This window comes from Carassius gibelio, chromosome B13, assembly GCF_023724105.1.
Source record: "Carassius gibelio isolate Cgi1373 ecotype wild population from Czech Republic chromosome B13, carGib1.2-hapl.c, whole genome shotgun sequence".
Taxonomy (NCBI): Eukaryota; Metazoa; Chordata; class Actinopteri; order Cypriniformes; family Cyprinidae; genus Carassius; species Carassius gibelio.
Window position 1 is genome coordinate 3,587,125 of NC_068408.1, and position 63,682 is coordinate 3,650,806.

Sequence of the window (63,682 nt, forward strand, 5' to 3'; positions counted from 1 at the left end):
AGCCTGTTCGCGACTCGGTTGATTCAGATCGGGACTTCGGAGCCTGTTCGCGACTCGGTTGATTCAGATCGGCACTTCGGAGCCTGTTCGCGACTCGGTTGATTCAGATCGGGACTTCGGAGCCTGTTCGCGACTCGGTTGATTCAGATCGGCACTTCGGAGCCTGTTCGCGACTCGGTTGATTCAGATCGGCACTTCGGAGCCTGTTCGCGACTCGGTTGATTCAGATCGGCACTTCGGAGCCTGTTCGCGACTCGGTTGATTCAGATGGGCACTTCGCACCATGTCCGCGACTCGGTTGATTCAGATCGGGACATCGGAGCATGTTTGAGATTTTTTTTAATTCAGATCTGGACATCGAAGCAGGAAGTGTTTGTCAAACAGTTAATTGGTGATAAATGAATATTTGGACTTGAGGCTTTTTTTTTTCCCTTTCGATTCAGCATGTACATGGACCAACACACAAAGGTGGACACACTCTAGACTTAATCATCAGTAGAGCTCTAAACTTTTCATCCATTGTTATTAAGGACGTTATTCATAACCGTACTGAAAATAAGTAAATATTGTTAGCTGATGCTAACTGTCTAGCTAACAAGCTTGCTGGTGCTAATTTGAGGTAATTTTTATAAATAATGTCCAAATATTTTTATTCAACCACCTATTATATATATATATATATATACCCCATTTGGCCAGGGGTGTTTTTTTACACCCCAGACAAGGTTTGAGAAGGAAAAAATCATTATGAAAATATAATTATATTTTTCTTAAAATCTTCAGGCCTTATTATCATGTCATATATAACTGTGATGTTCTGTAAAACAAAATTTTTTAAAATACTTTGTTCTTACTGGTGAAAATCAGATGGTCATCTCTGTTTTCTCTCAGGTACATCACAGTGTAAGCTTCACAGTGAACATTACTCTCATCAGCGTAGTCCATATCAACAACAAAAATATATCTTGACTGCATATAGTGGTTATTTTGGAAAAAATCCCAGGTATTTTGAGCAGTAGGATTATAAAAAAAAAATGTGCTAATATAAAATTCAATTAGCCTATATAAAATTGCAAACATCTATCTTTCAGTACTTTTTTACTTAAGTACATAAAAAATTTAGTACTTATGTACTTTCACTTGAATAAAATTTTAAAAGGAGTACTTTTACTGGAGTAATATTTTATTATACGTATCTGTACTTTTACTCAAGTACTTGATTTGTGTACTTCGTCCACCACTGTTAAAATGCAGTTCCCTCTCTTTGCTCTCCACTTCTCTCCATAAGCGCTCTGAATTACTGTGAAATGTGCTTTATCGTTAAACTGGCCTTGCCGTGCTACTGTACCTGGAAATGAAAGTCTAAGTGTAAGTACTGGAATATTTTCTTTGTTTCCATCTTTTTTTATTGCTTTCCCAATATGGCTATCTTATGAAAGATATGATATGATTTCACAGTGTTGATTTATTGCAAAGGACCCACCTGGAGGACGCTCTGTATTTTCCTCAGTAGTTCGTTCTGCAATGACATTTACAAAGAGACATTCGCTAGAATAAGAAAGCTCTGCTTATTACCTGATAATGATTATTATTGCTCTTTTGTGGTTATGTGCAGCCAGCGGTGCATCCATTTCTACACGGCCTCACGGTTTATGGCTGATACAAGCAAACTTATGCCAATTTTTCCTAGTGGTATAAAATAACACTTAAAATCACTGATATAGAGAACCAAAGGACCATAGTGCATTGATGCAAGGACACATTGTTTATTTGACCTTTTTACCTGGTTTATTTAACTGCTTTGATGAAGCTTTAATCCGTTTTATATGGTGGCAATGTCATGAATTGTGATTGATTTTATATCCATATCATTTTAATACATAAGCAGTAAGCAGAACCTAATTTTTAGCCTTACACCAGTTTTCTACTGATACGGCATTTTGATGGGTCTCTTTTCCTTGAATTTACCTTAGGGCACTTAACATGTTTCATAAGTTTCATATCTGATTGAATTGCGTTTCTCATTTGGAGGAGGGTCGTTCCTGTTCCTGCTTTACCTTTTTGCATAAGGGTTTAGGGTTGCTAAGATGTTTTTAAAAGAAGTCTCCGCAGCTCACCAGGGCTGCATTTGTTTGATTTAAAAATGCAGTAACATTTAAAAAAAAAGTGTTTTCTTCGTGAATATATTTTAAAATGTTATTTATTCCTGTGAATTTTCAGCATCATTACTCCAGTCTTCAGTGTCACGTTATTTTTTTGTGGAATTGTTTTTCTTTGATGAATAGAAAGGTCAAAAGATCAGCATTTATTTAAAATATATAGGTTTTGTAACAAAGTAAAGGTCTTTATTCTCACTTTCTTTTGATGAATTTAATGCATCCTTGCTGAATAAAACATAATAATAATCACACTGATCTCATAATTTTGATTGGCATCTCTTAATATGTTGAGTAAAATAATACATTTACAGTTTTTAAAGATGGAAGTCTTCAGTTAAATGAAAACAAGGGCGATTTTTTAAAAAATATCACTAGTTTGAAAGTTTTTGGCGATGATATTGCTTTAATCGATGATAAAATAAAAAAAATAAATGTTTATTTGATGTTTTCAATTAATTAAGTTGTTATCAAAATCTGATCCACCAAAGTACTGTTAATCTAAATCCTCAATTTCAAAGGCCTTGATTTAGTTTAGAGGAAACAAACTGTTCATCATCTCTGGACGAGGAATGTTATGATGCTTCTTGTCTCCTCTTTATCTGTTTTTGATGTTGAGATGGTCAGTGGTGAGTTTAATTGACTCCTCAGAGATCGTCTTTCTCTCCCACAGCTACTGCAGAAAATAAAGACCCATGAAAAGAACACAATCGATGTATTTCTGCCAAACCAATTAAATTACACATAAAATAATGAGTTGAGTTCCACATCCCATAGATGATTTCGTAGGCGTTTGCTGCTGTAAAGAAACTCTGTGAACCACAACTACAAGATATCGAACCCTGGAGGGAAGTAAATGGTTATCAACATATGTTTCAGCCAATATAATGGATTGATCATCTGATAACACACTGGGCCATTTAAGTGAAATGTTTTAATGTGAAAATGACTAATTAATCCCTTAATGAGAGACGCTGTCAAGTGACTCCCAACTGCTTAGCTCATGTTATAATTAGCTTAATATTGTGTTCATTTTATACTGTAGAAAAGCAATTACATTTTATACAGCATATGGGACATTTTGAGTCACCAAGAAATGTGAAGTAGTTTATTATTTTGAGACTTTGCATGTGAATCTTTATTAAAACACATGTTAGACCCACATGCAGTCCTTTCAACTATTGCTCCAGAGCTATGTGTAAAAATAATATCACATTGAACAATGTTGTTGATTTAGCATGCATTGCAGCAGGAATAAATTATGCAGTTGTTATAGGACATTATTTTGCTGACTTTATTTTTGCTGCTGTTGTTGTTTTTGCTGCCACTGTTAGTATTTGTTGTGTGGTGGTGATGTTCACAGATCAACTTTTTATTTCATTTTTATTTATTGTCACTGTTTCTGAGGTTTACATGTTAATTTTTTAAGTCTGTGTGCAACTATACTCTTAAAAATAAAAATGCTTCAAATGGTTTTTCACAGCAATTCCATAGAATAACTCTTTTTGGTTTAACAAAGAACCATTTCTTACTTACCTTTTTATAATCTGAAGAACCTGCTTTCTCCACAAAAAAATCTTTTGTGAAACAGAAAGGTTCTTCGGATGTTAAGGGTTCTTTATGGAACCATTTAGACAAATGGGTTCTTCTATGGCATCATTAAGCACCTTTAGTGTATTGTTCTTAAGTATTAAATTCATAATCATGGAATTAAACGTTGCATGCTCTTGCCATCCATGCAACCAGTACAAATAACTAAACATCCTTAAATCACATTGCATTTATTTGATATGTATTCGGAAGATAAAGTTTTGTTTTCTGAGAGATTGAACAAAATGAAATGTTTATACTTTTAAAGCATGAACAAATATTTGTCAATGTGGTATGAAAACGTGTTTATCCTTCTGAGTTGGATATTCACTGTAAAAACAAAACAAACAAACCAAAAAACAGAAAAGGCCCTGGTAAAATTATAAGTTTAAAGACATTTATGTAATCCTAAAATACAACACAACACAATGCAATGCATTATTCAAAATACAGATAAACACTGGACATCAGTATGAAAAATTCTCTAAAAACAGCACTTAATATCTAGTGTCACTTTGCTTCTTAATGTATCTTGATTATTTAAATTGCACAAGACAAAAAAAAAAAGTATCAAATATGCTTCAGTAATCCTATCCTTGTGCACCAACTCTCATCTGCAGATGTGCAGAAGTTTTGCTCATTCAGATATGTATATGTGTGTGTGCTGATGATAGGGGAACATACTGTACCTCTAGATCAGAGCTGACTCTGCTGCTTGTTCTTTACAGAATGATACTGAATCAATAGTCTTCCCCAATGCCAACCCCTCCCCAGTTCTAACTCAGCCCTCCACTGCTGTCAGCCCACAGAGAGGCACTGTCATTTAAACGCTCAGGTAATTATAAACAGCAACTTTTAGGGAGAATCCTGACAAGTTAGTGATAGATGCAACCATATGTTCTCTGCCTGTGCTGCCTAAGCAGCGTTAGTAGAGAGAGATTTTGTCATTAGCTAGACTCCTCTTTTCTCATCAGCAATTCTCTTTCTGTTCCCAGCCAAGTAGAAGTATATATGCATGACGATATTGGAGCATGCAGCGAGCAAATTAGTACCAAATGAAATTAAAATTAGCTTTGGTGAGTGAAATGGAGCATGAATTCAACATTTTGTTTCTTAATACATGATTCTTGTCTTAATACAAATAAGTTGTACTTCACCCAAAAATGAAAATTTGCTCAAATGTACTCACTCTCAGGCCATCCAAGATAAAGATGAGTTTGTTTCTTCATCAGATATGGAGAAATGTAGTATTGCATCACTTGCTCTCCAGTGGCTCCTCTGCAGTGAATGGGTGCCGTCAGAATGAGAGTCTAAACAGCTGATAAAAACATCAAAAAAATAATCCACACCACTCCAGTCCATCATTTCATTTCTTGTGAATTGAAAAAATGTGTTTGTAAGAAACAAATATATCAACAATCAAAACAATTTTAACATCAAAATGTTGCTTCCAACTAAAATGCAATTCCTCTATCCATATTTCTCCAGTAAAAAAATCAACCATTTAAAGTTAAAGTGTCTTAATAGTTTTGTTTCTTACAAACATACAACGTTTCTCTTTACAAGATGTTAACTGATGGACTGGAGTGGTGTGGATTACTTGTGGATTATTATGATGTTTTTATAAGCTGTTAAATCTCTCATTCTGACGGCACCCATTCAGTGCAGAGGATGGTAAATACTCACTGAGGGTCTGTAAATTTTCAGCAATTTTTTTTTTTTGGGTGAACCATTCCTTTAAATTGTAAGTTTAACCTTAAATTATTGTCAAACTGAATTCTGTTAACTGGAAAGTAAATCAGATTATTCAAGTACAGTGGGTTGTGAATGCTGTTTTGTGTTTGTTTTTAAGAACTGCAATGTAATACATTTAAGTTGCATAGGTGGACGACACATTTCGCTGTTGAAACACCTAAAGGAAAAACATAATGATGTGTTTTTGTGACAAAAGCCACTTCAGCAGTTAAACAGCTAATAATTCATTTAAATGTGCATTTATGCATTTAGCATTTATCAGCATTTATCTGGAAGAACAAAACAGTGCATATTTATATATATTTATTTAAACATATTTATATACTTAATGCTATGCATTATAGATAATACATGTTTGATTTATATCACATAGATACAGAGGCCTTGTTTATCCCCTATTGTTACTATCATCAACGTCATCATCATGGTCTTGATCTACATTATAAGCAGAGGTGTGTGTGTGAAAAAAGTGGATTGATTGATTTTGCCATTGTCAGGGTTAATAACATAGGGAATTGAGCTCTTGTTGAATAATGACATTCTCAAAACAAGTAAATATTGCATTTTGGACACTTTTTTTTAAGTCAATTGGCTTGAGAACTCATTAATATTTGAAACTGGGAACAACTGCATGGTGGCATTGAGGTTGAAAGTAAATCGTTTTTGTGAGCATGTTAAGTTCCACAAATGTTCTTATATGCAGATAGATTGACAGATAGATTGATTCTTAAAACATATTCTTTTATGTTACACTAAAGAAAGAAAGTCATATAAATTTGGAATGACCTGAGAGTGGGTAAATAATTCTGCAAGGACTATCCCTTTAAGTTTAGGCATTTAATTGCATAATGACGCATATGAATTGCATAATGAATTCATCATCCTACATAGTATTTAACAGCTGTGTGTAGACCAGCGAGACTACAATATTGCATTCATGTTACCTGTTTTGAATAACATTATTTAATGTTTATTTAACTCGAATTTCACGTGTTCGAAAGGGCCTTATGTCAGAAGTGAAGTTTTGAATTGGACTCCAGAGAAAAAGGGAAATCAGTCTGGGTAAGCTGATGAATCAAGTATCATGTCTCCCCTAGAGCAAAATTAGATTAAGTGATTTTTTTTTTCAAGGGCACAGTGGTGATAGAACAGATCTGTAATCTCCACTACTCTCTTGTTTCAGGGCAAGTTCTTCTTGCAAGTGGATTTTAACCTGTTTTTAATGTTTTGGAGTGATTTTACAATGCAATACAATGATTTTATTATTCATTAATTGAGCAGATTTTTTTAGCCAAAGCAACATATTATCCATTCAGTCCACAAGTAGCTCTCAAATTTCATTCTTGATAATTGCTGCCTCAATATGGGACAAGCCAATTTTGACTGGAAATGTCATTGGGTCTTGCATGTCTTTAAATATGCACAAACATCCCTGATATGTGGCAGAAGGGCGTATTTGCAGTGCATAACAATTGTAAATTCATACATTTGTGAGCGCTCAAGTCATAAGAACTACTTTTATAGTTTTTTTTTTTTTTTTTTTTGACAGACATTGGTAATTTAGATTATGTATATTTATTGTACATTTGGTCACTAAACTTGGGGCTCACAAACTGTTGTATACTGATTTTGCTCATTTTGGGAGATGTAAAGTTTATGCATGTGGCCTGGACAACTATGCACTTTAATATTACATCTTATATGACTGTCATCGCACCTTGATCACATTGCTTTCCATCAAAACTGTGTTTACCATTTTTCTCCCCAAGATCAGACAGCTATCCAATCAATAAAAGTTAGTGAAAACACCCCTAATGTAGAAAAAAATCAGCTTCGGCATTCTGCTAAACACCAAATGTTTTTTCATTATGCATTTGCAATAAACATAATTATGAGTAAATGATATAGCGATTCTTTAATGAGTGCGCTATTCCTTTAAGTAGATGTTGTTAACTTGGATTAATCAGTAGGCCTACTTGGTTATCTATCGATGCTGGTAGCATGAAAACTGTAATGTAGTGTATAACCTGACAGTTCAGGATTTTTTTTTCTAATTTATGTAACCCAGCACTTACTGCTTTAAAGGCTGTAGATTTTAAACGCGCCATTCATTGCATTGCAGCCAGACTCATCCATTACTGCGTCAGTACTTGCAATTGGCATTGGTAATGCTGGCCGCAGGTAATTATGCAATCGATTAATTGTCAGAAAAAAAAACAGACCCATCTATTACTGTAATCGCGGTGCCCTCGAGTGCGCGCGCCAGTTGTAGTAGCGCGTGCTGCATCGTTACTCGTGCTTTGTGAGGAGTTTGTGGCAACGCGTGCGCAAGCGGCGCGAAATGGACTTACTGAGGAATGGAAACAACATTTGCCACATTTATCACGTTATTGTCGACAAATTTCTCCTCAAGGCTGATGTTTTTGGCGGTCCTATTCGATTGCGAGAGCTGTTTGTGGAAAAAGAGCGGGAAAAAGTGCTCCGCGTGCTCTTCGATTCAGCATCTTTGCAGTTCCCTGCGAAAAGACCAACAAATGTACGCCGCAAAACAAGGGTGAAATGACACACATGGCTTGAATTATAGGATCAGGGTGGAAAAGAGGGTTTAAATACTAAAGAAAACACGAAGTAGAAAAAAACCTAACCTAAGTGTCAAAAAACGTGTAAAATATTCAATATTTTCTAGATATAGCAAGGAGAAAATGGGACGTAAACCTGACAGTCAAAAAAAGAAAGTATTTTATTTTTATTAATTTATTTTTCTAAAGAAATTTAACTTTGATAAACGATCAGTGAGGTAAAGATATACCCTAAAGCATTGAAGATCTTCGCCGTATTTCTGTAATGTAAATCAGAGTATTTACTCTAGTGCGAACAGATTTGATCTGAAAAAGATCAGCCTCATTAGGACTGCGGGCATCAAACATCCCACAGCGGATAGACTGGAGATCTGCCTCACAAAAAAAGTGCAAAATCTCCCTCATATGTTCGCTAAATGTCTTTATTTGCATTTAGCCCGCTGTGTCTATCACTGAAGCATATATTAATGTGAGATTTGGCGCAGCGACCCAAAGGATGCTTCACCCGCAACATGGAAAAGCAGGAGGACACACTACTGCATCCCTGCAATAAAACACAACCAGGAGTCTTGGAAATTCAAAAGGATTTTGGCTTGCAACTGTACACTTTAGACGTGGATTTGTATGGATGAACAATCAATGGGATGGAGACGGAAATGGACGGATAACTACTTTATTGAGCACCAAGGGTTAGTCCAGTATTTAACTAACTAAATCTACTAATGCGGATCCACAAGTGGCATTTTAAAGGACATTTGCTTTAAAGAATTCATCATTTGGGCAGGTTGATATTAACAAGTAAAATGCATTGTTGATATTAACACCTGCAATTTTCGTATGCAGAAAAAAGTAAAAAGTAGAAATTTATTGAAGTCCTAAATTAGTTCCATTTCTTATTCCAAAACGTATCTTGCCTGTTTGATACAAAAGCTCTCGTATCGTTAACGTGCAATAGGATCCAAGAAGATCGGAGTGTCCTGAAGCAGCAGCTCTAAAGGATCCGTGCCTTTGGTAATGAGAAATGGATAAAATAAGCTGGTAAGTGTCTTAAATTAAGTCTGTCTCCTATTAAAAACTTCTCTGCCGTGCTTGATGCATATTATCCCATTGTTAACATGATCTCAGGAGGTCTTGGATTGTCCTGAAGGCGCAGCTCTAGAGGGTCCATGTCATTGCATTGGTCGCTGTCCACTGCGCCCGTGGTGCTGAAATCTGGATGATGCCGGCGCAGCGACTGCAGGGCTGCCGCTCCCTTCACATTAACGAAGACAATGGGCGCTTTCTGCTGCTCGCTGTGCTCATCATCGTGTACCTGCTGTGTGGCGCTGCGGTGTTTTCCGCCATCGAGAGGCCGTCTGAGATGCGAGCACACCGGCGCTGGAACCGGACCCTCCTGAACTTTAGCGATACGTTCAATATCAGCTTGCAGGATCTGGGCGCCTTGCTGAAAGAGTACGAGGCTGCGATTGCTGCTGGAGTTCGGGTCGATGCTCTTCGACCCAGATGGGATTTTACAGGAGCCTTTTATTTTGTTGGGACAGTGGTGTCTACTATAGGTAAGTTACCAAATGCTTGATTTTCTCATATAGGCACGATTACTTTTGATAATTAATATTCTTGGGCTTCTGGAATAGGATTACAGTGCTTTTCTTGAAAGAGAGTTCACTGAAAATTAAAATTTTTGCTCATGTTTGATTACAGTCATTAATGTCTTATTAACTTAATATGCTCTCAAAACTTTCTGTTCTGGTAACATTAGTAGAAAGTTGGTCTTTAATTATGTTCTCAAAACACAGCAATATATATATATATATATATATATATACATATATATTTCTGTTCTCGTAACATTAGTAGAAAGTTGGTCTTTAATTATGTTCTCAAAACACAGCAATACATACACATATATATATATATATATATATATATATATATATATATATAACTTTTTTGTTGCTACTTGTTTAGAATATTAAAAACTAATATTCTCAGTGTTTGCAAAATGGTTAAATGGAATCTTTCATTAACAATTTTTTTTTTCATTTAAAATACTAGAGGTTTTGAAGGTTCAGAGAGCATTCAGAAATAACGTTTTCTTAACCTAATTGGAACGTTAGCCAAATGTAGGAATATATTTTTAGCTGGTGATGGCTGTGTTTGTTCAACCTATTGCAAACGTACAATGGAGACAAGGGATATTGAGACTGTTAGTTGCTGAAAATCTCTATTATAGATCTCAAATCTCATTTGTGCTTGCACATGTTCAAACTTCTTGTGGCACAACCAGCTATTATATGTCAACCTGACAGTCTTAATGGACAAAATTGGAATATGCAATGATGCATATATAAATTCTATGTGAGAACTGTGGCAGATGGTAATATTTACAATATGATTTTCAGTCTTTAACTCATTCAAAGCTATTGTGACTTTAGAAGACTTGGAATGTAGGACACAAATTATATGAACTACTTTTATGGTCCTTTTGTTTTTCCTTCAAACCTGGCATTATAAATCACTGTCCACTTTCATTGTATGGAAAAGACATGTGAGAACAATTGGTTTTGTGTTATTTTTGGGGTTAACTATTTCTTTGAGAGCTGCAGTTTTGAGTGCAATCCACTCAAATTTAACTGATTTACTATGTTTAATAGCCTGCATATAAAAGGTTTTCCCAAAGATCGATTTAAAATGCAGACTGTATCTATTTCTGTGTGTGATATTATAGGTTTGTCTTGTCCTGTTTGCCTTTGTAACACTGTATACCCAAAATAGAACTACAGGGCTCATAAATGCAAAGTAGTACAGCAGCAATTCAAGTGTCAGCAACAGCCTGTGGCACCTTGCTTGACCCCGTGACCTTTCATGGAAACTCACGACGGTACTTTTGCCTTGTCGAGACAACATTTCCTTACTCTCTGCGGAGACTTCCCTTTCCATTGGCATTTCCCCAGCATAAGTACTCTGAAGACCAATAAACACCCTCTAGTGTTGGGGTCTCATGGGTACCAGGCTGAGGCTAAGCCAAGCCAATTCTCTGCATTCAGGACCAAGCCTCAGGCTTGCAGTTTGCTGTGGGACTCATGTCCCAAAAACCAAATGTGCTGATGCCCACATGTCCTGGATAACATTTACCCTGTTATAGGTCACTAAAGTGCAAGTGTCCCTCTGAGGCCGCCCTCTGGTTATTGTGTGTATTTGCTTCCTATGGACCTTGGCTCCTGCACTTTCCATCTGCAGTGAATAATCAATAGCTGTGCACTTTGTAGTTCTGAGTAATGTATTCAGCAGTACTGTCACTGAAGCGGCTTCACACAACCTCGCATGTTCTATGGATAGCCAGTGACCACCTTCACAAATGAAAAATAGGATGTATACTGACGCGAGGCCATTCTCTGTCGAGTTTAAATGCTATTCTCCTTCACTCGCTCAAAAGCTTCAGGATTGGGTGTAGAGATGTGTGCACACAATTAATTCCTATTCAGAGAAAGTTTCTGAATGCTGGGTTGCAAAGATTGTGATGTTCTCTGCTTTATTTGCAAAAAGCACATAAAATTAAGTCTCAACTTCAGATATAATTTACTGATCATTTCATGCATATTGTACACTATATATATATATATATATATATATATATGTGTGTGTTCGTGTGTGTGTGTGTGTGTGTGTGCGTGACTGTCAATATATATTTACACACTGTATATATTTTATTTGTTAGTTTTTTATTTTAGTACTTCAATTTAAACTGAAATATATATATATATATATATATATATATATATATATATATATATATATATATATATATATATATATATATCTTTTTTTTTATATTATTTTTTATATTTTTAGTTATTTTTAATATTTCAAGTAATGAACTTTTTCATGGATTTAATTAATGATAATGTTAACTAAAATGTTAATAAAATAAGTACCTTTGTTGTGTGCCATGCAGTGATATTTTAGTATTTATATATATATTTTTTTCTATTTTAACATTTCATTAAAAAATTTAGTAACTTTTTTTTTTGTTTTTGCCATATAGTATATATATAGTTTAATTGGAAAAAAGCTTTATTATAACTACTATTTCAGATAAACTCATCTCTAAATGCCATGTGAAGCTAAACGAATGTGTTCGATTTACATGCTCGCAGTCGATACCCTGTCTCTGCAGGGACTACTAGAGAGAGTACAGTCTAGCAAGTACAATCCTGCTTTATATAGCTGCTAAGCTTAAATTAATGTGTGTTTTGTGCATTGTACTTCCTTCTCAGTCTCCATCTTCCTTTCATCTCACTGTGAAGTCTCTATATACCTCCTACCTCCGGAAGAGCTTCAAAGCCAGTGAATGTGAGGTGCTCAGGCTTTGTCATGATGGGGGTTTTCTAGAGACGACACAGGCACTTCCTCCTCATCTTAGTGAAACCCCCTGCCATTTCACACACAATCTCACTCAGACATTATTATGGGGGAAAGCTGATTCACAGTCAATCAGTTATGTCTGAAACAATAATGATAAACAGAATTTTAAATTAATGATTAATAATTCTGTTTGCTGGTAAGCTTTCTCAGGACCAAATATTGCACATACTGTATAGATGAATTTCATGCAGTGGAAAGGAGTCATACAGTATATAGAATATATATATAAAAAATGTTTACAATTATGTGTTTGTGCAAACAAACATACAGAGTGTCTTCAGATAAGTTTATTAGCCAAGGTTGAAAATATTTTCTTACAACATTTAAACGGAATCTAATAAATGCATTATGCATTATATGTAACGCCATTCAAAAGTTTTAGATCTCGTAAGATTTTATTTCACTTTTAAGAACTACATTTGTTTGCTGTAAAATACAGTAATGTTCTGAAATATTATTAAATTGTTTGAATTTGAATATATTTCAAAATTCAATTTATTATTATTACATGTCATTTAGTAATTTATTACTGCGATACAAAGCTAAATTGTCAGCATCATTAGTCCAGTGTTAAATTATCCTTCAGAAATAATTCTAATATGTTGATTTGAAACATTTCTTATCATTATCATTGTCTTGCTGCTTCATATTCTTCTGGAAACCATGATGCATTTTTTTTCAGGATTCTTTGATGAATAGAAAGTTAAAAAGTACAGCATTTAATTAAAATAGAAAACTTTTATGAAATTATAAATATCTTTACTGCCACTTTTAAACCAAATCAATGCATCCTTGCTGAATAAAAGTATACATTTCCTATAAAAACTGTTAAATGGCACATATGAAACCACTAGGCAGACTTTAAAAGTAGCTGAGGCAGTATAAATGTACTTAACATGAGACACATTGTGCCCAAATGTAGATAACATTGGTGCACCACAAAAGAAAACTAAATGCAAATGGTGCTTGCCTTATCACAAATGACAGCAGCCAAATTTAAGATGCATCATTTAAATTAGACAGAATAACCAAACTGAATAAAGCACTCTGTCTGACAATTTCTGATTGTCTGTTAGCAGAAGTATTTGAGTTTTTCTAGTCATGCTGGATCTGAACAGCAGCGCGGCTTCAGCTCAGGATGAGAGGAAACTTTCTGTAAGACAAGCGGTTAGTAACATGCTCTCAGAAAATGTCTGATGCAGAGCTCTAGAGACGTTTCTGGAGGCTACAACCATCACTCATCACCCACATCAGCAAGACAGGAGAGCTTTATTAGTGGCCAGATGCTAACGACTGAGAATCCTGAGTAACGCATGAACAGGTCTATAATAGAAACATTTGATGAATTACCAACTTTACGTGGCTGTTTATGTTAACCTTTTCATTTATTTCATTAAAGGGGTTGTATGATGATGCTAATAAGAACATTATGTTGTGTATTTGGTGTAATGAAATGAGTTTATGTGGTTTAAGGTAAAAAAAACCATTATTTTCCACATACTGTACATTGTTGTTTCTTTTCATTGACCCTTCTTTCTGAAACGCATCAATTTTTACAAAGCTCATCATTCTGAAAATTGAGGTGTGCTCTAATTGGCCAGCTATATAGTGCATTGTGATTGGCTGAATGCCTCAAGCGTTTGACGAAAATGTTATGCCCCTTACCATATTGTGATGCTGTGTGACCCGGAGCGCCGAGACAAAAACATTAAAACCCATTATAAATGAGGCATTTGTTGCATCCAGTGCATGGGGAACATAATTACAGATTATAATGACAATACCAGCGGTTCTCAATTCCAGTCCTCGCGCTCCACACCTCGGCATATTTTGCACGTCTCTCTTTGATAACACACCTGATTCAGATAACCAGCTCTGTGCATGAACTGTGTTCCCATCAGAGATGTATAGTAACGAAGTAGAACTACTTCACTACTGTACTTAAGTACTAAAAGTCGGTATCTGTACTTTACTAGAGTATTATTTTTTTCCCCTACTCCCACTTTTACTTCAGTACATATTTTCGATGAGTTTAATACTTTTACTCCGTTATTTTTGTTATGTGCTGCATCGTTACTTGTTACCCACATTACCACTGCCAGAACTGTAGATGGCAGGTTTGATGAAGCTGGGACATCATTGAGCGAATCAAGCGATTAAGAAGACTGCGCGTGCTGACTGAACTGCTGTGAAGAGAGAGATGAACACCGAGCCGAGCCAGATAATGACTCGTTCACGAGTCAAGAACCGGTTGCATCGGTTTTCGGATCACCAGTACTTCTTTCTGGCAGTTCGATTCTATAAACCGGGTTAAGAAAACAGTTCACCGGTTCTTTTGCGCTCGACGTAATGACGTCATTGGCGATGATTGCAAGCCTTCGGTTTACCTGCGCTCATAACATTGGCACAGAATCAGTTCAGAATCAATCACCAAAAGAATCAGTTCGGTTCAGACGCTCTGTGTGTCGGTTTGCTTCACGCTGAATCACACATGCGCAGTATCATCAGCTCCTCGGTTCACGAATCGGACACGAATTCGTAAACGGTTCTTGACTCGTGAGAGAGTCTGTCTTTTGTTCATTATCTTGCTCTGCTCGGTGTTCATCACAGCAGTTCAGTCAGTGTACTGTTTGAGTAAATGAATTACTCCGGGATATTGGTTTGTTTGAACTCAGAGGGAGTGTCAGCCACATTAAAAAAGTTAACATCTTAAGTCATTTGTGGATTAATGCGTATTGGCGTATTGTAAAGTCGTAGTTTTTGTTATTTTTTATATTTAACTGACCCTCTGATGTCACATGGACTACTTTGAAGATGTTTTTCTTACCTTTCTGGACATGGACAGTAGACCATACACACAGCTTCAATGGAGGGACTGAGCTCTCAGACTAAATCTAAAATATCTTAAACCGTGTTCCAAAATAAACGGAGGTATTACATGTTTGAAACAACATGAGGGTAAGTTATTAATAACATAATTTTGCAAATTGGGCAAATAACCCTTTAATCTGTTTTTTGTTTACAAAAAGTTACAGTCAAAGGAATTGTGATTGTCCTTTAGGTTAATCATTTGAAATAGTAAAAACAATATGTTCAAACTTTTGACTACTTTCTTTAATAACTACATAACACAATACTTCTTTTACTTTCAGTACTTGAATAGTAAATTTTAAAATAGACTACTTGCAATACTTAAGTACAAAAAATGTTGAATACTTTAGTACTTCTACTTAAGTGTGGTGCTTAAAGAGCACTTCAACTTCTACTCAAGTCACTTTTTTGATAGAGCACTTGTACTTTTACTCAAGTATGGGTCTCTAGTACTTTATACATCTCTGGTTCCCATTGACATGATCCCTACACAGTGCTCCCGACTCTCTGAGCAGGGGAAATCTGTTGAAGTTTACCGCACTTTGGTACATTTATTCATGGATTTGCACTGCGCACTGTCTTGTGTGTGACATCATATACCTCTGTAAATAAATACAATTTTAATTCACGTCTTGCACACTTCAGTAAACTTTGAATGGAACATAAACGTTCACCTCGAACTGGAATCATGGTGGAATATCGTGTGATGTCCACTTCGCAGGGCACTTACGTTCAAATAGAACAAACGTTTTAAAAATAAACATTTTTAAAGGGGTTCCCCTGGTAATATTATAATTTTATGGGCTAAATATCACATTATTGGGGTCGCTTAAACCAGCGGACATGCAAACAAAAGGCTGATTTATACTTCTGCGTCAAAACTACATAGTACATGGAGATCTGTTCTTTGATATTTATTTGCCGTTGTCATAGCTGATGCTTCTCTTTTTTTTCCTGTAGCCTGTGGATAACACAAACATGTCTGTGGACACTGCAGAATAGTGGTTTGCATGTGTACTGCACTTCGAAACGGACACAGAAGTATAAATAAAAACTTACATCCTATGGCGTATGTCCGATGCAGAGAGGATAAATCAGCCTTTATATTGTTTTTGTACACGTTGTGTTGCATCACGCCATGTAAACATAAAACCATGTCTGCATTTGTGATCAGAGAAACGACAATCAAGCTCTGCTATTTTACAGATCTTCTTTATGCACCAAGAGCTTGTAAGACTCCAAAGAGAAAAAAACATTTGAAATCGCAGCTTTCATAGCTTTATGGAGAACAGGATAATTACAGATAATGTGTATTCTAGGACAGGGGTTTTATATGATCATGGACCCCAAAATATGATCATCCTTGTGCATGAAACCCCCATCCTGAAATTTTATAAACCTTGCCAACATTTTGAACCATTTTATTTAATGACAAATATATTTTTTTAACTATGCATTAAATGTTTTGGAAAATATTTAGATTATATTACATTACATTATTGCATTTTTTTGTACTGTTAGATGTATTTTGTAATTATTTGTTTATTTAAAGTAAATGGATATTGCTATCGACTTTTCTTCCCTGATGTGATAAATTACTAGAATTTGCTTCTCAAATGAGAAAAAAATGTAGGACATGACTCTATTTCGTTCATCAGGAATTGATTGGATTGCTTTGTTAATTGCTGCAATATCATGTGATTGACAAGTTGTTGGACAGGAAGGATTATTGTCCAATCTTTGCACAAATGCATACTTCAGTTTTTTTTTCAGATTACATGGTTAGGTTACATGAGTAATAATAATAATAATAATAATAATAATTACTAATAATAATATATATAATGTGTGCGTGTGTGTGCGTGTGTTTGTGTCAGTGTTTTTCTATAAACTTTTCTCTGGCACTCCCTTGTGCAGATTGAAACCACACATCTGTAAGATGTTTACTGTGTGTCATTTTAAGAATAGCATGACAATTAAAGACTTAAAAGTCATGTTTCATAAAAGAATACAATTTGTCTCAGATGTTTCTCCTAAAATTCTTCATGAGAAACAAAACTAGACACAGCTGAGTCAAATGATTTGCATTGTTGTTGTTTATAGCACAGTTCTGTATTTAATAATGTTGTAGAATAGATGGCTGTCTGAATGATGAATCATCATTGGGACTGCAGTGTGCAGTGTATACTTGTGCCAGTCTTGGCTTTGCTGTCTTCTGGAGGAGAACTGTATTGCTCAGAAAACATAATTATACATACCAACTTCATCACTTGTTAACATAAAAGTAAAAGAATAGAGCTATAAAATCATATAGCAGTTCATATCATGGTCTTGGAAGACTTGTATAATAAATATTGAGTTCATTTTGAGATTTCTGATATTTGATTGCAGATTTTGTTGAATGAGTAATGTTTGAGATCTAGGAGAAACACGAGAGTATTTTTCTCAGTAGAAACATCGCAGCCTGCACTTTTGCTGAAGTTTTTCACTTAATCTTACTGTCATGTGGGAGCAATGGAGATATTAAGCAAGATCCCAATTATGATTTTTATTCACAATTGGAACAAAAGGGACATTTTTGGCCTGATTTAGATTCGGCATCAGTGTTGAACTCTTGAAACATTTTCTCAGACTCTAACAGTAGTTCAGTAATGTGGGCAAAAGCTGAAAACGAGTTGATAAAGCAGTTTTAAACGAGTCTAGATCTGACCATCTCCTCTTTTTGACCTGTGTTGTGACGGAGCGGATCTGTTGGGTTTGTCTGGAGGACGCTGATAGAACAGAAGTGCATACAGTAGTTGTGCGAGCTCAGCCTATTACACGCCTGTCTGGACAGAAAGTGATTTCTAGAGACTCTCGGGAGAGATGAGCTCTGAATCCACCGCCGGAGACTCCACAAGCAGAGGCGTGTTCCACATTCTCACAGTTTCTTCTTCCTCTGTGTTATTTGAGTGTTTAAAATGGCTGTCATCCAGACTTTACTCTGTGTTGTTTCCCTGCAAAAATACAACAGTTATAATAAGTTGGGTTTTTGTACTTCACAATTCCCAGTGTTAATATAGTGGGCATTTATCTTTTTTTGTGTGTGTTCAATAGAAAAAGACTCTCACTCCAAAAATGGAAGATTTATGCAGTTTAATTGCATATGAAATATCCATCCATTTGGATTACACAGTTTTAACAAACTAATAAACTTAATGTGATGCATATTTGTCAGTCATACTTAAATTAGTCGGCTAAAGATTTAAATATTCCTGTATTATTACTAATAAACTGAATGTGTTTTAAAAACAATAAGCAGGTTTACTGTATAAATTATAAAAATATTCACAATAAACAGATCTATACTTATTCTAAGCAGTTTGAATGTTATTTTTATATTAGTATAATATTAAATATAATTAACATTTATTAAAATATATATATATTTTTAGACTGTTTCATTTATGTTTGACTATCAAATATGCATCACATTAAGTTTAGTACGTTGGTGGAACAAGCAATATTCAAATAGTTAAAGATTTTAAACATTTTTACACAATAAATGTACTGTATAAACCTGGTTTATGTATATTTAAAAATGTATTTTATTAGCACTGTTACAGAAATCTGGCCTGTTTCAGTTATATATATGCATCACATTAAATGTATTTATTTTTGTTAAAACTGTGCAATCCAAATGGATGGAAATTGTACATGCAATTCAAGTTCATAAATCTTAAATTTAGGCCCAAATGTTTTGTTATGATGACTGTATGTTTTATTTATTTGTAATTTTTTGGGTGAGATGTCGAATAGACAGTAGTGTGAGTAAACCTCAGGGATTCCCGTTGCAGCACTCGTCTTACTCTCATCACTCTCTTCTGTGTCGTAGTAATCAGTGCAGTTTGCTCCGGTTACTCCACAGTGAGCCACGCGTTTGATTGGATCATGCATCATTGTCTCCTCGGTGATATTCTCTTCCTCCTCAGACTCATCTATCAGTATAACTTGCTCGGCTAATGCAGAGGAATGGTTTCCCTCTCTTCCCCATCCCTCTTTTCTCGCTCTCACTCCTTTCATTTCATTGTGTTCCATCACACACTGTTTGCACTGACGGACTTGACTTGTGAAAAACACTTCATATTGCAGGTTAGGAAATTATGATACATTGATCAGCCATCGTTATGCATTAAACATCATCTGGGTCAATGAAATGCATGTTTCATTCAGAAGGGCCAATGTTGTTACCAAGCTATCAGATTCACAGCGGCTGTTTTGATAATGGGATAGTAGTGTACTGTGTACTGTATTCATTTTAGTGTGCAATTTTGAAGTAAGCTTTTTTTGTGTGAATGCACAATGTTTCTGTTTCATTAGCAATGACATAGAACTGAAAGTATAACAAAATGCAATGATAAACCTATTTGCACTACAAACCAGTGTGCTTAAGATTACCACAATGAATTAAAATAATATGATAATAAATATTGCTAACTAGAAGTGAATGAAAGTGGAAGCCTCACTTATTCAAGTTACAAATGGCCAAACCTTCTCTTACGTCAAAAATAAGGTGAATAAAGTGCACATGAAGGACATGTCTGTGTCGTGTTTCATCCCAAACTCAAAAAGAAGATATAATTTATTTTTGCATGAAGAAAATTAAGCCCAATCACCCCAACAATTCTAATTAATGTTATGCATAGAAAAAAAAACATGATCTGATTTTTTTGAATATCATTGTTTTACAGTACTGAGAATCTAATGAGAATCATCTGAGAATAATGCAGGCACAGAAAAACTAATTTAAAATATGTTTCTACATGTATTATAATAATACAAGTTTGGGGAAATGGGCCTAATTTTAATTTTTAACAAGTAATGTCACATTTCAAAATCATATTCTGTCCTATATGCATCATTCTCTTTTATGCATAATATTTATCATTCTAATAATGATTTCTCATTTTGCGATGTGATCATGTTTAAAGAGATTCACTCATATGTGAAACTGCAAGAAATACACGGTGATAAGACTTTTAAAACAGTATTTTGCTACATTTGTTCTTGATTTGTTCTTTGCCATTTTTTTCCAATTTTGCATAAAATCATGTGCTGAAAAAAAACCATGTGCTTCAGGAGCTTCAGTTGAATTTTCTTGGCTCCATTGGGTATTTTTTAATGGATTTTTGGTCTAAAATAAGGTCTGTTTCCTGTTTTATGTACAGCATAAAATACATCAGCAATACAAGTAGCTAAATAGGACTACAGAGGTTCTGGGTGACATTAAACCTCATTATGCTAAAAACAGGTAACCTCATCTACTTACAGACTCATTGTTTTCATAATTGCGCTTTTGCAAACTACTTGAACTTAAACTTTCCAATATCAGGATTCAAATATCATCCAGGTACTCCATAATGGGAATATTGTGCATAATAAACATGCTGCAAAAATAGTAAGAGTAGGATGATAGCATGGTATTATGAGACTCCTGATAGACATTTATAGCTATGTTTATCATCTGATTTCCTGGAGCAGAGAGCAGCACCTTGTCCCTCATTGCGTTTTCGGTGTCTCACTCTCTCCCTCTCTATCTCTCCCTCTCTCTCTCTGATCTCTTGGGTCGCTCAGTAAAAACAGAGGGCTGGAAAATGTCAAAGTTAAAAATGGAAGAGGGCGTGTAGCCACATTAAAGGTGTGTGTGCTGTTCTCACCAGTGTTTACTCAAGCACCAATACTGAATCAGACGGGACCAGACAGAATGTGATTAAAGAGGGGACAAAGGTTGCAGTCTTTTTTTTTTTTTTAATTCTTGTTATCATCATTATTATTATTATTATTATTTATTTAGGTCCATTCTGGTTAGGTGGATCTTGTGCCTAGGTCATATATTAACCGCCCCCAAAATAAATAAATAAATAAAAAGGACTGAATGATTATCAAGATTTGTATTAATTATTTGTAATATTATTTGTGACATTGTGACATCATTTTCTTGGCAATTACAATAATATAGATAATCATTTAACCTTTTTATTATGAATAAACTACATGGGCATTCTTATCATGCTATTTTCTGGAAATACTGAAGATACTCTCAGACAGCACACCAAATACGCATAACCTTTATTCTGTTTATTATATGTAAGTGTGAACTTGTGAACCGTATTTTAGGCATTCTGAACACAATACAAACACCGTAAGTTTAGATCATGAGACTGTTATGGTTTTCATCTTGTTTTACATTCATTTACATTAATGTTTGTAAAATTGATTGGAATTGAATTGACCTTTTAAAGCGGTCTACCATGTAGACTTAAAAATCAACGTTCTTTATTGGCAACAATGGTTTTTTTACAAAATGTTTAATTTTAAAATTAAAGAAACTTTCCATTCCACAAAAGGTTGTTGATAGTGGAAAAAGTTTATTCTATGCACTTCATTCCGAAAAGCGAATGTTTATTTACAAAAAGCCCAATTTGGAACACTTATTTGCCAAAAGACAAAATACATTTTTGGAACATTTATTTGTGAGGTGATCTTTTTTGGAATGCTTATTAGTGTAAAGCACTTTTTGGAATCTTCACTTTCAAAAATATATATACTTATAGTTTTTGGAATGTTTGTTTGTGAAACATTCCTTTTGGAACACTTATTTAAGAAAATGACTTTTTTGGAACATTTAATTGTGAAGTGAACTTTTTTGGAATTCTTATTTGAAAAAAGCCTTTTTTTGAAGCTTTATATTTGTAAAGCCCCTTTTGGAACGTTTTCCTTGGAATGTTAGTTTGTCAAAATACTTTTTTTTTTAATGTTTATTTATACAAAAAGAGTCATTTTTGGAGCATTTAATTGCAAAAAGCCTTTTTAATGTTTATCTTAAGGTGTTTTTTTTTTTTTTGTAAAGTTCAATTTCAAAAAGCCCTTTTTGGATTGTTTATTTATAATAGTGTTGCAAGATTGACTTTTATTTTGTGCAGATATGTCCCATTACAATGGCTGTGAAAATAAGTATAGGGATTAATATGTGACTTTAAATAAGAGGATTTTACATGGCACAGTGGCCAAGATTGATTGTAAAACAGTTGTTTTTGCATATTTTATCCTGTAAATGATTAATACAAAAGAGGAACTGACAGCTGGTCATTGGTTAACTTAAGATTAACTGGATTTTTACATTTTTAAGTAAATGTGATTGGTTTCCCTTTTCAAAACCTGCCACAACAATGCTGAGATGTTTTGGGTGGTTGCAATGCAGATGCTTAGTCGGTTTTTAGTTTTTTAGGCATTAATATGTGGTTGCTAGTGTGTACCGGCTGTTGCTAGGTTGTTGTTGCAAATATTGCTAAAGAGTAGCACTACAAAACATGTATTCTTTATAATGATCTTTGCATTTATAGCTACACAGCAGTTGAGACAGACAGATACACCCATGCAGTGACAAATCCGTGTCAGGAAAACTGCCTGTCCTATTTGTATATTTATGTCTGGCCTACATCCTCTCTGTCACCCTGCGCTCGCCCTTGATCCATGTACGTGATATGCCCCAGCAAACACACAAAGACTGTAAATAAATCTCAATGCTTAGCGTTTCCATCTGAGGATGGCGTCTGCACAGACGATCAATCACACACAGCACAGCACACACACTCTAGAGCAGAGAGCTATTGTTTTAAGTCAAACCACAGATTTGTTGCTGTCATGGCCTTATCTACAGACCACAATAACCTCATAAATGTCCCTAACCGAATGTACATGCATACTTCTCATGCTCTTTCATTTTAGAAACTGAAGTGAATCACAAATCTCATCAGTATCCAAGATATTGGTTTGATTGGAAAGGTCAGATGCGTTTTTACACAAAACTAATATTCTGAGTGGCAAGCCAACAATCCATCATTAAAAGGACAGTTCACCCAGAACAGTACTTTCTGCCATCATTCATTCACCCTCGTGTCATTCCAAACCGGTTTAACTTTCTTTCGTAGAGCACAAAGGTGAAATTCTGAATATTTTATGAGATCAGGACGATCAATGACAGCACAAAGTAAAAAAAGAGCTGCTGACCTCCAAAAAAGGACAATAAAGCACTATAACAGGAGTTCATATGACTAGATAGTTTATAAAGTGCACAAATATGGAATTTTTATATAATTTTGAATAAAGAATATATTGAACCAATATCACTTTAATTACATGGAATGCGATGAATGCGTGATATGAGGTCAGTGCTATTATGAATGAAAGATTCTTCACTTGTTTACTATTTTACTTTTGAAACTTTGAAATATATACTGTATATATATAAACAGGTGCATAAAAAAATTTAATATCATGAAAAAGGAAATTTTTTGGGTTTTCAAACGTTTTTGTTTATTTTTATTTTATTATTTTTGATTATTAGAGCTTACAGCTGATGAAATTCAAAGATATTAGAATATTTACATTTGAGTTTCATTAAATGACCATCCCTACAGTATAATTTCTGGATATCTCTTGTTCTTTGAAACCACAATAACTTGGCGATGGTCCAGAATAGTGGTTGACCGATATTTCCCCAAGGCCAATTTATCGACCGATATTTGGTATTTTCAAATATCGTCATCAGCTGATAAGTTTTGCTGTTTGGCCGATACGTTCGAGGCGGGACTTTTATTTTGAAGACACTGATAACAGCAGCGCCTGAGCACACATTGCTCACGTTCTCCGTCGTCATTAACAGTTCTGTCTAATACAGATTGAAGAAGTCTTTCTAATAATCAGATTGAGCTATTAAACAAAGGGATTAAAATGCATAAAAAGTATTATAATGATTGCTTTTATATTATTAGTAATAGAAAGGCAAATATTATAATACTTTGTCTATACAGTCAGCATTCAGCAAATATGCATTTATATAATTTAAACAAATCTTTGAATGGCTAATGAATATAAAATTTCTCAAACTTTGCAAACCAAGTTGAATCCATTTGTGAGATCTTGTGAAGTGTGCATGTGAATCCTGCATGATCGTGAGCTCTCGCATGAATTTCGGTATGAAATGATTGCTTTAAACATTAAATTTGTGATTTTTTTCTGCACTTTATGCATTTGCATTCTGCCATATTCGTGTCATTTTCACTGTGTGCTGTAAAAAATATGATTTCATGTTTCTTCATGATATTCTTTTTTTTTTAGATGCACCTGTGTGTGTGTGTGTGTGTGTATATATATATATATATATATATATATATATATATATATATATATATATATATATATATATATATATATATATATAAATTAGTAGAAGTTAAAAAAAAAAGTTTTCAATATTTAATATTAAATACTGTTTTTACATTATGTGATTTTATATTACTAAGTAAATATATTGACTTTCATATTTATTTTCAAATTTATATATATATATATATATATATATATATATATATATATATATATATATATATATATATATATATATATATATATATATATATATATATATATATATAATTTTTTTGTTTGTTTTACAGAACCCCTAAAGGGATATATGTGCACACTCAAAACATTTGTGAAGACATTTTTCAATGCTTTTGAGAGGAAATTCATAATATTATAATACATTTTTATTAATATTTTTGTAACACCATATGAGGGTTAGTAATTAATTTTTTTTGGGTCAACCATCATTTAATGTTAGAGGCTGCTGCATGAAATATTTCCAGGAAAGCAAGCACTCCTTGTTATGTTTTTGAAGAACTTGGTAACTCACATTTACCTTTTTCATTGGAAGAAACAATTATACTGAGGTCTAGTGCTTTGATTAACCTGTGCGACCTTGCCTTTGTAGTCTGTCATTACTAAAAGTGGTTAAAGCTTTTCTGTGTGTTTGTTCGTGTGTATGTGTTGCTTGTTCTTGCAATATTCACTTAAGTGGATTTTCCTGTTAAAACTGGATCCTTGATTGAATTGGTGGTAAGAGCGCAGTATTGCCGAGCTGCACCTGCCCTCGTTCTTTAATATCGTACAGGGTCACTACTAAAGCGGTCAGGAGCTTTGCAGATCCTGCACTTCTGAGCATTATTGAAACTTTTTACCATCTTTTCATCAAATTTAAAACTGTCAGGAGAGCCAGCCTGAGAAATCTGCAGTGCATCAGCATTATTTCTTCAGATTTTGGACATGGCGTTCCCTCCCATGTGCCGGTGTAAATTTAGATGCCTGTTCTACACACCATCAAAGAGATTTTGTATCTCATCTGTGCAAAGTTAGTCTCAGCTGGCACACCTACAGACCCATCACAAATCGCTCACTGACTGTCTGATGTGTATTGCACACAAAACTAGCAAAATATCAAGCTTTAGCTTCACCTCAAGCTTTACCTCACTGCAAAGTAACTTTAAGCAGGAAATGAAATAGGATCTGTAGGATTTACTTTAGCCTTCATCCATCCCTCGGGTAATTTTGACCGGGAATAATTACATAATTACAAACACATAGAGACACATTATAACATGGATGATTAAGGTAAACAAGGTAAATAAGAAGTTAAATTAAATAGAAATAACAAAAAAAAATAACAAAAAACCCTATATAAATATTAAGAAAAAAGATATAAAAATTGATCAATATAAACCTTCTGGAAAAAAAAATTAGTTTCATTTTGGCTCTTTGCGTCATTTTTTTTTCCGCACAAAATGCGAGGGAAGGATGACAAAGGTTAAACAAAATTGTAAATGCTTGTAAATTTGGCAAATAATTGCAAAGAAACAAGTAACACTTTGACACATTCTGAAGTAGAAAAACTGAAATAGTATTTTCTGGTAAAACATGCTCCAATATTTCATTTACAGCTTTGAAACAGAGTTTAAATGTGCTTATGAGAAAGAGTGAGCTGAAGCTGATGCCATTATTTATTTTTCGATATTTTATTTATTAAAAGAAAAAAAAACATTGTCTTGTAAAACATACTCTTTACAATTTTTATTCACAACTTTGGTGTGGGGAAAGGTCACTTTATGTATCTCATCTTGTCTTAGTAGATGGTTCTCGGCCAGGATAAGCTTGAGATGCCTTAAGGACAGTTCTGAAAGTCAAATGCACCACCATGACATCAGCTGAAAGGGTCAGTGCTTATCTATAATATGAATTAACTAGTGATGGATAGACACATTTTTCTAAAATGCAAGAATTATATCTCTGTGGTTTTAGCCGTTAGCCTTGACCTTTTCTGGACTCTTCGTTTCTCTGTTTCACTTTCACGTGAACTCGAGCATGTCTCTGTGCTAATTTCTCCAACTCTTCTTCATTTACGGACAGCGTCGTAGATCGAGTGCTCTCCACTTTCGGAGTGTGTCGTGAGTGCTATCAGAGTATGAATCACTGTAATTGGCTCTCGAATGCATGATGTGTTTTGTATGCTGTGCTCATTGAATCATATAACAGATTTTATGCAGATATAAGTTCTTTTGTTCAGCCTTTAGAAAATGCCCCGAGGGACAGGTGTGTTTGCTCTGGGAAAGTGCTGCGCTTCGTGCAGTTTTGCTGAGCCTTTGTTAAAACAGATTTTTGTATATAAAATGCCAGGCAGACAAGAATGGACAGCACACTCACAAAATACAACTGTGCTGTGCACCAGGTTTTTAACAGGCTCTGTATACTTGTAGTGATGAAAAGAGACATGCGGACCCATAATGTCCCGAGTTCGAGTTCCGGCTCACGGACCTCGCCTGACCCTTTTCCCAATAAATGTAATTTATTCCTGTGATGCAAAGCTGAATTTGCTTCCGTGTTCAGTATATTTGATGCTCACTTTTGTAACAATCACTCAGTCATATATGGTTTACTTTTATCTGTCACCAGACTATCTGAGATGTCGCTATTATAATGCATTGCTATAAGTTGTATCTTGCTTCGGATTTGATTGACAGACTAGCATTCTGACAGTGCAAGCTTCATGCTTTCTAACCATATCTCCACTTTTTTTACCATAATGTTGCAATCATTCTGTTTTTTTGTACATATAAAATAAAAGAAATTTACATCAGTAGTCACATATTCTACCAATGTCTTTATACAGTATGTGTAGATTAATAGATAGAGAGAGTGTATCATATATATAGATGCACACACATTAATTTTACTCTCTGCACAACTCTGTATACGTTATATTGATTTTAATAACTTTAATGTTGGCCTACTTGGATTGTGCATAAAGTACTAGGAATATACAAGTATCGGATTGGGACAGGGTATCGACAGATACTAAATATTCAGTGTCTCGGATCGGGGCACAAAAAACCTGGTCACTAATGGTAGCTATGGTTAAAACAGTAAGTTTTTAAAATAAAGAAGTTTTGTGTGTGTGTGTGTGCCCAAACAGCAACATAGTGTTGGCCCAGATCCGGCCCACATCTGGCCCGCATGAAATTCATGTGGGCCAGACCTGGACCGAAACTGCTTGCTTTCTGGGTGTGTGTGTGTGTGTGTGTGTGTGTGTGCGTATGTGTGTGTGGTGTAGTACTCTTTCTGTAGAATGCAGAAAGTGCACCGTTTGATAATTTTCTATATGCATTAAATACATGATTGACCTACCACATTTCCCGAATTGTGCATTGCAAGACAATACAAGACAGTCTGGAGGTTTGTGTCACAAACATAAATCAAGAAAGGGCAATGAGCTGCTTTTGTAGTATGCACTGTGCTTAAAAAGACAAGAACTTTTGCGGCAACATGGTCTTCACAGCTTCACTTCTACAGCTGAGATGAATGCTGTTTCAGCCAGCCGTTCTTTCATGATGTGTAAAAATCTGTCATTAACCTGAGTAATCTTTTCGCAGCATACTGCACATACAACTGTAAGTGTCTGTGGCAGACTGTGAAAACAAGTCCAAGTCGATAAGGAAATAAATGCAGAGGGAGAGGCATTGCTGCTCAGTTTTTCGACAATAAATCAATGAAGAAACAGACGGGATGTTGAGCTCTCTTCTGTACTGCTGTGTGTAAAATTAAATACTGACAGACTCTCAAACAAACCTGACTGTGTTCAGTTCTTATAACCACTGAATTTAATAATTCAGCAACAATAAGTAACAGGAAGAAAACAGTGCTGTGTTTGTGCTTCTTTGTAATATCATATTAAGGATTAGTTGCCATTTATTAACCAAAATACCGTAGATGAGTTTGTTTCTTCATCAGGTTTGGAGAAATGAAGCATTGCATCAGTGTTTCACCAATGGATGCTCTACAGTGAATGGGTGCCGTCAGAATGAGAGTCTAAACAGCTGATAAAAACATCACAATAATCCACACCACAAGTCCATCAGTTACTATCTCTTGAAGCCAAAAGCTGTGTTCCACCAAATCCATCAATATGTTTTTAACTTTAAACCGTTACAGCAGGCAGTAATATTAGTACATAATTAATATTTGAAAAAATTCATCTGCCTTTGTCATACCAACTATTTGTTTTGGCTTGTAAACGGTGATTTATCTGGCCATATTTCTCTCCTGATTGAGAAGAAACAACCCTTTTCACCGGAGAAAGCTATATTATTGAAATAGGGCTCATATTCTAGCCATAAGTTTTAATGATGTATTTGTTTCTTACAAACACATAGCTTTTCACATTAAATGATAGACTGGAGTGCTGTGTATTATTATTGTGATGTTTTTAAGCTGTTTGGACTCTCATTCTGATGGCACCCATTCACTGCAGAGCATCCATTGATGAGACACTGATGCAATGCTACATTTCTCCAAATCTGATGAAGAAACAAACTCATCTACATATTGGATGACCTGAGGGTGCATACATTTTTAGCACTGCACATTCGGTTCCATGCCATAAATCTTTAGCAGATAAATGTATTTACTTTCACTCTTTTAAATTGCACTGTGAGCTTTGGTTCAAATGCAGTGTGAGCCTAATTTCTAATGCTTTCTAGGCATTTCAGTTTGTTCAGCAAATGCCCATCTACCGTTGGAACGCTGTGTGAATTTCTCAGTTCAAAAACAGCTTCACTGTACGCTCTCGTCGGGGTGCAGGTGAGCTTTTCCATTCAAACGCTGTGTGAAAGCCCATGTTTGAACACAGTGTGAGCTCTTCCATTCAAACACACTACAAAGAACCATTTAAACAGTTGACAGAAAGAAAATCCAGAAATCCTTTTTTATAAAGTGTATATACTCATGACTCTTACTGAGATCTCATGAGGCAAGGCATTCTGATGGAACTTGTAACATTCGAACTGGGAAATATCACTTTATTATTAAAAAAAGATTCAAAAGGATAGTTTATGTCAGGCATTTTTTAGTATTATTAATATACTATTATAGTATTTTAGCTTAATTTTTTTAAATATATAGAATAAATATACTTTCTGTGTATTTATATTATATTACTTTAGATTTCAATTTTAAGTTGTAATTTTGTTATATGTCTTAACTTTTTTAAAACTATATATTTTTAGTAATTTTATCTTATTAAAATGTATGTTTTTATTATTTAATTATATTATTTTATATTTTAATTTCAGTTTTTGCAGGGTTTTTTACATGCTTTTGTCATTTTTTGTTAGCTTTTGTCCTTTAATATTTCTATTTAGTATCTTTTAGTATTTTTGTACTTCAGTTATATTTTAGTATTAAACAATTATACTTTCAGTGTATTATTTTATATAATATTGAATATTAAAATTTTACTTTAAGCTGTCATATTTTTTCAAATGCTGTTTTTTTCTATTTAGCTTCATTTTTAGTTTAGTTTTGAGTAAATTTGGTACTTCAATTTAAACTTAAACCGAAACACTTTTTGTGATATTTATAGTTTAAACCGTTTTAATAGTTTTAGTTTTAGTTAACAATAAAAAGCCCAATAGTCTCTTTTGGACTTTTGACCTCTAATACTTTATATAGGGGGGAAAAATGCAACAATGCTTGTGTTGTTTTTAGTTTCTGTTGTATTCTTTACGTTTATGTGCAGAGTGTAATTTTTAAACCAGTGAGATGTCAGGGTCACCCTAGAAGAAATATTATTTGTGGGAGATAAATACTTATTTGATTGAAATATGCTTTATGTTTGAGAAGATTTTGCCCCCTTAAGTGAAGTGCACACTACAAGCTCCAAGCTTGTCGTTCTTTCATGTTTTCTAACTGTGACAAGGCGCCCCAGATCAGAGCTAACTCACAGCGTGAGCCCGTCAGCGGCGCACTAGAAAGACACCATGCAACTGGTTGTAGATGCTGTAATACATTTCAAAATGGTCCGAACGTCTCTTACAAACAAAAGCAACAGCTAATGAAATTTCAACAGAGTGAAAGAGCGCAAGACAAGGATGAAGCACTGAGCAAAACATATGCAGTCCACGTCTCCCTAAGCCCTCTCTCATCCAGACATTTGCTCTCTTTTTCTTATTTTTCCTGTTCTGTGTAAATCAATGCAAAAATAACTGCAAGTCTATGTTGTTTGTTTATGTTCTCAACTCTTGCATTGCTGTGGATGGGATTCTGTTATTCTCTGCTATGATTCATTCTTTTCTGGTTATTGCAGTCCATTTACAGGAAGTTGTGGATGAAGAGACAGGCTGAATTCACTGCTCCGAGTTTTGATATCATGGAGTGCATGTGGCAAGTCACCACATCAACTCTGCTGTACAAAATCAATAAATAATAAATATGCTTTCTTGCTCACTCGCAGGGTATTTTCCAGTCTACTACCACAGCAAATACATTTTCAAAATGAGTGTAAACCAATATTTTGAGATTGCAAAATAAATTCTTATTGCACATCTGCATAACGGTTTCTAAATGAGTGTTTAATTATATGCATTAATACAAGACACCTCAGGTGAATAAAGTAAAATTTTAACAAATATAAATAAACATATTAATAGTAGATTGATTACATTAAGGATTGCATTTCTTTCGGAAATGTTATGTTTAAAAATGAAAATAAGTCATCTGTTTAATTATAGCTTTTTTAAAACGAATATGAATACATTTCCAGAAGAGAAATCTGAAAATTGGTTTAAAATGATCACTTTATTTAGTTCACATATTAGGGTTAAATGTTTTTTGCTAAAAGGATTTTGGAGTTTTCTCAGAAAATATTGTCAATAACCAGAAAAAAAAATCACCATGTTTTTTGGAACAAAATCAGTGCTTTAAGTGGCCCAAAAGAGGTGCCGGTACTCTAATATAGCCAGACAAAAAAAAAACCCAAACAATTATTTTCCGTTTTTTTTTTTTTTTGGATGATTCCCCTCATCCCCTGAGGTAACAACAACTATACTGAAGGATTAAAGGATTTTGAAAAAATACCCTTAGAAAGAGCTACTGCATTACGGCATTTAAACTTCCAAACTGACTCAAATGATTCACGAACCAGCTCCAAACTCCCGAACTGATTCAAATGAATCACGCTCCGAACTCCCGAACTGATTCAAATAATTCGCGATCCCCAAACTGACTCAAATGATTCGCGAACCCGCTTTGAACTCCTGAACTGACTCAAATGATTCGTGAACCCGCTACGAACTCCCGAACTGATTCAAATGATTCGCGAACCCGCTACGAACTCCCGAACTGACTCAAATGATTCATACTCCGATCTAGGAAGAATTAGGAAGGGTGCATTGTGAAGGACGCTCTGAAAAGCGGCAGTGAAGGCAAAGGATTAAAACCTCTATTAAAACAGATGTACAAATGAACGTACAGGTACGTTAAAAGCACGTTCTGGGCGCACGGAGAGGTGGTGGTACGCTCAAGAGCTATATTTGGAAGTGGCAGTACTGAGTACCGGTGCGTACCGGCCCACTTAAAGCACTGAACAAAATATTCTATAAAATCAGCCAAATGACGTATTTACGAGCCCCCTTTTTTAAAAACCTTCAGAATATAGACAGGAATAAATCTACAAAGTTTGTTGTTGAAGCCATGAGAAAAAAAAAAAACATGTTTTGCCAAAACAGCCTTTAAATATATGCATTATTATTAAAAGTGCAATGAATTGCACACTTGACTGTATATTTTGCATGTTTCCTTCCCCTTAGTCTGAAAAAAAAGAACAGAAAAGTCAATTAGCCCAAAATCTTAAAATTGACCAGTGAATGACAAACGTTTTTGCCTGTAGTGTCTTGCCTTAAGTTTATATTTAAATTTAGTTTTTTGGAGGTGACTTGAAATTTTGAAGACTGGTTTTGTATGGGGAAATACTGTACACTAGTTTTAGCCTAAATCTAGTTAATCTTGTCTCTTTGAAGGCACCTTTATGTTAGGGTTTAAAGTTTGTTACTTTTGTTCTTTATGCAACCTGAAACACAGGTTTCTCTTCAATGCCAGAACAAACTGGTGTGCATCACATGCTTGTGTAAGCAATCAGGCACATGAGGTGTAACAAGGCGAGTGATGGGCAGATGGTAGTGTAGTGTAGGGAAGGCGCCAGATACTTCTTACTCAGCCCTGAACCCGATCTCCGCAGACCCCCTGCACTCCAGCCAGTGACTAATGATTTCCTCTTCGTCACAGGAGAATAAAAACACCATCCCTCCTCATCATCTCTGTATTTTCTGTATCTGGCCTGCGATCCTTGAAGACTGCAGGACAACTGAACTGGCCTCTGTCTGGTTCTGATTGGTGAAATTAGGACACTTGCTGTCAACGTGAACAATTATGTTTTTATGTGCTTGCAGGGTTTCAAAGGTGCTAAATAGCTAGACTGTGCTGGCATATTGAGATGCAAAGATTGCTGTGTGCTGCACTGAGTTTGGAAACGAGCTGAAACCATCTGTCGCAGTAAAGCGCTCATATGCTATTCATTTCTTAAGAACACACTACTCTTACTGCATGACATTCAAGCACAAAAACTGTAAAATGCTGTAGGCCAGGCAACATGACGCTTACCACATTTTTTGTAGTATAAGTTTAATCATCTGAATCATGCTATGACTTATATTCCAAAGTAATTTACTCCAAAATTTTATTTGGCTGAATATTTACAGATGAGTTTGTTTCTTCATTAGATTTGGAGAAATGTAGCATTGCATCAGTGTCTCATCAATGGATGCTCTGAAGTGAATGGGTGCCGTCAGAATGAGAGTCCAAACAGCTGATAAAAACATCAAAAGTAATCCACATCTCTCCAGTCCATCAGTTAATGTCTTCTGAAGCCAAAAGCTGTGTTCCATTGGTTTTGGCTTCCTCTGGTCTGAATCAGGAAAGAAATCGGCATCAAGCAGCTTTTACAAGCCTAAAACAGTTTTAAACAAGTATTTGGGTGGATTTTGATGTGAGAGACAATGAGGGATGGATTTTTTCACTGGTGGAAGCGTTATTATAGATTATGGGTTGATATTTATGCCAGAAATAACAGTTATGATGGGTTTGTTTCTTATAAACGCACATCTTTTGGCTTCACAAAATGTTAATTGATAGACTGGAGTGCTGTGGATTACTGTGATGTTTTTATCAGCTGTTTGGATTCTCATTCTGACGGCACCCATTCACTGCAGAGCATCCATCCTTGATGAGACACTAATGCAATGCTATATTTCTCCAAATCTCCAAACCCATCTTGGATGGCCTGAGAGTGGGTACATTTCAGCAAATGTTCATTTTTTGGTGAACTATTTTGTGTGACACACACGCCTCCACTCCACGCCATTGAGATGCAATGATCATTTTCTGCAGGTATCATAAACCTCCTCTGGTTACTTTACAGAAATAAATGGGCTGTGCATTTTGATTAATGTTGACCTCATTAGTTGACTAATTGTTAATTCTTAATTGTTTCTGAAAAGAGGTATTTAATGTCATGCAGACTTCAAAACAGATGGCGTATCTGGAGTTTATATGCTGGGTTGTATTGTTTCCAGATTGGCACGTTGTTTTATACTGAATGTCAAATATAAGATCATAAAACAATGGTTGGCAATTTTTTTTTTTTTTTTTTTTTTTACACACTTGAGCAGTGCTGACTCTGAGTTGTAATTCTCCTCAAAGTTATTTTGGGTGTGTTTGCGATTCTCTCTCTCTGTCTCTAAGTCTCCAGAAATCTAGTCTGAAGTGTGTGCTCTGAAACAGCACACAATCGATGGTTCAGGGGGTTGAGGTAACTGAGATTTTAATGAGAGAGAGCTGCGGTGGCCCTTGGCAGACGAAACCTCAGTGTCCTCTTAACAAGAGCATCTCAGCGGCAGGCCAGTGGAAAAACGAGGAGGGTTAATTAATTAGAGATGAACGTCTGAGAGGTTAGATTTGATCCTGTTCTCTTTTTGTCTTATAAAGAGCACTGCTTGATTGTGCCATGTGGCTTTATGCCAGAGCGAATGGGCTGTTGTGCATTGCCATCAGGAACATGGGCGCTCTTCTGCTCACTGTTATCCTTATTTTTGTCGTGTAGTGAAGTAGAGTCTGTGCAGTTGTGCTTCCCAGGCAGTGAATGTTGCTTGTGTTTATTTGATATGTTTCAGCTCAGTCTGTGGCATTGCTTTTTGTGTGACTCCTGAGACTGAAGCGTTATCTTAACAGTCCAGAATGCAACATGGGCATCTGTGCTACTGCAGACTTTTATTTTGTTTAACAGTGTATATAAATGCATTACAGGTGAATTCTGTCATTTTGTGGGAAGTCATGAATTTTTCTTTCACTCCTTAAAAGATGTGTTTAGCACTCTGGGCTTGTCATTTTAAACATTTTTAAATAAAATCTTAAAAAATATATATTGTCTTGCTTAGGTTGAATCAGTGTTGTAATAGTTAACTAAGAAAAAGCATTAAAAAAACATTTTTGTTACTTAAAATAAACATTAACTAAATTAAAATGGTTGTAAAAATTCAACATTTTATTTCAGCTAATTTTATTCAGTTAAATGTATGTACTAAAATAACTAAACCTAAAACTGAAAAGAAATAATAAAAACTTTATAGACATATTATAAAAAACAACAACAAATAAAAATTTAAATAAATACTAAAACATCCCTTACGAAAGGAAAATCTATTTACCAATATATTTCTTAAAATATATTGTGATATATTGTGATATATTATTTTCCCTTTTTATTTTCTAATATTTTACATTTTTGAATACATTTAATAATATATTGCTGATGCCTATATTATATAATATATTGCAAAATATACAAATGATTGCCGCTTTCAATATATTGCAATATATTGGAAAAGATAAATATATATAAGAATATATGTCTAATATATTACATGTTTTTTTTTCAATATACTGCAATATATTTTTGTTTCGTAAGGGATAATAAAATAAAAAAAATTTAAAATAGAAAAATAAAAACATGTATTGTATTAATTAAAATGTAATGTGAAAAATGTTAATTTAAATACTAGAATTACATTGCCATTTTACATATTGCATTGTAATTTTTCATATTACATTCCAAAAAGAATTTTTCTACCCATATGCATCTTAATGCTGTTCTTTTGCTGCCTTTCTCGCATTGCTGTTTCCTAAAGGAAATGTAGAGTTTCTCTTTCACTATAATCAGTTCAAATACTGCAACAAAAGTGTAAGTGCTTTATCTTTTTCTCCCAGGAATCTGTTAATTATTCAGACGACTCTCTATACTGATGCGTTCCAAAGGATGCAGTCCTCTAGAAAACATCCCCCTTTAACATATAGCTCTCTAAATCAATTCCAGCTAAGCTACTGTAGTTTAATCACCAGGATGTGAATGCTGCAGCATTGCTGAAGGTCAGTCGTTATTGAAATACTCAAATTTCAAGAATATCAGCTATTTTTTTGCGACCTAGCAGTCACAGTCAAGTCTAATAACAGTCTTATTCAATATATCCTTTGGAATGTTGGGGTAAGATACTTTAAAAAGTAGAATATTGTACAATATATATGTTACAATATTGCGTTACTCTATACAAAAAGTAATTGCATAACTTGATTAATTTTAATGGAAAGTAATGCATTATGGTACTTTTGCATTCAAGTTAGCTGTCACCTAAGCTGGGCTTGCTTATCAGTTTTTAATAACAGGAAACCCAAGAGTTCTATTTTTGGTAACTGTAAAGTCCCTTTTATACAAAAAGTTAAATTAATAAGCCTATGCTGAAGGAATTTAATTTAATATTTTGTACTCTGCCTCTGCATCTCACTCCCATGTTCTCTCAACACGATGACAGGAGATCTGTCAGGGAATCAATCGAAAAACAAAGTATCCTGCTGTAAAACTCTTGGTGGTAGTGTTTTTATTTTTATTTTTTCAGCATAAATTAAAGGCTACCTTTAACCATTAATTAAAGCATACATTTATAGTTAACTATAATATCCCTAGAATGCAATGCAAGTCTCTTTGAATAAAAGTGTTTGCCTAATACATAAATGTACATATACATCAGGCCTCATATTCATTGCATAATATTACTTTTTATGACATCATATGACAATTTACTAGTACTCACTAGTAAAGTCACTAGTAAACTCACTAGTAGTTATTTTAGCATCAACTTACTATTATTAGTAATTTATTCGATTTTATATTTTATATTTACATTTTATACAAGTTTTAGTAGCTATGTTACTTTTATTAGGTTTAATATATCTTGTTGTGTGTTTAATACTTTTAGTTTTTGTTATTTTAGTACTGTAATTCAAACTGAATAAAAATGTAAAACATTGCCTTTACAACTAGCTGAAATAAAATAAGTTAGTTTTATTTTAGTTAACTTTTTTTTTTCAAGCTCGTTTTTTTTAAGGCATTAAGTTTTAGTTAATAAAAATAAAATAAAATAAAATTTGCCACAGTAGCACTTGTGTTGTTTCCTCCCTTTGATTTAAATGCTTGTGCTATTTTGTGTGAAGCCAAATTGTCAATTTTTTTTTTATGCCAAAAATCATAAATATACAGTTTTAGGTAAAGATCATGTTCCATGTAGATAATTTTGTACATTTAATACCATAAATATATAAAAATTTCATTTTTGATTAGTAATATGCATTGCTAAAGACTTCATTTGGCCAACTTTAAAGGTGATTATTTCAATATTTAGATTTTTTTTTTTTGCACCCTCAGATTTTCTAATAGTTGTATCATGGCCAAATATTGTCCGCTCCTAATAAACCATACATAAATGGAAAGATTATTAATTCAACTTTCAGATGATGTATAAATCTCAATTTCGAAAAGTGTACGCTTGAATGATCTTCATACAGTATTGCAAATAAAGAATACGATGTTCTAACAAGCTCTTTTTGTGTTCGTCTCTGCAGGATTTGGGATGACCACCCCTGTGACGGTAGCTGGAAAGGTGTTCTTGATCTTCTATGGTCTGTTGGGTTGTGCGGCCACCATCCTGTTCTTCAACCTGTTTCTGGAGCGCATCATTACCCTGCTGGCCGTGGTGATGAAGGCCGTGCGTCTGCGCCGTCTGCGGACCAGTGGTCTCCTCCCGCCGGGGATCTGCCAGGACTTCGCGGCGAGTACGTTGCCCGGTTGGAAACCCTCGGTGTATCACGTGATGCTCATTCTGGGCTTATCGGCCATCGTGATCTCCTGCTGCGCTTCGGCCATGTACACTCCAGTCGAAGGCTGGGCTTATTTGGACTCGCTGTATTTTTGCTTCGTCACCTTCAGCACCATTGGTTTCGGAGATTTGGTGAGCAGCCAAAGCGCAGCGTACGGCTACCAAGGACTTTACCGTTTGGCCAACTTCATCTTCATCTTGACTGGAGTATGTTGCATCTACTCGCTCTTCAATGTCATCTCCATCGTCATCAAGCAGGTCCTCAATTGGATGTTGGGGAAAATGAGTTGCTTGTGCTGCCAGCGCTGCAACAAAGCCAATGCTTTCTTGGGACGCCGCAACGCCATCAGGCCAGGCTCACGCCTCAGACGTGGACGCTTCGGTCGGACGCCGGACTCGGATGGACCTTGCGATAGCGACACTGAAGGACGCAGACTCTCGGGCGAGATGATCTCCATGCGGGACTTGACGGGATCCAATAAAATCTCGCTTGCCATCATGCAGAAACAGCTGTCGGAGTCAGCAAATGGATATCCCAGAACGGTGTGTGGAAGCTCGCGGCAGAACGGCTTTTCTGGCGGCGTTGGTGCTTTGGGCATCATGAACAACCGATTAGCAGAAACCAGTGACTCTAGATAGAGGTAACGCTTGTAAGCATCTCAGAAATGATTGTTTTTAGCAGTGAAACCTCTCTAACTCTCTCTGGACGGCGAGCGGTTTGGGTTTGCGATTTCAGTTTTCGAGCTTGTGTAGAACAGCATGGCATGCATTAACTGTTTAGGATATCCTCCACAGGATATGGATCGTGACTTGCTACAAACGCGTGCTAGGAAATAACGGTGTGCTCAAATCATGTTGGATAGATCGTATTTATGAGTTCAAAGCACATGAGCGTCAGAAAGTCACAATTATGAGTGTGAAATAAAAAAAAAATCCCCAGAGTTGGGATCCGATCGTGTCATTGAGTCAGATGCAATGAATGCGTCCTTTGTATTAATGGTCAATTGCCTCAAATGAACTAAATTGCATTCATAAAATACCATAGTACTGTGCAATAACATTAGAAAATATAATCGTTCGATTTACAGCACTAAAAATGTTATAAAAGCATAAAAAGTTAAAACACACCAGATGCACATTCAGTCATAATTTTTATAGTAAGAAATCATTAATGTTTTACTTGAAACATTTATGTATAGTGCATTATTAAGTGTTCAAAAAATATTCAGATTATATCTTTTCATAAAATGCATTATAATATTTGCTTTCCTTGACAACCAACCAATTCCCACAAATTTATAGTTTGTCATGTGTTTCAATTCATTATTCCTAAAGGTGTAACAATGAATGTTACAATTATTCATGTAATCATAAAATGCATTATTAAAGTGCATTACAAAACATTAAAATACTTTCATAAAGCATTATACATGAAGTCTTCAACCAAACTTCACAGACCTAAGCACCTGATGTCATATTTATGACTTCCATACTCACACATATGAACTTCCAGGAGGATTTGAACGCACCTTAAGTGACTTTGCCTATTTTAGTAATCAACCAAGACAAACCCTAATTACCCGAATCATATTCTCTAGAATTTGTAGACAATACTGTACAACATGAACTAACCCTAAACGCTCTGAAGTTAGACTTGACTTCCAGTGGCTATTCATAGGAGCTGAGAAGAGCTTGTCAAATCTCAGATAAGTAAAAGTAGCATCCTATTTACTTACAGCACACTTGATTTACAACTATGCATCATGTCCATGTCACAAACATATTCGTTTTTGCTTAGTCTTGAGCTGCATCCTGGTTTGCATACTTATGCTGTGCACTAAAAGTATGTGCTTCTCTGCTCAATGGAAAGTCCATACTCAGTATTCGGACATACTACAATGTCTCAAAATGCACAGCCTCCCTTACTATGTCAGCTGAATTCACTTATGATGTAATTTTTAGGTTCATGCAATTAACAAAATGTTTCAATCTATCATTCTCTGACACTTCCTTTCGGCAAAAAGTCAAAAGACTATTGTTAAAAACTCTCCTCTTCCATAGTGCAACAGTACAAAAAAAAACAATGTTTTAATAAGTTAATAATATTTTTTTTTATGGTTACACAGCATAAATATAAGTAAGTTGGAAGGGGGGTGGGCGGTGTTGTGGTATATTAGTATAAACATGAATAAAGTCTTAGTATCTCATGCAGATGGGTTTTACACCCTCGTTGTAATATGATGAGATGCACCAATGAGCTGAGCAAAGTAACTTCAAAGCTAAACTCTGTTGTTCCCCAAAGAGGAGAGAGGAGGAGCTGAAGAGATGGAGTGAGACAGAGTGAAGGAGAATAAAGTGAAGAAGCCCTGAGAGAGAGAATATGAGCCATCTATCAGCACAGAACTAGACTTCCAGCGGAGCTCGTGTTCATCTGCAAGACCTCTGCAGACTAAACGTTAGTGCCCTCAACCCCTCCTCTATCATCTTATTAACACTGTCCACATACAGTCAAAATCCTCTCAGATGCCCTTGCTTGGTAGGATGCGTAATATCAAGTCTTGTGTTCAACATGGGAAGCTCTATTCAAATAGAATAGTCTTAGTTGTTGAAAAATCATTTAGAAAGAAGTTAAGGGAATTATGCATGCTATATTCAGTGTTTCTGCAGGTATTAAAAAGTCCCCTAAAATCCACAAATGAAGGCATGTAATCAGAGTAGAAAGTCTTAAATTCATAAAGGCATGACATTAAATGTCACAAGCATTGCAAAAAAAAAAAAAAAAAAAATTATTATATATATATATAATAAAATGAAGTATTACATTTTTTTACGAAATTGAGTTTAATGCTTAAAACATAAACAAATGCGACCCTGGAGCACAAGAGCAGTCATAAGTTGCACGGGGATATTTGTTGCATTGGACAAAAATACATTGCATGAGTCAAAATGATAGATTTTTCTTTTATTCTAAAAATCATTAGAATATTAAGTATCGATCATGTTCCATGAAGATATCTTGTAAATTACCTTGCGTAATTACATCAAAACTTCTTTTGTGATTAATAGTATGTATTGCTAAGGAATATTGTCCTAACAAACCATACATCAATGGAAAGCTTATTTATTCATCTTTCATATGATTAATTATTCTCAGTTTTGAAAATTTTACACTTAAGGTCCAGGGTCACAAATGTGGTCTGAAAACGTTTTTTCTCTTGCATGATGTTCTTGTTTTAACCATGAACTCACTTCATTTTGATCAAAAAAGTAGATTTAGGATGTATTGCATTCCTTTTCATTTTTTTTTTAATGTATTTCTTAAAAAGGTCTTAAATATATTTTACATTTAAAACCTGCAAAAACCCTGTATATTGTTTGGCACAATTAATGTATTTAAATGCACAATCCTACACTGATCTGCTTTTTAGCAAGCAGGCAACCTTGAGATTTATAAGATTGGGAGGAAATTTACATGAGATTTTGAAATGGATTGGTATCAAAACGTAAACAAGACTTGCACAAATTGAGTAAAGTAAAACTAAATTCTGTTTACATCTTTAATAAAATGGAAATTAACTTTAAAAATCAGTTTCATTTAAACATTATTAGATCATGCATGTAAATGCACTCATTAACATTCTTGTATTTTTCCCTATTATTTTGAATTTGCTTTGCATTTGCAAGCATAATCAACATTCTGCCAGCTAAGTGTACATCTGACTGTGCAAAACTGAAACCTAATCATTTCAAGATATCATGCAAACAAGTCTTTCTTGTGTTGGTGGTTTAATAATTTGGACAAAATCCTTTTTTATAAACCCCCCCCCACTATTTAGTGTGCATGTAAATAAACTCATGATGCTCATTTGCTACCATTATGTGCATTTTTGAGCCGTTCTGTGCTCCCATTTGTGAACGCCACAATGCATCACTGCCCATTTGCATCAAGTTGAACTCTGAATGACTTTGTTGCATTGCAAACAAACTGGCTCATGTTGCCTCAATTCACCAGCCCTCATTGAAAATGAATAACGTCTTGCTGCAAAACCCTGCCAATGCAAACTCACCGTTTCCTCAAATGATAAATCAAACTGCTTTAATAAAACAAGGAATGTTGATTGAATAATTGTAATAATGAGCTGTCACCCAGCATTTGTGCATGTAGCAAACAGAAACAGATGCTAACGTGCTACAAACCCTTAAATCCTGACATGATAAGAGTAGAAGAGAGAGAAAGACAGGAGAAGAGAGGGAATCCAGTCCCTAAGTGTGAGCACAGATGTAGTTTCCATTAGCTAGCTCTCTGCTGGTGATCTGTACCATCTCTGCTCAGCTCTCTTCTGCTCCAGAGAACAACAGCTCGCGTCTGCATTCACAGCACAAGAACACACACCTACAGCACAGTTCACACTCTCTACCTACACTTAGAGTGAATCTACCTGTATCTAACTCACTGTAAATACTCAAGCAGAACAATCTCTGATTCTTTTTGCACATTGCAAAGGGAAACTGTGAGGACTGGCCTCAGGTAGCCTCAGGTAGTTCAATCTTCTGATGTAGTTTTTTGCATGCTACTATGGTAAAGCCATACGAGAGGCACTTGTATCTCTTATAGGTCTATTTTTATATACTAATATATACTAATATATTAAAGTATTAACAGGCAGTGATGGTGTACTTGGAAAGAACAAATGACTTGATTAGGGGTTGGCAGTATGAACAAAATATAACTTATTACAAGTTAGTTAAGGTATATATCATGAAATTAAACTCAAAGATGTTTATATATTAAGTTAAAACAAGATAATGTTCATTTATAATCCAGTGAATTTGAAGGTTTTGATTATCTGATTGTGTTCTCTGATGTATAATCCAGTTTAAACTGGTGACTGGTTTCTAGCTCATCTAACTTGGTTATTAGCTGGTCCAAGACCATCTTGGATCAACGATAAACCAGTTACCAACTGGTCATGCTAGTTTAAAGTGGTCAAACTAGTTTTATGAACATGCTATATACCTTACAGTGCTATTTTAATATTATTAAAATTATATTTAAATTATATTTAATTTTTATTTCATATTTTATGTGCAATTGTTATTTTTATTAGCTTTGGACAAAGCTATTAACTATTTATAATTTTGATTTAATTTATTATTTCAGTGTTAGTTTTATTTATTTATTTATTTGCTCATATTTACATCTTGTCATTTTAGTGCTTAAACTTTTTTTTTTTTTAAGTTTTAATCTAATATTTAGATTTTATTTCAGCTTAGGTTCATTTTTTTTAATAGTTCGTCAGTCACACTGCTGATCCCTAATGAAGCCCTGTTTCACATTAGAATTTCACAGAAAACTTGTAGAAAAGCGCTAGTTACATCATGAAGATATCATTGCGCATGAAGAGAGAGTTTGAGATGTAAAGCAGAGCTGTGCTAACAATGCAACAGAAATGCTACTAAAAACAATTCTTGGTATGAGCTTGAGAAAGAGCGTGTTTCTAAAAGCCTGGAGATGCATTGAAATATATCAAATAAGCTTATTTAAGACTACGTTTGTTCTCTTAAAATGCATGCATGGATCAATATCAACTGCCTTATTTTGTCCCTCAACCATGTAACTATAATGTAGATATGATTTATGCTGTACAGTAAATCTTTTGCATTTTGCAAAATGTATCTCCATTGATTGCAATGGATCTAACTGAACTGAAGTCCTCCATTTTCTCCAGGACTTGGGAGATCTGGGAATTTCAGGTTGTATTTATTTATCTATCTGTCTTTTTTTGTAGCCTCTGAAATGGACTCAAATTAACTCCTCCATTAATTTCACCTTTGTGTTTTAAACAGCAATATGAAGCCAAACAAGTCCAAGTATCAGTTGTCACAAGGATGTTTGACTTTAGTGTGTGAAGAGGAAACCAGGTTTAGATTACGCCTCATTTTTGGTAAAAAGACATGACTCGCTGTAGAGAATGGTGTCTAAATAGATGAAACAATATTCTATCACTTGTTTTGTGTTGTTGTCATTAGAGTGAAAAGCTCATGTTTCAAAAGTTTAAATAAAAAGAGAAAAGGTTTCTAAATCTGTTTTTACTGTTTTTTGTCTGGGAGACCAGGGACAGTTATAACTATCTTAAATTCATATTTAATTCTAACACTCACGATAAAGTTAAATGATTCATCTCTTTTTCTTTGCAATCTCAAGATAAGATGTCTCTCTAGGTTAACTGGAAGACTGAATATGTATTATTTAATGTGCATGACATAATCTAGTTGATGGCTATTTATATTACATTATCAAAATCATTGCAGATAATTATAATGATGGCTCTTTTACATCATTTTTGGCAGCTGAAAATGGTTTATAATTCTGTAATGTTTTTAACAATATGCTGACAGAAACATATTATCCTCCTTATGTGCAGTCTTTCTCAATGTATTTATTTCATGCAACTTTTATTATTATGAATGTTTCTTATACCAGAAGATGGCAGGTACAATAGTAGTTGTTATGATTTATGAAGGCAAAGGCACAAAATTTACAATTATTCCTGGTCTTCCCTCTAGAAACACGTTCAGACATAATTTTGCATTGTTCAATGAAAAGATGTGCTTGACGTGCATATCAGATTGTATTATTGTGATGAGTGTGACTCAGACTGTTTAACTGTTGAGATCAATTTCTATCATCATTACATTTTAAGAAAGAATCCATATCAGTATGCAAGAAGAGCAGAACAGAATTTGTGTTCAACCTACTCAATCTATCTCTCCTGCTCTCTTTATTTCTCTCTGTTTTTGCAGAAACATGTGAGCTAACCATCTGATTTGATTTATGTAAGTCAAAAGGGAAAATTTACAATGACGGTTAAAGTGCACATTAAATTTTATTTTTTAGAACATGACATTTCTGATTGAAACACGAAAAATCTATTGGGAATTTATTGGATTTTTTTTTTTTTTTTTTTTTAATGTGACAGGTAGAATAAAAGACCATAAGCATTATGATATTTTGATAAACAATTGTAAAGTTGAATATATTAATTAACATTAATTAATGAATTGTTCACAGCAGGGGTATTATGGTTAACTAAAACTAAAATAATAATAAATAGTAAAAATGGACTGACTTAACAAATTAAATAATAATCAATTAAATTATATGGACATATAAAAAAAACGAATTAAAATGACAAAACAGAAAAAATACTAAAACTTTAAATAAATTGAAAAAAATATATCAATAAAATAAACTATTATATCACTATTTAAATAAATCTGATTCATGAAAATTTGTTAATAGTAAATAGTCTTAATGTTTATATCAAAAATATAAATATTTCATAAAAAATATATTTACATGTTTTTTTTAAGTAAATGGATTGATTTTTGATTTCATCTAAATTTAATTATAGTAGCAGTTCATGAAATGGTTGAGACAGTTCTTTCTTTCTTTCTTTCTGTCTGTCTTTCTTTTCTTTCTTTCTTTCTTTCTTTCTTTCTGTCTGTCTTTCTTTCTTTCTTTCTTTCTTTCTTTCTGTCTGTCTTTCTTTTCTTTCTTTCTTTCTTTCTTTCTTTCTTTCTTTCATCATCTGTGTAGTGTGAAGAGCTGGTCAGTAATCTAGACCTGGTTACCTGGTTATCATGAGTCTTTCGTTTAGGCCCGTCCCATGTTGCCTGCATCGTGGCATTCCATTGATTTACTGTATGCAAATTACTTCTCTGTTGCAAGTTGCACATTTATAATGATGATTGTACTTTTATATTTATTTTAAAAAGATGATATCTAATGAGTCATGCATATAAGAAATAATAAAATAAAAAAATCTATTCTAAGAATCTCTGTCTTTTTTCCTTTCATACCTGGTGAATAATTGCACATACTGCCATCTGTGGTTCATATTATTGAAATTGATCCGTGAATTTTTTTTTTAGCCTTTGTGCAAGACAGCAAAACAGTTGAGCTGTCTATGACAAAATTTTACATGAATGGTTCATGAATAGAGACCATACAGTAAGTCCTCTTTTTACCAGCTGAGATTTCTAAATTGCCAAAAACGTCTTTGGCTTTGTTTTTATACATGCTGAAGGTGATGACTGAAAAGTACTTTTATCAATAAAATAGGCATTGTACATTATCGATCTACTGTCTTTGTCTTTTTAAACTACTTAAACTTTTAACTATTTAAAACTTAAAACCTTCTGACTTAAAGTAATTAAATCTACTTCAAACGTTCAGGTCAGGCTTCCTCAAGCCATCATAAATATGAAGAGTAACTCAATTGAATCGTGTGTGCTCTGTAATCTTTAATATTTTAGTAATAGGACTGTCTGTAGTTCACGGCATTTGAAAATGTGAATTATAATTACATTTATTTAAAAACAGAGCCACGATTTGTTCAGTAAACATTTGTTAAATAAGAAGCAATCTTATGTTTGTTTGTTTTTCCCCACTGTAGGAAAAAATGCTAAAAACTCATTTTTGAGTTGCATTACATCCCATGTTTAACTACGTCTTGGAAACTGAGCTCATGTTACCTATTCAGCAGTTATATACTTTTCTCAAGGTCTATGTCTCGTAACAGTTTCGTGTGTGAAGACGTGTCAGAAAGCATTTGTGTGTGTTCACTAGTGTATGTCTGCTTGACTGAATGTTCCCGGTGATGCTCATTCAAACTGAAGCAGCGTTTTCACTCCAGTCTCCCGTCACCACTGAACAAATTGTTTTCTACACGAGCTGAGGCCGTGATCCTCGTGCACAGAAACAAGCTGTGAAGCTGAAGACTAGCCCTGAGCGATTTACAATCAGTCCTACACAACCCGAATAATCACGGCCTGCTAGTCAATAGGTCTTTTGTGGGCTTGCATTAAACAGAGATATAATAACAGCTGCTTACATCAGGCTAACACACATCATCACTGTAATGCAATGCAAATCTCTGTGTTGTCACAGAACTGTAATTAGAACTAAACCGGCAAGAAAAATGCATGGTTGAATAGAATAATTGGAGGGCATCTAGTTCGGCTGATTATTGCACACTCAAAAAGCATAAATGACCATTTACTTCCAAAGATGTCTGAAATAATAAATAGAGCCAAATGATCAGAAAATGAAAACACTCTGCGGCATAATGGGCTCTTATCATTTATGTGATTTTTTTTCCGCCTAGAGGAGACTGGTCCTAATATTGTTCATGATGTCTTGCACAGAAAGTTTTATGACAATTTTCCAGCCTTTCTCTGAGCCTCGGAATAAATGGGCCATAAATATTTTAAATAGTTGAAATGGGTCAATTATAATTGGTATCCTTCAATAAAAGATGGTTTTGCAATATAGCATCTGACAGAATCACAACACAAGGTTTTTATTGGTGTATTATTTATTAGTATACATGTTGTGTGTGTGTGTGTGTGTGTGTGTGTGTGTGTGTGTGTGTGTGTGTGGAATATAATTATGCCAAAATACAGCAAAAGCAGTAATATTGTGAAAGATGTTTTACTATTTACTAAACAACTGCTTTATATTAAACAGGTCATTCAGCATCATTACTCCAGTCTTCAGTGTCACATGATCTTCAGGAATTATTATCAGATATTTCAACATTTTAATGTTTTGCTGTACATTGAATCATATAAACACAGACTTTTTAGAAGAAATTAATACTTTTATTCAACAGGGATGCATTAAATTGATCAAAATATTAAATTGATCAAAAAATAGCAATATTGTTACACAAATATATATATTTCAAATAAATGCTGTTCCTTTGAACTTTCTATTAATTAAAGAATCCTGAAATAATAAATTACATTTTAAATCATTAAATTTTACAATACCATATTTTAGTTAAATAAACAAGCTGTATTTGTTAGGGAGGATACAATATTACAATACGTTTACACATGCAATTATTTCTGTTATTATTTACAATATATTTATATATCAGTACAATAAGCTATTAAAAAAATACAGGAATGTTTTATTTTTCATGATGACCCATTTAAAGCAACAGTTCGGCTTCAGGAGACTTGGAATATAGCACATGAACTATTTTTATGGTCATTTTTAAGGTGTGCAGTGTCTGTTGCTCTCTGTTTTCATCGTATAATCAAGATCAGCATGAACCTTTCCTTTCATGCTCCACAGAAGAAAGTAAGTCACATGTTGATTTCTGTTATTCCAGTGCTGGTCTTATAAAATCGACTGTTGAAGCGGGTCAATTGTTGTTGAATAACCATTTAAAATGCATCATATAGACTATGCAGCACTGCATGATTCATTTAGACTGTCATTTATGTTTGTTCGTACAGTAGATAAGCAGACGAGCACAGGCTGATGCTTCCTCCTCATTCAGGTGAGAACGTGGCTGGGGAAACACAATACTGTTTTTAGCTCTATTATCATGTGAAAGTGGCAGCTGAACTCATGCGAGTGCTGGAGCAAAATGAGGTTTCATTTGGCAGATGCTTTGTGCATCGGGGAGGACAGAATAACAAGCATTTACTGACCAATTTTAGACTTTGAAATAGTATAAACTGCCTCTATAGAAATATATTTGTGCAGTACAACATCATCCAGACCAGAATAATGAAGCTGAAAAATATACTTCCAAGATAACTGCTGTTTGTTAACGCCAAATATGTCTATTACTATTGCTCACGTACAGTTAGTCATTTGAGCAAACGTCTAAAACTCATGAAAAGTGAAAGGTGTCCAGAGCACTTTATTATTTTAAAAATACTTCACGTGATTGTTTGCTTATTTATTTTTGTTTTATGAGTCTGTACGTTGTTTTGTGTGTTTGTAAAGCTAGTTATATACATGTAAAGCAAGTTATATAAATTATGAAATAATTAATATTATTATTATTTAATATTATTAACTTGTTTATTTATATTTACTTAAAATCTTACAGAAATCGGTATTCACATCCTTTTTATCAAAACAGATCAACTGCATTTATAATTATTATTATTATTATTATTTATATATATATTATTTTTGTGTTTGTGTTCATATCGGCACACTTATTTATCTCAAAATTAAATTTTGCATGAAATAATAAAGTGACTTTAAGTCTTCAGAGTTCAGAAGTTGCTAAGTTCTTCTCACATGTAACATTTTTATACATTTTTAGTGCTTGACAAATTTAAGTGTCACGTTAAATTCCCATGAAATTAAATATTTCTTTGTCATATTTTTGGCTTTTGCATGCTAATTAAAGCAGATAATATATTTTTAACAGCATAAATATTATGTATTTTGCTTGAAAAGTTCCTCCTGCCTTAATATCCCAACACATTTAATAATTTAGCTTGAAATAACATAATATAAATTATTAGCAAATTAAGACGCTCTTTTGAAATCTTACACAAATTTACTTGGAAATTTCTCCAAAATAGAAAAAGCATGCGCTCCATAAAATGACCAGCTCATTAAGGATAGGTTTTGTTAAAACTATCTGTTTGCTGTATTGATTCTGCTTTAGTGGCTAATTAGAACACACTCAGTAGAGGAGAAGTGAAAGAGACCTAAATATGGAGAAACGTCAGAGTCGTGTTTCCTTTGCAAGACCCACAGACCCATCAGCTCATTCTCATCATGTATTCCACGTGTCAGCAGCTTTACATGTCAAATAAAACCTCCACATGTGACAAGAGTTGATTTATTCGACAGGCTGACGGTGAAACCCGACAGATAATGTATGTCCCCTACCAACACCCACAGAAGAGCTAACGGGAAAGTCAATTCAGGGATGAGGAAAAGAGCGCTGCTAAATACTCTGATTGATGAAGCCGTTGCCTCAACAGCTGTCTGCCAAATTACCAGAGAACTGAGGAAGCAGAGAAGGGCAGGAGGCACCTGATTATTGCTGATGAAGCAAGAAAAGATGAAAACAAGCTCTTTGACTTTAAAATTCACCTCAAATATCCCATAAAACCACAGTTTCATATGTTTATGTATTTCTTATTGAAATAAGAACTATTGGCATGACATATCAAAATTCATTTTTTTACACGTTACATAGATTTTTTCCCTTCCTTTCATTATTTCCCTTACCTTTGATATCATGTATTTATTTAAATATTTGAATTTTTATGTTTATGTGACATGATATTTGAATTTGTATTTATTTATTTATATACATGTATTTTTCCTTCCTTTAATGTTTAACCTTTCCTTTATTTATTTATATATTTTAATAATAATGTATGACTTTTAATTAATTAATTAATTAATTAAAATTGTAATACATTTTTTCCCTTTCCTTTTAATTCGCCTTTGTTTAATTTTACTTATTTGTTTATATTTAATTTTAGATTTTCCCTTTTATTTATTTGCATGCTTACAGTAGTCTTTAGCACGGACGATGTAATAATTAACTCCTCTCTTGACCATTGTTTCATAACTCAGAATTTAAAAGGCATTATTTTAGGGTTAAGCACATCAGTAATGAGCCTGTCGGTGTCAGGTTATGCTATGCCAGCATTTCTGTTTCGATGGAAGTGTAGCATCCCGTGCTAAACTGAGTCTGCTATGAATGCTATCGTACATTGCACAAACAGGCATATTCGGATGATAAATGAGATTAGTGTGGCCGGTGGAATTAATTAAATGAAATGTCATGAATGCAAAACTCATGATATCAAAGTAATTGCATATTAAGCATGCTTTACTCCACCTATTTTGTGGATTTAACGTCTGTGTCATTTAATGTATATTTGGCATTTGTTTCTTTTTCACAGCTGAACCTGCCATGATAATGGAACCTCAGTGCATAATGGAACATTGAAAGAGCCAGTCTGTATGGTAATTCCTTCCACACACACACACACACACACACACACACACATGTCCTCATGCTTTCCTCGTCCCTTCAGATAGCCGGTTTCTCCGCTCACGTGTAAAAATCTGTTGAGTGGAGTTAATAGTCACTATTAGACAGCAGCGCTTCTTTAATTCCCTGAGAAGCGGCTGCATTACAGGCTGCCATTGAACACTTGTGCATGAATGCTTCAGCTCAGTGAAATCAGCTATAAAGTCATTTTGAACGAAGATTGTATATTTCTGATGTGTTTTTAATTTAGTACTTTTTCACATTACATTTGGGTTTAGGTTTATTTACTTTCAGCAGTGATTTTGATTTTTTTATACACTCATTTATATACTCATGGGAACAGATTTGGAGAAATGTAGCATTGCATCACTTGCTCACCAATGGATGGTCTGTAGTGAATGGGTGCCGTCAGAATGAGAGTCCAAACAGCTGATAAAAACATCACAATAATCCACAGCTCTCCAGTCCATCAGTTGATGTCTTGTGAAGTGAAGCTGTGTGTTTGTAAGAAACAAATCCATCGTGTTTTGTTACTTCAAACTGTTCTTTCTGAGTCATTGATCCATATTATTGCTTTCTCTATTGAAAAAGTACTTTCATCTGATTCAGGAGAGAAATCTGCACAGATCAAGCACTGTCTACAAGCTAGATTGGTACAAAACTAAGAGTGGATTTTCATGCGAGAGACAACAGGAGATGGACTTGTTCAATGGATCAAGCATATATATGGATTATGGACTCGTATTTTAGACGAAACAATGGTTTAAAGTTAAAAACATCTCAATGATGGATTAGTTTCTTACAAACACAAAACTTTTGGCTTCACATAACATTAAATAATGGAGTGGAGTGGAGTGGATTATTGTGATGTTTTTATCAGCTGTTTAGACTCTCATTCTGACGGCACCCATTCACTACAGAGCATCCATTGATGTGACACTGATGCAATGCTAATTTTTTTTTTTTTTTTTTAGAAATGAACATTTCTTCAAATATAATTAATTTTTTCAGCATCTGGTTTTTCCATTCTTCGGAACCTCAAAGTTTCAACCTTTGACAAATCGACTGACGTGAGTTTCTATCACTTACGGTAAATTGTACATTCCTCATCTCTGTATTATTCCCCCTGAAGAGAGCACAACATGCTCACCAGAAAGATTTGCATTTCTTTGATGGATGGCCTGTGTTTCAGCAAAGTGATTTTCTGTGCACACCAGCCTCGGGCACAGCACATTAAGACAGAGCACGAGTTAATGAACTGCGTATGAATATGCATGCACAGCCAGGATGCAACAGCAGCTGCGCATAAACAACTATTTGCCAGGCATTGCAGATAGTAGATATCCCTCTTGATGTCCAGCACTGAGAGAGAGGTGAATTCATGTATGTACGGTGCAGAGATGCGAGAAGGACAGTGAGAAACATATTGTTTTGTTGTTGGAATTGATGTTGTTATGTGGTTTTCAGCTATGTTTGCTACTTTTCTGTTCATAACGTAGTAAAGCTGACTATTCACTTCAGCTGTAACTTTTCAAACTACAAACTGCTTTTAATTTGAAAGGATTTGGGAAATAAGTCCTCTGTGAAAGGCATTTCCCTCCAGCGAAGATGAGTCGAATGCAGATGATCTATGTGTCATCCCTTTATGTTCTCCATGGTGCTTTCTGTTTTTTAATCTCCATATTTTATGTTTTCGACAACACATAGGACGACTTTTCATTTCCGTACACTGACACAGATCTTCCTCTTACTGGAATGAGGGGAAACACATTTGCATCTGCAGATAACTGGGGACATTGATTGTATTTAAAGATGCTCTCACACATTCAGATTCTCCTCCACAGATGAGTGAGGACCGAGAGACGGACTGTGCTTCATCCATCACTGACAGATGCGAGTGAGTGATGCTGACAGATGACACAACCCTTCAGATCCAGTGATGACATTAAACATGTGTGAGAAGAGGTCAAAGGTTAACATCACTCACCCTTCTACGTATAAGCTTAAACAGATGTGATGTGTTTGTCCAGCCACTGGGGACTAGTCATTATTTGTTTGAAATGTTACAGTACAATAATGATTTTGAGCGAAAGCGTAACATGTGGTGTGCATTTATGTGTCTCTGCAGATCCTTCAGAGGAAGTACTGCAAGCACAAGTTTATTTTAACCAGATCACTGATGATTTCAGTCTGATATGAACTGTTTAAGTGGCACTAAATGATTTATGATTCTGTCACAATGTGATGGGACTTAACTGTGGAGCAATGTGAACTATATTGGATCCAAAAGCGAACCTGGAGCATGTAAGCACTTTTTCTCATTTCACATACTTGGCTAGCAATAATGCAGTTGGTATAGACCACAGATAAAAATTAGATGCAATAGTTGACATTAACCTTAAAATACAAATATTCAGCCAATATGTCTTAATCAGATTGACATTCTGAAAAAAATACAAAAATAAAACAGCATTTGTAGATGTGTTTTTGTTGAGGGTCAAATTTGATACATCAGGGCTTCATGGCTCATGTAGAAAGATATAATGAGAACATGAAGGACACAACAATACTCATTTTTGCTCAGGTTGGTTCTCTAAATAAAATTATGATTTTTGTGCGGATGCTGATATTTATATGGACAGAAAGTATAGACATTCTGATAGTTTGTAATGTAAATCAATCTCAGTTCAGATCTTTAAAGCAATAGAGTGACTACTTAAATAAAATGCATGTACAAATCAGTTGTCACTATATATTTTACAATATTACGTATTAGTAAGATAACATTTAAAAGCTTAGTTTTATGATCAAAGCCCTGTATAAAACATATAATGCAATGCAATAAAATGACGACTGGGAGATGAACAAATTAACGTTCCTCGAAAGCCTGATCATATTTGGTACTCACATGTTTACATGATTTTTCGAAAATATGATGCCTGGATAATCAAGTAAACTTATGAACCTTCAGTCCAGTAAGTGTTCGTCTTAAAATATTACTAATAATATGAAAGGTATTCTTAAAAATCTGATTTTGCAGCAAAAAGACGTGTAAAGCACAAGCTTAAGAAAGACGTTTGTACAATTATACTAAAAGCTCTAACACTGGCTAATAAAGTCTAAACTGTCAATCAGATGACATGCAGGAGGCATTTAGTAGATTGTGTGCAACGGGATTTTCAACGAAATTCTGATAATTGAAAAGCCTTACACATTTGCATATCAAATAGGATACAGGTTTAATCGTGCATGCACAAAGAATGAGTGCAGTGCTTGATGTACATGATGAAGAGACCCAGAGTTTCACATAAAGCAAGAATAATTAATGTGTGTGTAGAAGGAGGTGACAGAATGCTTTACAGCTTCTTTTCATCATATTATGTGCATATGCGTGTCTCTCAAATAATGCAGACTCTGTGCCCTACACAATATTGAATTGCTATTACACAACATTCAACTCTTTTTACTCTAACCTGCTCTGCTTTAGTGTAGGATGGACTTCGTCTCTTGCTGATAAAGTACTGTTGGATATAAACAGCTCATTTAATTAGCCACAATTAAATCAAATGAGGATTAATGTAGCATCCACAGCGTTTGATCAAACATTGCACATTAAACTGAGGCTGAATGAGGTGCAGCTAAAGAAGGTTGAGAAAGAAACTGTTGGGTTTACAGCCTCAGCACTTTACACAAAAGTAATTCAATGAAATACATATTCATTCAACAGGTATGTTCTTTAAAACAGCTCTTGCACAATTGAATAAACGTCAAATTGTCTGCAGCAGCTCTTGCTCTTCTGGATCAAATCTGTGTGTCGTATTGTTGAGAATGCAGGGGGTTTGAATGATGTGGCTTTTTGCTTCAAGCAACCGAAAACAAGCAGCATTTGTCACAAGGTGCCGATGCACATAAACAACCACAAGCACTGCAGGGTTTTCATTCCCGGTCACTGATCAAAAGAAACCCTTTGTTTTATTTCATTTCTGACAGTTTTTCCACGTAGTAGAGCAGCATCAAGTTAAAGTGTTTGCTTGACTGACAACAGAGTCGAAACATTTTATTGCACTATCCTTATATACAAACATAAAGAAACTATACACATGCAATCATAACTATATGCATGTACATACATTATTAAGAGATTTATCTAGTGTTGTTTTCTAAGGCACTACAGACAAGTAACAAAGCAAAGTTTTGTATGCCCTTATGAAACAAAAATATATTGCAGTATATTGGGAAATATCATGTAATATATTAGGCATATATTCTTATATATATTTATTTTTTAAATTTTTGCAATATATGTATCATCAATATATTATTAAATGTATTCAAATATATAAAATATTAGAAAATAAAAAGGGAAAATAATATATCACAATGTATTTTAAGAAATATATTGGTAAATATATTTTCCTTTCGTAAGGGTGCACTAGTAAGTTTTGCAATTTTGCCCTTTTTTGGCATTTCGTAACGTTTTGTTTCAGACAAGTGCGGAGAAAACTTTTTGTATACACTTTTAAGTGTACTGTACTTTAATGCATTTTCATACACTTCAGCTGCACTTACATCAAACTTTACTGTATTTTTCCCTGCTGTAAACATAATGTATATCATATATGTATATTCTATATTCTATAAGGTTTTTACAGAGGAGTTTCATATAACATTTGCCTGATATCATAAAACATTTTATTAATTATTATTATTATTATTTTTTTTTCTATATGTCTCTGAATCTGGCTTTATTCAGTGTTCAGATTTCTGTTCTGGAATTGTATGCAAATCAGTGCATATTTGATTAGATAATACCTCATTTGCATATTTAAGCATTACATTTTAGAAACCTTGTAATGCACAAATGCTTGCAGTTCCTAATGTAATCAATTAACTGAAATTTCTATTAGTTAAAAATTCCCCTTCATTATCTTATCTAGCTTATGGTAGAGATACAGGGCTCTTTTGACTAGTAATTAACCAGCTGGCAAATACAAAAACAACTTGGCAGTCACTGAACAAACACTTGAGCATCTGCATGAGCTGAGTTATCTAGTTTTGCAGCGTTTGCATTTTTAAAGATGATCTTGTTTAGAGCTTGCTGTGGTATCAGTGTTCACATTAATCAAGCCAAACATTTTGGACGTTTTTGATCATTACTTACAAGTTACACTCCTTCATTAGTGTGATGTTTGTGTTTGAGTATTGTGCGCTTGTCTACTTTATCCACCTCATTATTTTAAAGGAGCAGTTCACCCAAAATGAAAATATGCTGAATTTTTACACACCCTCAGACGAGTTTGTTTCTTCATCAGATTTGGAGAAATGTAGCATTACATCACTTCCTCACCAATAGATGCTCTGCAGTGAATGGGTGCCGTCAGAATGAGAGTCCAACAGCTGTTAAAAACATAACAAGAATCCATAAGTAATCCACACCACTCCAGTCCATCAGTTAATGTCTTGTGAAGCCAAAAGCTGCGTGTTTGTAATCCATCAATAAGACCTTTTAAGGCGAGACACTGCAGGTGAATAGGGAAAAAAAAAAAAAAAAAAAAACACGAATAGCTTTCACCTTACTTACCCAGTTGATTGATTATATTGATCATTGCAAACATTTTTTTGTATTACAAGTTTTCAAAAATGTTATGTTTAAATATGCAAATGAGGCATTTTTAATGAAATATGCGCTAATTTGCATAAATGTCTAGTACAAAAATCTGAACACTAGGTGAAGTCAGTTTGAAAATGTTTGTTTAATTTTTTGACATATTAGAGTCAAATGTTTTTACAGAGGGAATTCTGGTTATCTTTTTTTGTCACTCCATAATTCAGAAAATACTTTGAACAGCCAGAAAACAATATATTTTAACAATTTTGGGGGGAATAAAATGTTGTATAAAATCAAGGAAAATATATATGAACAAATCCCTCTGTAAAAACCTTCAGAATATAGACAGGAATAAAAATGTCAAGTTTGGTGTGTGTTAGTGCTACTGAAGTGGAGATTTATGGCTCAGTGTTGAAGAAAAAAACGCATTTTGAGAAAACGGCCTTTAAAAATATGTATTGTAATTGAAATCTATTGACACAAACAGATAAAGTGCTATAAAAGAAACACTTAACATTGTCTTTTGGATGTTTTCCTTCCATTAGTTTGAAAAAGCACTTTATGAAAAACCAAAAAGCCCAAAATCTCCAAATTGACAGGTGCTTGAAAAAACTGTGTTTTTGCCTGCAGTGTCTCACCTTAAACTTCAAACCTGGTGCAGATCAAATGTGCAGACACTGGTGCAATGTTACATTTCTCCAAATCTGATGAAGAAATAAACTCATCCTAATCTTGGATGGCCTGAGGGTGAGCACGTTTTCAGCAAATGTTTGCTTTTTGGGCGAACTATTCCATGGATATAAAAGTAAACACAAAATATGAAGAACAGATTCATCATAAACAAAAAAAAAGAAAAGCAAAGAAACATTAATGCTGCTGTTTTGGGCTGAAGTGTGTAATTTCCTCTAGCGGCACCAAAGAAATTGCAAACTGTCTTTTTTGATTAAACTGTCCCTTTTAATCAAACATATAAAATGCTTGATAGTGCCACAGTAACACTTTTCACAACTGTTGACTCAGAATCTTAAATAATGGAGAAAGTATTTTAACATCTCATTTGAACACCCCTCAGATACCGAGGTCCTCGAAAGCTTCCAGTTACGACTGACTGTTTAATTGCTGATCAGATTCAAAAGCTTTTCAGTATGTGGAAAAAAACCGTCTTACATCTTACAATCCAGTAGATCTTAAAAATCTCCTTCATCTGTTTTTGTAGTGGATCTGTCGGGGTGAATCAAAAGCAGATAGACATTTATCTCTCATGGACATTATTTCATGCATATTTTTGCATGCATGACTTTTAGGTCTAGTATTGAAAAAGTACTGGAATTGAGTTCTGTGACTTCAAACGTCAAACTTAAATAATCAAACTACAGAGAAAGCTACTAATGATTAAATAAAGGTTTAACAAAAGAACTATATATTATTATAAATTATATTATTGTTAATTATAGTCTTAGACATATCAATATAATATAACCAAATTTAATTTAATTTAATTAATTTCAAGATCACCTGCTGTATTTTTATATTGTTTAATAAATAATAAATAATTATAAAGATTGTAATCACCATTATAAACAAGTGAAATTGATCAATTATGTTTTTATAATCAAATAATTAGAAAAAGTGAATGTCATTATCTTTTCTGCTGATTTATAGAGAATCTGTTTAGTGAATAATAAATAAATATAAAGATCAAAATCACCATTATAAACCAGTTACAATTAATAAACTGCATTTTTTTGTTTAATAAATAGAATGCAGTCTAATTAAATTATTTGAATTTAATTCTAAAGCATATGTCATCATTAAGTAACAATTAATGAACTATTTACTTATAATATAATAATTTAAATTTTTTATTTAATGTAGTTATCTATTCTGTCTATATATAATTTCTAAAGAATCTAAATAAATAATAATTTAAATGAATACATAAGTAATCATCACCATTATAAACAATTGACAATTAATAATTTATATTCTTATCAATAATAAAAACTGTTTAATCATTTAATGTAATTATCTATTACCCTCAGTATTTCCACTCCTTTTGAACACTTAATTTCCATGACTTTCTAAGTTATCTGTGATTTAATCAATGTGTTTTTATTATTGTGAAAGCATTGCTATGAGACCAGTTTCATTATGTCATGGGGGCAGAAGTTGCCCTTTTTTAAATGACAACAGTAATTGTTTTCATGCATCATCAAGTCCTCAGAAAGTGTGAACCACTGTGTAAGAAATTAACATATTAAAATAAAACAGACATATATCTATTCCACATGTACAGCAGTGATTAATCTAGATAAATCTTCCAATCTCATGCTGTCGCTGGAAAAGAGCTGTGCTGGGAAAGGTTTAGATAACAATAGTTCTGGCAAGAGTGTGTGCATGTTTTTATTCCTCTAATGCAAATATCTTCTTGTGTATGAAAATCTCACCCGCTCTGTTCTTCCTGAACCCCTTATTATGCATGAGAGCCCACCACAAGTCAGCTCTAAAAGGCTTTTTATTATGGTAATGGCTGGTGTGTGTGTGTGTGTGGAGGACGGGGTGAATTGAGGCAACAGTATATCCAGCCTGTGATTCAAGCGTTCTAGTGGTCAACATGTGACCCATCGTGCATCTTTCAGAGGGACTTGTTGAGATGAAGAGGAGTTTATTTGTCTTGTTGCTATAGAGTAGCATGCAACTGCCCCAAATTACAATTTGCAACCAAAAGACTTTGACTACTGAAGATATATTGACAGCAATTATACAATAGACAAATAGTGCTTAAATAACATTGTTATACATTACTAGTTAATTCAGATTTAAAATAAAGACTGTGGCTGGTTGACAAAAGTGTAAAGAAGGTACACTTCTTATATGCTTTCTTATATGCTTTGGGCATTTTGAAAGAAAGTTTGCATTTTTCCAAACTTTTTGAAACTATATATATATATATATATATATATATATATATATATATATATATATATATATATATATATATATGCAAACGGTGCAATGCTTTTGCCAAATCACATTCTTAAATTATATTTTTCTTCTTTACCAGTAAGGTGAGATAAATTAAAATGTATTTTAAACATTTAAACATGTGTTTGTGTTTCTTAAACAGGAGAAATGTACAGTATAATTTTAATAAATATTTAATTTAAATAAAATGTAAAAATTAAATAAAAGTTATATTCAGTTTTTATTTACATACTGGATTTTTTTCAGATTTTTATTTTAAATTATATATTTTATTTATTACTATAATTCAAATTAGTTTATTATTTAATTGTCTGTGCTTTTAAGATTTCTGTTTTACATTATATATTTTATTTAATTTGTTATTTTAAATGTTATTGTTATTTATATTTCTTTGAATTGCACATTAAAATGATAGTAAAGTACTGAAGTTATTTTTATGCTTATTGTTATTTATTTATTGATTGTATATTGATATTGGTTTTATTGTGTATTTGACGTTATATTTTCTGCTCTTTCTTCATAAATATTCCCCACAATAACCTGAAATTCTGACTAAATGTATTTTCTATCAGTGCAATGATTCAACAAAGAAATAAATTATGAAGCTGATTAGACATCTTCATAAAACTCAAGCTCATGAAACAAGTCCTGTGTAATTGGAGACTTTATTCAGATGATTAGAATTTAAGGTCACCAACTTATATAATTAATTACATTTATATTAATTAAAAAAAATTTTGTATCCTGTATCCTGTTCAGATTAAGAGCCCTTTACAGTCAAGTTCATAGCTTTAGTATGCCAGACTAAAATGTTTTCATGCACTGCAGATCCGTGGAGAGACCGTATGAGTCTGAATGTGTGATGTAGCTGCATCATGCATGGGTTGTCTGTCCTCTAGAGTCTCCCGCACATCTCTGACTCAAGTGGAGGGAAAATGCTAATGCTAGCTATGAACCTTTCCTCATTCCAGGCCTGAGAAGAGTGTGTAGGTGTTTAAAGATATTCTGTGTAAATTTAGAAGTTGAGAAGCCAGTGGAGAGCATGGATCACTCTGCATCGAGACTTCAGCCGAGAGAGTATCTGCTGTTTATTCAAACATACAGAAACTCCATCATTACCGCATAAAACTACAACTATTTCTAAAATGTTTATAAGATCATTGTAATGAAGCTGAAAAACTTAAAAATGTGGCCTTATAAGTGAAATAAGTTGAAGTTGAAATACTCAAATTATTAAAACAAACAAACAAAAATAAATCAATAAATAAAATAATAAAATAAAGGCAAAAGGAAATTACTCATTCTTTAAATTACAAAAACACATACAAATTTCTAAAACCTAAAACAAGATTAAAATGAAAAATTAAAATATGCAAATAAAAGCGAAACCATAATACTAATAACAATTATACTTTGAAATAATTTTCACTCAGAAATTGCTTGTAAATTTCACAAATTAATACAACAACAAGCAAAAAAAACAAACAAAAAAAAAAAACAAAAAAAAAAAACACAGGTAACACGTTGCATAAAACATGAAATTTAGAAAGACTAGAAACACTATAATTAGTGTTTTCTTGTGAAAGAACTCTAATAATATTTGTTTTATTTACAAACAAGCAAATAAATAAATAATAATACACATTTTACAGTAAAAATTAAATTTAAGCAAGTTTCCTTTTAGTTTTTGATTTTAATTCAATTTATAACACAGATTTAAAAAAACAATAAACTGCAACATTATAATCAACAGTTTTAAATAAATAAACTGCAACATATTATAATCTAGATTTTAAAATTAATAAAAAAAAATTTTTTTTTTTTTACCAAACCTGGCAACATATAAACTACATATTTAAATCAATAAAATGCAGGATATTATAAACTACAGTTTTAAATTAATAAACTGCTGCATATAAAATAATGCTTCTCATGCCATATTTGCGTCTGCTAGAATACGTTGCTATGTGTTTGCCAAGGTGATCTGAGTGATTGTACTGTAATGAGTGAGTGTTGCTGTCAAAAAGAGCTCAGAAGAGCCTCAGAAGAGATATTTGAGTTTGAAGTAAATTCAAATCCCTGACCCTGATTATAAACTAGATTTAGTAAGTAACAAAAGATTGTGGGTGTGATTCTGGTCTCTCTCCACACGCAGAGAACATCCTCCTGACAACAGGCCGATCAATTCACCTCAGAATAACCAGGCTCCTCCAGATTTCCCCCGCTCCGACTGACACTCGGTATTGGATGAATATTTCATGGGCGCAGAAGAGAAGGGGATGAAAACAATGAATAATGTTAAAGGCCGTTTCCTTGAGGACACGTGCAGGATCTGTTTTAAAAGGGGAGAAAGAGATGAAACTGTTTTTGCTTCCAGATAAGGAACGGACTAAAGACATGTGTCCGCTGGTGCGGAGACGAGCAGACGCTTCCCATTCATTCTCTATGGGAGGCTCGCGATGGGGATTGTGGGATTGATGGGGTGGTGAGAATGTCAAGGAAAGTGCACTAAGGTTCAGATTTATGCAAATGATGCAGCTGCTGACATCTGTCTTGAGCGTTTGGAAACCTGCTGATGCTGCCAGATTTACTGCATAAATCACATCATATTACTGTAGTTCAATTATAGTTTGCACAACTGCATCATGGCTAGACTGTGGCTGGGATAATAAAAGTGTATTGAGTTTACACTGTACATATACTTTGGGCAATTACATTTTTTTTTTTTAAATTGTAATGCATATATTACATAAATGTATTGACGATATTGAATGCAACCTGCCTTACCTTCTCACATACTGGATGATGCCCATGATGCTTTCTTGCCTTTGTATCAATGCTGAATTGAACATGTTTCTGACACTAATGTGCAGGAATATGATTTGATGAACCTTAAACAGCACACGATTGACAGAAATCACGTGTGTGCTGCTAAGATGCACGGTTACATGAAGATTGATGTTATTTGGCATCGTGATTTGATTCTTTGAATGTAAAGAGGTCAAACAGAAGAACAGAGAGCAGACTGAGCAAAGCTGACATGCTGATGTCATGCACATGACATGAAGTACAGTATGCTGAGATTGAGGCTGGCTTGTGAAATGTTTCGGTCCTATTTTTTATGTTTTCGTTCAAATTCGTTCAAACGTTCAAAAATATTTTCTTGCAATAAAAGACAAAAGAGCAAATGTTGGAGTCATCTTGCTGATTGCTTTAATATTAAACAAATATAAGATATAATATGAGGGGTACTGTAGGCCTATAATTATATAAAATTGCCAGGAAATAGGTAAGTGGAAATTTAATGTGATGCAGTGCCATAATCAGTGTCAATATTTTTATTTTTATTTTATTTTTTCATTTTGCTCTTTTTTTTTTATAATCTTATATTTTTTGCTAAGTTTTAGAAATTTGATTGTGCTTTTGTCATTTTATTCATTTTTTGTCTAATGTTTATTCATTTCTATTTCAGTTTTATTTATTTTAGTTTTTATTTTAAGGTTTTTACTTTGTATTTTTTAATATAAAATGTATTTCAACTTGTAACCAGTGTTAATTATCATTAAGATACTGTTAGAGATTCTTGTAATATCTTGAATTAGTTTTTTATTTTTTATAGTTTTTATTTTTATTTTAGTAAATGTTTTTAGCAGTTGTTTTGTAGCAATTATTATTGTTATACAGTATGTCTATATCATTTTTATAATTTTAATTTCAGTTTTACTTTTAGTTAATTAAGTTAATATTAGTTAAGCTAAATGAAAATAAGAGATATTGCCTTGGCTGAAATTAAATAAGTTTAAGTTTTAAGTTAAAGTTTATTATAATCAAGAGTTTTACTGGATCATGTACAAATATTTGGTAATAGTCTTTATAGTCTTTACAGTCAGTTTCAGTCTTTATAGAATTACAATTAGCAGACACAGAATTGGAGAACAATTTGAATAACTTACAAAAAAATACAAACACAATAATGCAAATATGAATATTAAAACAGTGAGCAGTAGAATAAGTGCATGCAAAGAGAAACAGGACATTTAAATGTGATTAATTTTATGAGAAATAAACGTGCATTGAATATTGCACAAAGGTTTATACAAAAAAAAAAAAAAAACACTTTCTTATAATATTTAATAGTGGTCAATCAATAAGGGATTTCCAGAGACATTAGGAGACACTCTTGATGTAATGTTTACTACAGCTTTAATACAGTTATAGTGAGCGCCCCCTATAGCTTCTCAAGAATATGTGCAACATTAAACCAAAAAAAAAAAAGAAAAATAACAGTTTAATATCTCAGTTGTTTCTATTAGACAGCAATTAGATTCAATGGAGAGCAAAACTAATGTATAAAAGCAGAAGTAATACTGACACACTGAATAAGCAACACCTAGACTTCTCATCCGTA

The 63,682-nt window shown here is 33.8% G+C and overlaps 1 protein-coding gene across 1 annotated transcript; it reads left to right on the top strand.

Annotated features, from left to right (window-relative positions):
* Nucleotides 1-9,296: 9,296 nt before the first annotated feature.
* Nucleotides 9,297-38,481, top strand: LOC127970807 (potassium channel subfamily K member 12-like). Its single transcript, XM_052573545.1, has 2 exons — nucleotides 9,297-9,636; nucleotides 37,589-38,481. The coding sequence occupies exons 1-2, from the start codon at nucleotides 9,297-9,299 to the stop codon at nucleotides 38,479-38,481; spliced, it is 1,233 nt and encodes a 410-aa protein (XP_052429505.1).
* Nucleotides 38,482-63,682: the final 25,201 nt, after the last annotated feature.

Excerpts from the sequence above, each read along its gene's own strand:
- LOC127970807 (XM_052573545.1), top strand. The coding sequence starts at position 9,297 with ATGATGCCGGCGCAGCGACTGCAGGGCTGCCGCTCCCTTCACATTAAC. Across the intron at positions 9,637-37,588 it reads GACAGTGGTGTCTACTATAG|GATTTGGGATGACCACCCCT; the intron begins GTAAGTTACCAA and ends TCGTCTCTGCAG.